Source organism: Pistacia vera, unplaced genomic scaffold (assembly GCF_008641045.1).
Source record: "Pistacia vera cultivar Batoury unplaced genomic scaffold, PisVer_v2 Contig367, whole genome shotgun sequence".
NCBI classification, from domain to species: domain Eukaryota; kingdom Viridiplantae; phylum Streptophyta; class Magnoliopsida; order Sapindales; family Anacardiaceae; genus Pistacia; species Pistacia vera.
Genome location: NW_022196187.1, coordinates 201,785 through 273,873, shown reverse-complemented (window position 1 = coordinate 273,873; position 72,089 = coordinate 201,785). Strand labels below are relative to the sequence as shown.

General features: G+C 35.5%; 4 protein-coding genes, 2 long non-coding RNA genes and 2 pseudogenes across 16 annotated transcripts in view; 5 read left to right on the top strand and 3 right to left on the bottom strand.

The window, feature by feature from the left end:
• The window catches only part of LOC116140272, a 1,299-nt gene extending 791 nt beyond the window's left edge, over positions 1-508 (top strand). Inside the window, exon 3 of the long non-coding RNA XR_004129601.1 lies at positions 1-508. This exon is cut by the window's left edge and continues 423 nt beyond it. This is a non-coding gene — a long non-coding RNA (uncharacterized LOC116140272).
• A 1,314-nt stretch (positions 509-1,822) lies between these two features.
• On the top strand, positions 1,823-16,311 carry LOC116140271 (phospholipase SGR2-like). 5 transcript variants are annotated; one of them, XR_004129600.1, is made up of 14 exons: positions 1,823-1,924; positions 2,453-2,527; positions 8,477-8,606; positions 8,787-8,936; positions 9,075-9,391; positions 9,474-9,546; positions 10,140-10,242; positions 11,289-11,383; positions 11,509-11,571; positions 12,609-12,709; positions 13,528-13,574; positions 14,218-14,400; positions 14,476-14,515; positions 15,598-16,082. XR_004129600.1 is itself a non-coding variant. In XM_031425921.1 (13 exons), exons 5-13 carry the CDS (start codon positions 9,329-9,331, stop codon positions 16,259-16,261), a joined length of 981 nt encoding a protein of 326 aa, XP_031281781.1. In that variant the 5' UTR covers positions 1,823-1,924; positions 2,453-2,527; positions 8,477-8,606; positions 8,787-8,936; positions 9,075-9,328; the 3' UTR covers positions 16,262-16,311. The 5 variants fall into 5 exon arrangements, 3 of the variants coding, with proteins under 3 accessions (XP_031281781.1, XP_031281783.1, XP_031281782.1); XR_004129599.1 differs by having other exon boundaries at positions 16,002-16,048; XM_031425921.1 differs by lacking the exon at positions 13,528-13,574 and having other exon boundaries at positions 16,002-16,311.
• A 3,538-nt stretch (positions 16,312-19,849) lies between these two features.
• Positions 19,850-23,465, bottom strand: LOC116140270. Its single transcript, XR_004129598.1, has 3 exons — positions 23,361-23,465; positions 20,489-20,604; positions 19,850-20,140 (listed from the first exon to the last, which is right to left on the bottom strand). It is a non-coding gene; the product is annotated as an uncharacterized LOC116140270 (long non-coding RNA).
• An 8,495-nt stretch (positions 23,466-31,960) lies between these two features.
• Positions 31,961-43,656, bottom strand: LOC116140257 (annotated as a pseudogene).
• LOC116140253 lies at positions 35,171-37,635 on the bottom strand (annotated as a pseudogene).
• Positions 43,657-49,014: 5,358 nt separating the features above from the next.
• On the top strand, positions 49,015-50,327 carry LOC116140256 (alpha-galactosidase-like). The gene is made up of 5 exons (XM_031425894.1): positions 49,015-49,626; positions 49,707-49,790; positions 49,884-49,974; positions 50,049-50,098; positions 50,181-50,327. Exons 1-5 carry the CDS (start codon positions 49,564-49,566, stop codon positions 50,325-50,327), a joined length of 435 nt encoding a protein of 144 aa, XP_031281754.1. The 5' UTR covers positions 49,015-49,563.
• A 221-nt stretch (positions 50,328-50,548) lies between these two features.
• LOC116140269 (glutamate decarboxylase 1-like) lies at positions 50,549-52,386 on the top strand. 6 transcript variants are annotated; one of them, XR_004129597.1, is made up of 5 exons: positions 50,549-50,652; positions 51,366-51,450; positions 51,632-51,706; positions 51,777-51,991; positions 52,073-52,386. XR_004129597.1 is itself a non-coding variant. In XM_031425920.1 (5 exons), exons 3-5 carry the CDS (start codon positions 51,679-51,681, stop codon positions 52,146-52,148), a joined length of 309 nt encoding a protein of 102 aa, XP_031281780.1. In that variant the 5' UTR covers positions 50,549-50,652; positions 51,366-51,450; positions 51,632-51,678; the 3' UTR covers positions 52,149-52,386. The 6 variants fall into 6 exon arrangements, 3 of the variants coding, with proteins under 3 accessions (XP_031281780.1, XP_031281777.1, XP_031281779.1); XM_031425920.1 differs by having other exon boundaries at positions 51,632-51,696; XM_031425917.1 differs by having other exon boundaries at positions 51,366-51,519; positions 51,632-51,696.
• Positions 52,387-66,976: 14,590 nt separating this feature from the next.
• LOC116140265 (methyltransferase-like protein 7A) lies at positions 66,977-69,737 on the top strand. Of its 2 annotated transcripts, XM_031425909.1 has the most exons (6): positions 66,977-67,214; positions 67,349-67,444; positions 67,567-67,785; positions 68,550-68,646; positions 69,242-69,304; positions 69,413-69,737. In XM_031425909.1, exons 1-6 carry the CDS (start codon positions 67,008-67,010, stop codon positions 69,604-69,606), a joined length of 876 nt encoding a protein of 291 aa, XP_031281769.1. In that variant the 5' UTR covers positions 66,977-67,007; the 3' UTR covers positions 69,607-69,737. The 2 variants fall into 2 exon arrangements, with proteins under 2 accessions (XP_031281769.1, XP_031281771.1); XM_031425911.1 differs by lacking the exon at positions 69,242-69,304.
• Positions 69,738-72,089: the final 2,352 nt, after the last annotated feature.

Genomic DNA, 72,089 nt, shown 5'->3' with positions numbered 1-72,089 from the left:
TGTTCTGCCTTATATGAGTTAGATATGGAACATTATATAGCAAACAGTGGATTATTAGAATCTTTATGTCCTTGGATGACTCAATCTTTGGGATCATCTTCTCTAAGGTGTCCTTAATTGGGAATGCAAAGATCATTACCTAAACTTAATAGCATCTGGATACACCTCTTTGAATCATTGTTTCAGAAGGGTCACTTCCTTGATGCCATAGTAAAAAGCCAAGCTGATGTTACTCCTTGTCAAAGTGAAACATGGAAAGTACTAAATGCTATACAACAGTATTCTGGAAATAGTATGGCAATCATCAAGTCATCTTGGTGGTGTTCTTTCTTATTTTTGCTTCTATTGTGCTTGTATTAGAACTTACTTGTGAGCATTGAACTATAAATAATCTGACAACACTTTAGAACTATCCTTTTTTGTAATGCTTGACTATTTGAAGAATTGACCAAACTTGAAATCTTTTTGAAAGCATTAATGACCATTTAACTAAAGGCCTTTGGTTGTGTGAGCCATGGCTGATTAACTGATTCATGAAAAATGTTGTACACTTCTTAAATGTAATATGCTAGACATGCATAGGAGAACGATGCAGAAACTTTGGTTTAGTTCTGAGTGAACAATGGATTTCCACTTAGTTCAAATTATTAGAAAAATAAGAAAAATGTCTTCTACTTTTATTTTTCTGTTTCTGCATTGCATTTTGATAGTAAATGATATTGAACACATTTAATTTTCAATGGGCCTAGAGCTGTTTCTGTTTTAAATTCCTTATCAGAAAGGTTAGGTGGAGCGAGGGTAGTTGCAACAGCTGTAGTCCCAGATGATGTAGGGCAAATCAAAGATGTTATCCAGAGATGGTCTGATATTGACGGAATGGATCTCATCCTTACCCTTGGTAACTTTCAGATTGTATTCAGCTAGTTAAATTCTGTGGGTGAATTTGTTTTTTGGGTTATCCTGACCTTTTCCTTTTCTTTTTTGAATATATTTTGAGCAAGGTGGCACTGGCTTCACCCCAAGAGACGTTACCCCTGAAGCTACAAAAGAGTTGATTCAGAGGGAAGCACCTGGTCTTTTGTGTGTAATGATCTAAGAGAGTTTAAAGGTACCCACAATATCTTTTGGAAATTTATATTAATACATCATAGCTGCTTGTGTAACTATTTGAACTTTTCTACATATGATTATGGCTTGACTGATAAGAGTGTTTTGTAAGTGACTGTGTAACTGTTGTGGAATTGTCACTTTAACATTGAAGTAATTTTGGGAAAGTTAGTAAAAGTTCAAGCAAAATTTATTTGATTCAAATTGCTGACGGTTTAGTCCTTAGCTGTATGCCAACATGCACTCCTTTAATTTACCATGTACTACTGCAAGTTTGAAGTTCAAAATGACTATTTAGATGTGTCTATGTTGTCTTCTTGAATGTCATATCTCCTGTTTGTTTATATTTCAAAGTCTTAACCATTTTTCCAGTTAAGTTTATAAGTATTAATACTTAAATCCGGTAAGAGAAAGTAAAGTTATATATTTGAATTCCAAGTATGGTGCATCTTCTGTTTGGTTCATCTTTCCAGCCCTTAATGTTTAAACTTTTCTTAAAAGTCTAATTTCAATGCCATTTTTTTCCTCATTATCTCAAATTGGGATCATTCAATCAGTTTTCCATGAAAGTTTCTTGGCTTCTATGTGTGCAAATCAGTGGTCGTTACATCCTGACAGTATGCCTATTTTATTTATGTTGATCTAACCAATTTCATGGAAGATTTTCTGCATACTAAGAAATCTTCTTCTGTTGGTGTATTTTGAGTAAGGCCTTTAGCTAAATTCCTGTTTTTTCTGTCCTTCAATGCGCGCGAGGTCAAGACAGGCTGTGAAGCTATACAAAAAGTTGTTGGCAGAGTTATTTTCCCGTAATCAGGTGGATTTATAGCTTGTGTAATGTCACCTGAACTTAGGCTTTGAAAGTATATGAGAATTGCATTGGTTTAATTGGTCTTGGTAATGTATGTATGGGTTAATTTTTAACTTGTTTTGTGTTTCCGAAATGAAGATAGAGTATTGTCCGTAAGATTGGGTTTAAGTTAAGGTTTGGTTTACTGTGATATTTTAGCCATGTTTCTAGTGGTGTTTTGAAACATGTGAAATTTGTTTTCTTATCATAGAAATGTTTCAAAAAAGTGGAAGGTTCATTTTTGCTTCGGCTGCTAGTAGTACAAATAAGGTTACTCAGTTACATCGTTAGAAATCTTGTACATTTTAGAAGAGAACTTGAATGCTGGCAATAGAGACGTCAAGAAATATTGAACTTATCACTTTTAGTATCTGCCCTGCTTTTTACAGAATTTCTTTATGCTTCTGATTCATGCCCCTCCACTCTCAACCTCCTGAAAACAGGAACAATCTTAAAAAGAAAACTGAGGCATTTCATGTGCTTCTTTGTATGCAGGATGCTAAACCAATTGATAGGAAAATTGGTAAGCTTTGTGAATATGCTTCGAAAAACCCATTACGAATTCCCAAGGTATGTTTTATCTTCTGGTTGACCCATTACTTTGCATTTTGATGCATACATAAAACTTCCAAACTGAGCAAATCAGCCATTTTATCTTTTACTTCAGACTATAATGCATTATTCTTTTAAATGTAAAATGGTTACTAAAGCTACTCTTTTCACCAATCCCTTTCCACTTCTGCCAAACTTTTAGTTACTTTTGCCTTATGCTGATTGTGGCTTTTTTTTTTTTTTTTCTTTTAGCCTTCTGTGCTATTCTATAATTGCTATACCATAAATTTATCAAGAATGCAATTTGGCAATTTTTTCTTGATTCTGCTTCTTGTTCTTATTTGTCTTGTTTTCACCATTAAAATTATGCAGGCCATTGTTAAGTTTCCCAAAAATGCAATTTGGCAATTTTGTCTTGATTATTAATTTGAATAATATCTTTACAAATTCTGGGGTTCTTATGAATAAAAAACATGAGGTTTTATTTGGGGAGGCTAAATTTGTCATATTTGTAAAAAAGTCAAGGCATTGTCTTTTTTTTTTTTTTTAGACAATGATCCTTGGGTAGGCGATGGTGATTGAGTGAGTAGGCAAATATCTGTTTAATCCTGACGGGGGACATTCTCTAGGAGATAAACTAACACGAGTGTATGATTTACCTATCTTAGTATTATAACATGCTGGTCATTGTATCTAAGTGTAGGTTATATGAACATCAAGTAAAATATAAGCGATAGACATAAATAACATTACATCAATAAAACACCCGCTAGTGTTGGAATATTTGTGGGCCTATAATGAAACCTCTTGTTCTCAGTTTTTTTATGGATTAAGTGATGCTGTCGGTGCCCTTAGATGCTAGCATCTACTGCCATGTATGTGCTATGATCATGTTTATGGAAAGAATTAGGGTACCAAGAAGCTTGGCAATTTACAGTGGTTCTTATGAATTTAAAACATATGATGAATTAGAATATATACTCAATTTCTATTTATTTTTTATTTTTTTGTGTTCAATTCAATGGTTTATTTCATGTTCTTTTAAATGTTATAAGTCTTGTTTAAATAAAAAAGTTAAACGTGTTTGTTGTCTGTCTTCATTTTGTAACTAAATCTAGGTAATGGTTTGTTGTTGTCTTTTATGTTCTCTTAGTAAAAGTAAATGTCCTTTGTATTTTAAGTGAGCTGATATCCAGTATAAGAGGGAAAGGGACTTTGTTTTCGTTGTGATGAAAAGTTCAGCCCCAATCATCGCTATAAAAGTAAATCATTACAGATTCTGTTGGCTTGGGAAGACGATGACTTTGAGAAGGATGAATCTCCATCGGAAAGTGACGAAAATTCCAACCCGGAAGGTAATGCTTTAGCTTTGTCCATGAATTCCATTGTGGGTATAACTTCGGACAAAACTTTGAAGGTTAAGGGGTAAATTGGGAACACGGATGTGGTGGTGTTGGTTGACAGTGGGGCGTCCCATAATTTTATTTCACATGAGTTGGTGTGTAGGCTTGGCATTTCGGTTGAAAAGGGGAAGTTGTTTGGGGTGATGGTGGGCAATGGGGTCACGGTGAAGGGGGAAGGGGTGTGTCGACAGGTTCCTCTGGAGGTACAAGGGATCCGAATTAGGTAGGATTTCTTTCCTTTTGAGTTAGGAGGTGCTGATGTTGTGTTGGGTGTTACATGGTTGAGTTCTTTAGGAGATGTGTGTGCTGACTGGAAGAAGTGGACCATGAAATTTGAGGTGGATGGGGTCAGAGTTAGTTTACAAGGAGACCCATCTCTAGTGAAGTCAGTGGTTTCCCTTAAATCCATGTTACAATCCATTAATAACACGGGGAGGGTTTCTGGTGGAATGCTGTTCGATTGAGGGAAGTATAATGTCTAAGGGAGAGGATGTCGATCTTAGAGTTCAAGCAATGTTGGATCAGTATATACACCTTTTTGACCAACCATCCAAGCTTCCTCCACATCGTACTCACGACCATGTCATAACCGTTAAAGAAGGTGCCCTAGCCCCTAACATTAGACCCTATAGGTACCCTTATTTAAAAAAAAAAGAAATTGAAAAGTTGGTGGAAGAGATGTTAGCGGCCCGAATTATCCAGTCTAGTACTAGCCCATACGCCAGTTCGGTGTTGTTAGTCCAAAAAAAAAAAAAAAAGACGAAAGTTGGAGGTTTTGCATTGCTACAAGGCCCTCAACGAAATAACAATTCCTGACAAGTTTCCCATTCCTACCATTGAGGAGTTGTTGGATGAGTTGGCGGGGGCGACCATATTCTCTAAGTTGGACATTAGGTCCGGGTACCACCAAATCAGGATCAAAGAAGACGATATTCCCGAAACAACTTTTCGAACACGAGGGGGCACTATGAGTTCCTTGTCATGCCGTTTGGCTTGACCAATGCTCCCTCCACGTTTCAGTCACTAATGAACACCATGGGAAGTTTGTGCTGGTTGTTTTTGACGATATTCTTATCTATAGCCTTGACTTGGAGTCCCACATAATACACCTTCGGCAAGCTCTTCGGATATTGGACGATAATGAATTGGTAGTGAATTTTAAAAAGTGCTAGTTCGGGCAGTAGAAACTTCAATATTTGGGTCACCTAATTTTGGCTAACGGGGTGGAGGCCGACCCCCAGAAAATTACAGCTAAGGTTTCATGGCCAACACCAACTAATGTGAAAAGCCTACGCGGATTTTTGGGACTAAGGGGGTACCACCACAGATTTGTTTAGGGGTATGGAAGCATAGCCCAACCACTCACGAGATTGCTGAAGAAAAACTCTTTTTGTTGGGGTTTGGAAGCCCAACAGGTCTTTGAATCATTGAAGGAGGCTATGACTTCTGTTCCAGTTTTGGCAACTCTTGATTTCAACACTCCTTTTGAGACACACATAGCTGCCTCGGGCCAAGGCATAGGGGCAGTATTAGTTCAACAAGTAAGACCCATAGCTTACTTAAGTAAGGCTTTTTTCGCTAAACAAAAATCGGTCTATGAAAGAGAGTTAATGGCCGTCGTCTTTGCCGTGCACAAATGGAGTCCTTACTTATTGGGTAGAAATGGTAGTCCAAATTAATAGGGTTTTCGTTTGACATCCATTATTGGCCGGGAACCACTAATAAGGTGGCTGACGCATTATCCAGACAAGATGAGGAACCAGAATTGACCTCTCTATCGGTGATCCAGTTTTCGGAGTATGAGGACTTGGCAAATGAAGCCCAACAGGACCCCAAGCTTAAGCACTTGATTCAGGACTTGATTTTGGATCCCAACAGCTGACCCAACTACAAACTTCGTCATGGCTGTTTATTGTACAAAGACAGGTTGGTTTTGCCTACGGGCTCACAGTTTGTTCATAAATTAATAACTGAATTTCATTCTAGTCCATCAGGGGGTCATTCTGGATTCTTTCGAACATACAAAAGGGTTGCAAATGTGGCTTATTGGGTAGGCATTAAGAAGGATGTCCAAGATTTTGTTAAAACTTGCTCCATATGTCAAGTTAACAAGCATTCAACTCTGAAACCTGCGGGGCTACTTCAGCCACTTCCTATTCCATCTTAGGCATTCGATGAATTGACAATGAACTTCATTGGTGGCCTTCCGAGGGCTAAGGGGTTTGATAGCATCCTGGTGGTAGTTGATAGATTGACTAAATATGGCCACTTCCTTCTCATATCACACCCTTATACCGTCGAAGAGGTGGCCTTAGTGTTCATGAAAGAGATTGTGAAACTTCATGGTTTTCCAAAGTCCATTTCTGACAGGGACAGACTTTTCATGAGCCAATTCTGGCGAGAAATCTTTAGAGTTTCGGGGACAACTTTGAAATTTAGCTCTGCTTACCATCCCCAAACGGATGGAGAATCCGAAGTGGTGAATAGGTGCTTAGAGGCATACCTCCATTGTTTCTGCAGTTCACAGTCCCGTCAACGGCTAAATTGGTTGTCTTGGGCTGAGTTTTGGTATAACATGACATATCATCAGTCAATCAAGATGACACCCTTCAAAGCCTTATACAGTCGTGACCCTCCGACTCTTCTTAAGTTCACCGATTATCCCTCCCAGGTGGACGATGCGAACCACCAGATTCGTGAGCGCAATGCCATCCTTCAAGAACTCAAACACAACATGGAAATGGCACAAGTTCACATGAAAGAACAGGTAGACCGCCACCGACGGGATATCCAATTTTCTCTAGGTGATCATGTTTACCTTAGGCTCCAGCCCTACAAATTTAAGTCCCTGGCCACATGGTTGAATGAAAAACTTAGCCCCAGGTTTTATGGACCTTTCCAAGTACTGGAGAAAATCGGTCAGGTTGCCTACAAGTTGGAACTTCCCACTACAGCTCGTATTCATCCAGTTTTTCATGTGTCCCAGCTGAAGCACAACCTGCATAGCTCAGTACCCTTTCAACCTCTACCCTCTTTTCTTACAGACGACTTGGAACTTCTGGTTCAACCTGCGAAAGTCCTGGATGTGCGCACCCTTATTGATGGTTGCACAGAAGTTCTCATCCGTTGGCACGATCTGCCTTCCTTTGATGCTACCTAGGAATCCTTTGATGTAATCAGCAGCCAATTTCCTCACTTCCACCTTGAGGACAAGGTGGCTCTTGGTATTGTTAGACCACCCATACGCAAGGTTTATAAATCAAAAGCCAGGGGTAGGAATAGGCATTAAGGTGCAATGAGGGTGACGTGACAGTAAATGTGGAGAGTGTGGTGAGTTTGTTAGGAGTGTGGAGAGTGGTTATAAGAAAGTACACGTGGCTGATAAGTGGTTATAGAATATAATAATTAGTATATAGAGAGTAGAGTGTGAGGCAGGTCATTTTTATCAAGGAATATCTTGTTAGGACTGATTGGGAGGCCCCCAACTCCTCGAACTGTTGGGAACTTGTTCTTGAATGAATTTGCTCTGTGATAAAGTGAGCTTAGGTAGAACTCACTCCCAAAAGCTAGCTCAAGGAAGGAGGGAGCCCGATCACTTATATACATCATAACAGCCCCCTATTGGGGTGATGTGGGACAAATTCAACTTCTAACACCCTCCCTCACGCTCGGCGTGCAAGGTCGGGGTCCAAACCCATCATCGCCCCAACCAAAGAGGAGAGAGAAACAAACGTGGCTCTGATACCATTTGATAGGAACCCACTCCAATAACTCAATAGTTTGGGTTGGGCCATGGGTCTTTCATGGGCTTGGGTAGAACTCTCCTTGGAAAACCGGCTTGCCAAGGGAGGGTGCCTAGGCCTTTATAACCCACATGCCCACCCTTTTCCTTTTCAATGTGGGATCCTAACATTCTCTCATGCTTCGAGACCCAACACCCTCGTTGCTCTTCTTTCCAAAGAGCGCCTGCCCTTATCGGCTACCCCGCACTCATCGGAGTGAGTTCTACTCAAGCCCACTTTATCATGGTATCAGAGCCACGTTTATTTCTCTCACCTTTTTGGTTGGGGTGACGATGGACACTGAACGTGAGAGAGGGTGTTAGAAGTTGAATTTGTCTCACATCGCCCCAATAGTGAGCTGTTATGGTGTATATAAGTTATTGGGCTCCCTCCTCCCTTGAGCTACCTTTTGGGAGTGAGTTCTACCCAAACCCACTTTATCACTCTGTCAAGGGATAATTCAATCCTGATTAATACTATTTTAATTCCTTTCAGATTGTGCATATTTTTGTTATTGTGTTGTGTTGCGGCTGTGGTTTGCTTTGTTTTTCAGGGGAGTTCCATCAGAAGTATATCTCTTATTTGTCTGTTTTTACAGATATACCATCATGTCGTCACTTATTCTTAATTGCTTACTTTTTGTCATGTGGAAATTTGTAATTATTTTCCATCAGGAATGATTTTTATTTTGGACAGTTATCATAAATTTTTAGTCTACTGCCATCAGTTTGGAATCATTTAAAAGAGTCATGTAATATTGAATTTGATTTCTGTTTAATCAGTATCTCAGGAAGGATTGCATTTATCTTGTCAATCTGAAATGATACGAAACAGTATTGGGTTCGGGCTCCTGAAATGATCTGGTAATCATTATAAGCCGGCTGGATATCAGTGATTTGCTACTTAATTTTGGTACTTAACTAAATCTTCTCTCTTTTGTTTTCTGATATTGTTGTCATTCTGTATGCTGAAGTGTGTATTCTCAATCACTTTATATTTGTTTCCATAGCAAAATCTTCTCTTTTTTTTCTTATATTGGTGCTATTCGGTACATTGAAGTATGTTTCTTATGCCACTGTATTTGTGTTACAGTGGAGAAAATGTTTGAAGCTCAGTTGCGAAACTGCAGTTGAAAAGATTACTTTAGATGATGTATGGGTTTTGCATATCATGCTGAGTGCAACAGTTCATGATGTGTTATACTACATGAGCCCCATCTACTGTCAGGATATTATCAACTCGGTACTGTTTATCTTGTTTCCAATTTCTCACCTTCTCTTCTTTCATTTCTATTTCCCAATGACTAAGCTGTTTCATTATTCAACTATAAAGCTTCTTTCAATCCCGGTTCCTTGTTTAAAATGACATTTTGCTGCACAGGTTCATGATAGTCTTTCTAAAGCTTTAGACCATAATTAGATGGGTTGTTTTGTAGTAGTGGATACCTGATCCACTATCTAAGTTTTGCCAAAGTAGTATACGTCTAAGTTTCCTATCAAAAAAAGTTTTAAAATTGCTTCTCATCCTATGCACACTAAACTGGAACATTGGTCTGTTGGAGATATCTTGAGCATAGACGGTCACATCTTGAACATAGACAGCCAAAGCAACCCATTTCTGAAAAGCTTGAACCTATGCTAGATGATGAACCAAAGAGTTATACCCCTTATATTAAGTATCCAAAGCTCGAATTCAAGGTCAGAAACGGAACTTCTTACGAGCTATAAATTTAAGATGGTGAATCTTGTTACTGATTTGAGATTAGTTCTTACATATCAGGTTCACACATTCTTTGCTGTTGGATCACATCTTGGTGTCTTCCTTGCCCTCCGAAATGTCCATATTGGAATAGGTAATCCTCAATACACTTGTATGATTGAAATTTTGATGAGTGAATATTCTCACTGTTGCGACATGACATTCAGAGAAGTATTTTGTATATTTGTAAATATTTATATCATTTGGCCGTGGGTGTGGATAATGAAGTAGACTTTTGTTCCTCACGGTTTTGAGAAATGCTTTCATCTTTAGAATCTCATTAGATCTTTATTGAAGTTTAAAGGTTTTCACGTTTTCGTTATTGGACTTGATTTTACATCAATTTGAGTGGGAAATTCAGGATAAATTATGATTAGTTAGAAGAATTTCTTTTCATTACTTTGCTGGTAACTTTGGCAGTTTTTGTTATTAGCAATTGTATGTTTTTTTGGAAGCTCATAGATATGTAATATGTAATAAATTCTTGTGTATTTTGATGCTAGTTCAGGCAATCATGCATTTTCAACACAAAAAATTCGTATTTTCAACCATCCTCTAAACATCTTCATCTTTTGTTGATTTTAATTTTAGTTTCTGCTTTTTTCTTCGGAACTTCTATTATACTTGGTACCACACTTGAAGCTCTAGAAATCCAGTTTTTTTGTTGTTTTTTCCTTCTCTGTGCAGGAAAAGGGCAAGATTATATGGATGAAGAAAATATAATTGAAGAGATGCTGGTTTGTCGTCAAATGTTCAACATTTTTCACCCATATGATCCTGTAGCATATAGGTTTGTCTTTGCACATCCATATCAATGCTACAGTATGCTCTATTTATTTTTTTTTGACCTTTTAAGTGGTGGGACTGTATTTCGCCATAAAATGCTGCAATAATGGCATGTCAATTATTATTTGAAACACCTCACCGACCCTGTGAATGCCTGTGAATGCAATGAGGAATCATTTTATTTAACGTTTCGAAATCACCTTTGGTTTTTGCTAAGCAAAGAGAAGTAATAATGGGAATTATATGATAGATTTTGACTATTTAACTTTTCTTTGTGAATAAAATTGTTCTTTTTTGTTTATACATCTTAACTGGGAAGAGGTTTTGGGTTAATATTTATAATTTGGTTTCATTTGGCCAGGACAAGGAAAATTATCACTACCTAGTTTTTATTTTCTTCTCTTGCATAGATTTGTTACCCCCACCCTGATTTTTTTGTTCTTTTGTTGGCAGCTTGTCCACCAGTGTAACTCATGTTGTTCCAATACATATTATCAGTTTCTTATAAGAAAAATCACCATCTGTTTATTCGGACTTTTTTTGTATATGTGAACAAAGTTTAATGAGAAACTTGATGTGAACATTTTAAATGTCTATTAGGTAATAGTAAAGGTAGAATAAACAAAAATCAAGAATATTGGAAAAAAGAGTTTAGTCTTTTGCTATTTCTCCCTGTTTCTTCTCTCTCTCTCTTTGCTCTCTTACAAGTTTATGGTTTTTTCTTCCTAATGTCCCACCTCTGCTGACATCCTCTTGTTAAATCAAATTAAAAAATATTTATTTGGTTCAAAGTTTGCACTTTCGGGTATTTTATTAAATGCCACAAAGTCTTGCACAAGGTGAAAAAAATCCAGTAACTCATGTTGCACGTGCGTTTGCACATTTCTTGACTCAGAACAAAACCAATGTGACTATGATTATTTTTGAATGCTTTATTTTCTTGTGAATGACATGTATGGTTTTATATGTTTTTTTCTTTTCTATTTTTGTCTTTAATATTTTATAAATCTGGAAAGTATTAAGGATGTTGTGTTGTGGTTTCTTACACAGAGTAGAACCACTTGTTTGTAAAGAGTTCCTCACCGTATGTCCAGTTATTATCCCTTACCATAGAGGTGGAAAGAGGCTGCATATATGGGTTCCAGGTAAGCTCCCTTTAGCACCACACAATTAAGATTTTAAAATTTTTCCTCTTTCTCTCTTTGTGGAGCATTTTATGTTTAAAAGAAATTTTCCCACTTTCTAATGCATCCTTATATATGTGAGTTAGGAATTTACTTAAGATGTAGCTACTCGTTCTCAGGCAATAGTGGACCAATTCAACTCTGTATGGGTGGGTTCTGATACTATTCATTGTTTGTTTCTCTTTTCAACTTCTTCAAAGGCATATTTCTTTTTTATTTTTCAGTTTTTGGGCTTATCTTGTTTCTTTACACTTACTATGGTGGTCAGGCTTTTTCATTTCTCAACTTTGTAATATAGACTATGCTACATGTTTATGAACTGAGCTTTATTGGATTATGCTTTCGCTCTCCTGCTCAGACTAATTAATAATGTCAATATATACATACATAGCGAATATACAATGACCAGTTTGAATTTAGAGTTAAGTATTGTATTTGCTTCAGAATCAAGACTCATTTTTGTTCTTTATATCTCCCTCAGAAGTTAAAATTCTGTTTCTGAGAATAACTTTTATGATGATTAAATTCATCAGAGGTTCAACTTTGTTTGTTGAAGCTCTTTTTTTACTTAACCCAGACTGATCATACTTGTCAGTGTCATTTTTTTCCCCTCAATTTGAACTAAATATTATGTATGTATCTAAGGGTGGTTTTTTTTTTAGCTCATTGTTGGAGAATTTAATTTTGTTGAAATTCCAACTCGGTAGCTATTCATTTATATAGTTTCTATGTATATATAACATCGATGTATCAATTTAATATTAGTTGACCTTTAGTTCTTAAGTTTACCCAGAATTATCATGTACATGTTTTGGTCTTTGGTTTCTGATCATGTGTGAGTATTGAAGCTCTGAGTTTTATGCTATTGAAATAGGCTAAAGTACTTACAGTTTGTCAATCGAGAAATGCAGATGCCCTAGAAGTTAATGTGATCTTCTACTGCCATTGTTTTAGTGCTTTTCTGTTTCTTCATGTTGTCCTCCTTTTGCACATATGAGTAACAATGGCTGAAGGGACCCACCATTCTTGTACTTAGGGTTCCCCTCCATTGTTCAGTAGTAAAAAAGATAATATTAATAGTAAACAACAAAGCCCTGATCCCATAAATGAAATTTCACTTAATCTATGTTGATTTCTTTTACATATTTTTTGAATGCACTAAACAATCTTTTTGTGCATATTGCAGTGGCAGAAAATGCCGAAGAAAGAGAAGAAAGATCATATGGTGTTATAATGATGAAGAGGCTAACTGGAAGTGCAGAAGGACGGGTAGATCACATGCTTCAGGTTTGTAGTGCAGTTCGATGCTTGCATTTACTGCTATATCATGTTATTGCTAATTTTTGAGTGTCTATACCACTGTTATTCAGGCTTTTAAGTTGATACCTACTACCCTCTATTGATGCCTATAATTAGTCATAAATTTGACCCATCATTTTCCCTCCTGAAGGTCCTAATGTTTAAAAATATTGATTAGCCCTTTTGAAGAGTTTATAATCTTAGTTTAAGGATGTCTTCCCTTCACAAAATTTAGAAGAAAAGAAACGAGTTTATAAAGGCAACTAATTGCAATACTGTTGTCCTGTGAAACTATATCTCAGGAGCTTTCTAAATTCCTATGTATTAAGGTAACTACTTGCAATACTTGCAATACTGTTGTCCTGTGAAACTATATCTCAGGAGCTTTTTAAATTCCTATGTATTGTTATCATCAGAATGTCATAGCTCCACTGTCGTAGATGAATTATGTATCTGAAGCCCCTGGGAGTTATTTTGATGGGCTATGAGGGTATTGGGATTTGGGAATGCCGGTGTCTTATTGTTTGTCAGTCCTTAGCTTCGTAGCCTCTGCTACCATCAATTTGCAAAATACCATGTGAACATAAATATTTGCCAATTGCCATGAGAAGAATGTTCAAATGGTGATGGACACAGTATAAGATGCTTGTTAAATACATCGAGGATATGGAGTTTCCACTATTGAACATTTTGCCTAAATGGTTCATTGTTTATTAATAATAGACATGATATTTTACTTTTGTTTTACATATTGTCACTGCTAGATCATTTGTGGACTTCTTCTAATGTTCATATTGATAATGTAGGATAAAACATTTGAACATCCTTATTTACAAGCCATTGGATTGCATACGTAAGTACTTTCTACGCTGAACCAAAATATTTTATCGTTATAGACTACTAGGCTGTATTCAGTCTTCTTATATAGTTCACTGAATGGGGATTTATATATTTTTTTTCCAACTCCCCAATCTCATAACATTTTATACTTGTCACTTGGTGGAAGCAAGATAAAATTTAGCTCTTAAGACAACACCTCGAGAATTAACAGCTAAGCTAATTGGCCGTGAAGCAGCTGCACTCTGTTGCATCTGGATGGCATATGAATTTGCATTGTGACCATCACATGGTCTTGAAGGCTTCTTTAAACAAGGAGCATAAAAATTGTTTTTCATTAGAAAGCAGAAAAACTACCCTTTCTACTTTATGTGCTTGCATTGTGTTAATCATACGAACTCATTAACCTTGCTTCTTATTAGCATTCATGTATAATTATTTTGTATGTTTGAAGAAGAAAGTAACCCTGGGTAGAATAATTAAACCAATTGAGCTTAAACGTTTTTAAAACAACAGCACTTAACCCTATCTGTTTATAGCTTAATACTATATGGCTGTGTAGCTTCAGTTTTCATGTGATATTGCTTAATTTTTCAGAGTACATGTGCTTTTGCATGTGTAATATATATTTTTTATATAATTTGAGTCTCTGTGTACAGAAATTATTGGAGGGATTACGACACCACCCTTTTCATATTGAAACACTTGTATCGAGATATACTCGAAGACCTGCATCTTCAAGTAAAGGCAACTCAAAGACCGGGAGTGCTTCCATCGGTTGGTCTGATCAAAGAGAAACAGTAGAAGAAGAACTTCCTCTGACATTCTCCGACAGAATGATGGTTAGAAACTTCTCATTGAATAAATTAAAAATAATTTCACAATTTTTGTTTCTAACATCTAAAGTCCCAACACAGGATAGGACGCCTTCTCTCCCTCTTATTTTTATTGCCGGAGGTACACATTTTCTTTGAAATTTAAGATTAATTTTTGTTTATTTTATTCATAGTTTTATCAATCCGTAGTTGCTTTTTTTTTTTTTCCCATCTAATCAATGCTCGCTATTCCTTGAACACCATTCAATTTTTGCCAAATATTAAACAAACTGGTTTCTGGGTTTTGTTTAAATTCTTCCATTGTGTATTTCTTATGAATTTTGTGTCTGTAAATGGGTTTTAAAATTTTTTAACATCTCGTGTTCTTTTCAAAATGTTCACCATCTGTTTGTGGAATAACTTCAATGAAACTTTGAATGTATTTATCTTTGGTAAAGGAATGAAAAAGCTCAGTTCAATCCCTGTGAATTGATTTTTTTTATTTTTAATTTTATGTATTAGCGTATCTGATTATTTATGATTTGTAATGTGACTACAACTTAATTCATTTTGTTTTAACTTGATTCTACTTGATGTTTTGATGGTTTGCAAGCTGTGAGGCTTAGGTTGGTCAGTCAAGTATGTTGTGTTTGTTTTGTTATTTTGGTGGTGTATACTTTCTTGATGTTTTCTTGGATTATAGTTTATCTATGTGCAATTGTCTTGGTTAGGATCTTGTGAGAAATGCTGTTGGTTATTGCTTTAACATAAAAGGGTAGTAGCAGGCAGTATCAATACCTGCAATCTAGACTCTTGGATCGTGGACTAAGGGTTGATTGAATGATGATCTAAAGGTCTGGGCAGGGGGCGATTTTACCTTGCAGTAGCATAAATTAATCGTGGTTTGACGAATTTTATGCATGTCTTCTTTTGTATGATCGTATGTGCATCTTGAAATATTTAATTTTCATGTTTGTTTGCGAAACTAGGATTGTGTTTGTGGTCTTAAAATATCTTCTAACTTACTGATGAATTTGTAGATATGTTGCTACTTCTGGCTATATTTTTTGTTTCATGCTATAATTTCTGTCACTACTTGTCAAATCATTCATTTTCCCAGGCTTTGCAAGACTTGTTTTGTTACTATATTTATTTTTTCAACTTTTTCTGTTTAGAAGATTTTTCGGTTTTGCTTACGAAGCTTATCATTTTTTGTTGTTCCAGAGTAGAAGGAAATAGCATAATAGCTTGCTTTTATTCTTCAAATGTACTTTTGATAAGAAAACTTTCATCACTAAACTTAACAAGAAGATGCAATGGGTGTAGAGGAAAGTACTTGTGGTCTATACAGAGGGTTTATGCTATTTCCTTCCAGAGTAGAAGGAAATAGCATAATAGCTTGCTTTTATTCTTCAAATGTACTTTTGATAAGAAAACTTTCATCACTAAACTTAACAAGAAGATGCAATGGGTGTAGAGGAAAGTACTTGTGGTCTATACAGAGGGTTTATGCTATTTCCTTCCAGAGTAGAAGGAAATAGCATAATAGCTTGCTTTTATTCTTCAAATGTACTTTTGATAAGAAAACTTTCATCACTAAACTTAACAAGAAGATGCAATGGGTGCAGAAGAAAGTACTTGTGGTCTATACAGAGGGTTTCTGCGAGCAGCTGGTTCCAAATCTCCCGAAGATCGGCACCAGATTGAATCAATAGTATCAACTAGGTTTCGCCAGAATTCCAAGCAAGTAAATCGAAAAAATTTCATTTACATTGAATACTTCACGGTGGTAAAAAACAACTTGAGCAACTCGAGCCCAGATACTGTCAGATTATCATCATTGATTTTTTTAGCTTTTTTTTTTTTTCTATATTTTATATTATTTTAGTTTTTTTGCATTGATGAGTAACATTGTATGATTAAACTATAAAGTTTTGTATGAGGATATATGATAAAAAGAGTTTGAGAATATTAAAGATTAATAAAAATATATAAAATGATGACTTGATAATTTGGTGGGTGTGGTCACACTTTGAGTACAATAATTTAATTTAATGTAGTTTATACATATATTTGAATGATGGTCCAAAAATAATATGAGTGACTTATTTTATTAATTTAATTTGTTTAAAGATACTTTTAAATGATTTGATTACTTTGATAAGTTAATTAATTAAACAAAGGCCTTGAGAATAAATTATGGGAGAGGGATTTAGTAAAATTAATTAGGAGAAAGGTTTTTACAATAAATAAAGAAAAAGATTTAAGAAATATGAGAGCGATAATATATATAAATTAATTTATATATATGTAATTTCCAATGATTCTTATTTTGACCATTAAATTTTTTTTTTTTTTCACCTGGGTGTTCAACATCTTAACTAATTTATTAAAACCTGAAATTTTTGACAGGGTAAAGTGTTCACCTCTATTAGTATTTTTTTACCATTAGACCCACTAAGTGTTGTTTTTCTTTAATCTAGAGGACATAAACTTGTGTTAAATAAGAGGGGTTGCGAAACCTTCCCATATATATATATATATATTGTTCAATAGCTTATAAATTGTGTTATATTTTGTGTAAAAAAGAAAGGGGTTGCCGAATTCTTAACTGTGGGAATTTCGTAACAAGTAAAAGATCAGTGAAACTATGTCTTCCTATTAAATTAATCTCATTACAACTACAACCATCCGTAAAACATTAAACATCAAATGTGTTCATGTGGTTAAACATCACAACTCTCCTGTAATCTCAAATGAAAAATAAAGCATAATTTATTTTTTATTTTTTATCGTCATATTATGCCTTGACCAACATCTCAACCCTTATTCCATATAACAATACAAATTAACTGCAACTTCCTTCACCATTTTCATCACCAGACTTATTCTCTCTGGCAGACGATTTTGCTCGGAATAACCTGACACTAGCCCACAGAAGACCAAGAATGATAGTATTTTTAAGGACATGTACACTCGCACCTTTGTAAAGAGACCTAACACCCTCTGTTTTCAGGATTTGAGAAAATGCATGCAATTAACTCTTGTACTTGATAGCTTCTCATCATCATTTTACAATGTAAAGTATCCAATGGGTATGTTACCAACTGAACAAAAGTTTGAATCCCATTTATGAGTACTGGAGTATGCCACGATGAATCATACTGCAAAAGAAAGATAGTCTTAATTATGTAAGACGAACAAATAGTATCAATTATATGTACCTACGTACATTTATTTTCATGTTCCTACTAACCTGCAACCCAAGTAATTCGAGCAGTCGTGGGATTCTTTGAAGATTGATTCCTAGTAAGAGTGCTTCATTCAACAAAATCTTGACATACGAAACATTATAACCACGGTAAAGTCCAACAAAGCCATCAGTTCTAATGGTTTTCTTGAAAATATCAATTAAACCATTGAATTGCTTTTGCTGACCTTGCAGACTTACTATATATCATATCAATTGCTAGACGTGTATGAGCATATCTCAGGGGATAAAGAATATAAAGAGATGCACCTACTGATAAACTGATTGTTGCGACCAATCTCTTCAGGTAGTCACTTTTGTCTGGCTTATGCTTCAAAGGTCACTCCAAATAAGATTCCGTAGCGGTGTTTTGAGCTTGTTTTTACATTTAATTTTAAAATATCAGGCCAGGATTCAGTGACATTAACCAATCAACAACGAATCTTTTTGCAAGCTCATGATTTCAAAATCGGGCAGATGCTACGTTAATGATTCAATATGAAGACAAATGAGATTAAAAGATAGGAATTCAAGGATATGTATAGTGTTGCCCCTCCAAAAAGAAATGACACCTTCATTTCTCAATGTTATAAGAAAGCAATCACCAATTCCCTTATAAGGATGGGATAATCGACTGATTTTTATAATCTCATTCTGGCACTGGATCAAGAGTTTCAATCGCTCAATTAGGGCAGTTGCCATCCTATTGAGAAGCCCCATCTTTATGATAAAATCATCGTTGCCTTTCTCTTATGGGACTTCTAAAAAACCTGTTGACATTATTGGTGTTATAGAAGAGATGAAGCACTACCTTTACATGCTTGATTTAGAATGGGTAAACTCCCCTTAACATAAGCAAATGCACCACAAATTTTTTTATCAAACTTCAAGCATTCCATAAAAACTCAAAGAAAAATGATGAGACCATGCAAAATCTGTTCCACTTTTTCAAAATATCTGAAAAAGGAACACAGAGGAGAAAAAAGTAAAAACAATGGAAAATAACATAAACATGAATCACCTTAAATCGCGTAAACAATAAAGCAATGTTATAAGTGTGAGCCATAGCCTCAAAATTTTGCAGGGTTATTTTCTGTAGATGTTGCTTGAACCCAGATTGATGAAAGCAAAAGACTCACTTGATGGCTACTCAGTCGGAAGGAAGTTATCTGCGGAAAATAATTTAGATAGGTAGATGATTAAACATAATTACTAAAACACTCTTTAAATTAAAATTATAGGATTTTGGGGTTTCATACTGTTTTTCTATTAGTCAGAGCACACATAAAGCTATATGACTGACTATGAGAGTGTTTCGCATCACATCTGGTACCCGACTTTCCTCCTATAGTCCTCAATCCATTAGTTTTTCTTTTTCTTTACCTTCATCTTGAAAGGAGAAACTTCCACTTCTTACTTTCTATGACGCAGAGACTGGCAAGATGCTAGAAACAGCTTGTAAAGTATCCTTGCCCTGATCTGACCCCAAGGGGAGACTCGAGATGGCATTAGCACAACATAAACTACACTATGCGCCCCAACTCAGGTTTCATGGTCTGGATGAGCCATTGCTAGGAGTAGACCTGGCAAACAGGCGGGTATGGTCCGGGTAGCAACGGGTCGCGGGTGGAACGGGTCACGGGTTAACGGGTGAAAAATTCTCACAGGTCGACATTTTTATGATTCGTACCTGCCCGTGCGGGTACGGGTCACCTGCGGGTCACCCGTGAAAATGGAAGCAGCCTTTTACATTTTTCATATTTTTTACTGTTTTCCATATTTTTGTTATTTTTTACTGTTTTTTTGTTATTCAAAATTTCAAATTACATACTAAATTATATTAATTTAAAAACTTGATATAAAATTCATTTATTAAACTTATTAGTTATTAACTTATTATATTAAATAAATGGATGATTAAATTAAATTTGATTAGATTTCACCAACATTATTAATTCAATATTAATATTTTTCATATTTATATCAAACTCCACCATATAGATAATAGAATTAATAAACCCTAAACATACATAGTAATTACTAATTAGTAAACACTAAACATATAAAATTGTTTAACATTCAACATACATAACATAGTAAACACTAAANTATTTCGCAGCAGATATAAGTACCAAAAACCAATTAAATTACAACAGTCTGCATAAATAGATTTTAAGCATCATAAGAAAGAAGAAATTATAAAAAGAAACTTAAAAGAACTGGCCATAAAGATTAACTTGCATTAAGTCTGATTGTATGTGTATCTAAATGTGCATTACAAAGCTAGGTAAATAAACTGTACCATGTTATAGAGAGCTTGCATTCCAGCAGGAATGTGCATTAAGTCTGTGCATTCACAAAGTAATACACTAGGTAAATAAACTGTACCACGTTTGCGAGAGTTTGCATTCCAGCTGAACGTAGGCGTAGAGCTCTTTCATCATCTCCCACTTCTTGAGCCAATTGACAAAGTTTAGGAATAAGACCTCCTAAGTTGAACATGCATGTACTATCCATCTACTCTCAATTCAATAAGTCATTATTAGTTCATAAACATAATAAATATCATGTTTATAGTTTCTACTATTTGGTAGATGTAATTTAGTGCCTTCAAATGAATTATCCTACACTGAGCACATCAAACGTATTTAACAGGTTTCAAGCCATCACATTTTTGAGCACCCCATCATTGCTCCCACTCCTTGTAAAATGTAACTAAAAAGTTTATTGATGGGATGGCAGGTTATTTTCAAATGTCTTTTATTAGTGCGCTCCCTAATCTAACATGCATTACTTGAGCAATCAAGCTGAAATATGTCAAAATTAATCTCATGGCTCTAACTTCACTTTATATCCATTGCGCACCTGACCATTTAATAAAATCAACAAGAATACTGCAAGCCAGAATCCGCATTTCGTCCTGTCGAGTTTGCTCCAAAAGAGTCCGAACAATCCCTAATAAACTACTGGCAAATAATGGCCTGCAAGAACAGTGAACTCTAGCAAATGTCCTCATAATGAAGAAAGAGTTTGCATATTCAAATAGGACAGAAAAATTGCAGAAATAAAACAATGATGCAATATAACTGTGAAATCAAGCAACAAAAGAATAAACAATGAATTTATAAGATATCATAAATATCAAAGTTCCTTCCACATATTTAAGGAAGAGAAGAACTATAAAAGACTCCCTACACTTATAATAAAATGTACATTCAATTGTTGTGACTTGTATTATAATGCTTCCTTCTGTTCTTAGATCCAGTCCATATCTAAGAAGGGAAAAAAAAAAAAAAACTAAGAAAGAGAAAACAAAGCAATAGAAATAATGATAGTGCCTAAAGAAAATAGAGAAAAAGAGCAATTCGTAAATCCCAGAACCATACTTTTTTACTTACATACCAGATACAAGCAAGAAATGTAAACATACTAGAAGTAAATCAATATATTCTTTTTTGGCTAAGGAACTATAAAATTACACTAATATGTGCACCTGGTGTCCACTAAATNACAAAGGGCCTGTTGACAAGTAGAAGAAGTGACAAACAATGTGGTCCAGAATGGTAATGCAGAGAACCAGCTTGCTACTAGAAGCAGATTTCATGTTCAATCAATGTCTCCCGCAAGCAGGAAAAAGTGATGCCACACCCACATTCTTAAACAAGGAATGCAAGTCCAAAGCCAAAAATTATTCTTATTCACAAGTAGAAGAAGTGACAGACAATGTGGGCCTGTTAGATTTTAATTAAAATTGATTAGGTCTTTATTATCTCCCATGTAAGGACTAGAAGTGTAGGACTTGGACTACTATGTACGTAACCTTACCAAATCCATACTTCAGCAATCACGTTAAGTCCTCTCATCAAATGCCTTAGAGAAGTTTAAAAGTAAGAAAAAGTAAAGGACTACAAAATAAGTGTACACAGCTAAAAAATGGTTATGGCATTTAGCAGCAGATATAAGTACCAAAAACCAATTAAATTACAACAGTCTACATAAAATTATTTTAAATTACAACAGTCTGCATAAATAGATTTTAGGCATCATAAGAAAGAAGAATTTATAAAAAGAAACTTAACAGAATTGGCCATAAAGATTAACGTGCATTAAGTCTGATTGTATGTGTATCTAAATGTGCATTTACAAAGCTAGGTAAATAAACTGTACCATGTTAGAGATAGCTTGCATTCCAGCAGGAATGTGCATTAAGTCCGTGCATTCACAAAGTAATACACTAGGTAAATAAACTGTACCATGTTTGCGAGAGCTTGCATTCCAGCTGAACGTAGGCGTAGAGCTCTTTCATCATCTCCCACTTCTTGAGCCAATTGACAAAGTTTAGGAATGAGACCTTCTAAGTTGAACATGTATGTACTATCCATCTACTTTCAATTAAATAAGTTCGTATCGTTTCATAAAGAAAATAAATATCATGTGCACAGTTTCTACTATTTGGTAGATGTAATTTAGTACCTACAAATGAATTATTCTACACTGAGCACATCAAACATATTTAACAGATTTCAAGCCGTCACATTTTTGGAGAGCCCCATCACCACTCCCACTCCTTGTAAAATGTAACTAAAAAGACTCCCTACACTTATAGTAAAAAGTACACTCAATTGTTGTAACTTGTATTATAATGCTTCCCTCTGTTCTTAGATCCAGTCCATATCTTAGAAGAAAAAAAAAAAACACTAAGAAAGAGAAAACAAAACAATAGAGAGAATGACAATGCCTAAAAGAAAATAGAGAAAAAGAGCAATTCATAAATCCAAGAAACATACTTTGATACTTACATACCAGATACAAGCAAGAAATGTAAACATACTAGAAGTAAAATCAATGTATTATTTTATGGATAAGGAACAATAAAATTACACTAATATGTGCACCAGGTGTCCGCTAAACCAGCACAAAAAACCTGATAGGGGTATCAAAAGCTAAACAAAATCTAGAATAAATTTGTGATTTTAAATCTAATTTTAGAGCTGGTACACCAAATATAGTACGTCTAGGAAATCCACTAGCCACAAATAAAAAGGGAAGATGTACTCTTAATACCATATAATAAACATTATCATAGGTGACAATAACATATCTTCAGTATATTTAGTTTCCTACATGAGCTTGCTTTCAATCTTCTTGCCCTCTTCTAACAAGGATATTAAATCTTTCATTATGCCTTCAGAGAAAGTATAATCATTGACATTAAAGAAACACAAACATAAAAGCAGCAGCCTTCAAAATGGAGTAATGTTTAAAGCAAGAAGTTCATAATAATATTTTCATGTTTCTTGACAATAAAAACATATACATTTTTTTAAGCCAGGTAAAAGTACATTCCTTGGTAACTAAACATGTAAATAATAGGCACAATTAGACACAAGTCATGTTGTATCCATTAGCGTCTACAACACCAATTTTTTAATTCAAGGAGTATTATGCAAATCATAGATAGCATTTCTTTTTTTTTTTTTTGTTCCAGGAAACAACAAATTTTGTATTATGAAAAAATAACAAACAAAATAACGAACAAGCTGACCAACAAAAGAAGGACAAGCTGTCCTAAAGTTTCAAAAACTATAGAAAAGTCAGCTCAAATCTATTGACATATGAAACCCTAACCTAGAAATCAAGAAAAACCTTTTCCAATTAGGTTTTTGAAGCTCCCAACTTTGAAGAATAAAGAACAATGAAAGATTAAGAATAGAAAAGAAAAATACATCACACTTACTTCTGCTCCTTACATGACCATAAGAATTTCTTAGAGATGCAGGCCACAACCTTTACAGATCCAAAGTTCTCTTTCCGTAAATCCTTGTAACATCTTTGCTCAAGCCAATTAGTAATATGTGCAGACAAGATACTGAAAGATTAAGAATAGAACTGGATAGTTAAATCGAAACAAAACCATATACTGTGAGATAATTTTGGATCCAGATGTTGTTTAGATCTCAAACCAGGTCAGTATTCTCAGCATAATTAACAGCACTCACTATAATTTTTTATTCATTTGGATGAAACTGGAACCAGAATCACTTGTGAGAACGAAATTTGAATTCTTGATAAATTTATGGTATAGCAGTTATAGAATAGCACAGAAGGCTAAAAAAAAAAAAAAGGCCACAAACAACACAAGGCAAAAGTAACTAAAAGTTTGGCAGAAGTGGAAAGGGATTGGTGAAAAGAGTAGCTTTAGTAACCATTTTACTTTTGAAAAAAAATTGCATTTCAGTCTCAAGTAAAAGATAAAATGGCTGATTTGCTCAGTTTGGAAGTTTTATGTATGCATCAAAATGCAAAGTAATGGGTCAACCAGAAGATAAAACATACCTTGGGAATTCGTAATGGGTTTTTCAAGCCAATTCACAAAGCTTACCATTTTTTCTATCATTTGGTTCAGCATCCTGCCCACAAATAAGCACATGAAATGCCTCAGTTTTCTTTTTAAGATTGTTCCTGTTTTCAGGAGATTGAGAGTGGAGGGGTGTGAATCAGAAGCCATAAAGAAATTCTGTAAAAAGCAGGGTAGATACTAAAAGTGATAAGCTCGATATTTCTTGACATCTCTATTGCCAGCATTCAAGTTCTCTTCTAAAATGTACAAGATTTCTAATGACGTAACTGAGTAACCTTATTTGTACTGCTAGCAGCCGAAGCAACAATAAACCTTCCACTTTTTTGAAACGTTTCTATGATACGAAAACAAATTTCACATGTTTCAAAACACTGCTAGAAACATAGCTAAAATATCTCAGCAAACCAAACCTTAACTAAAAACCCATCTTACAGACAATACTCCATCTTCATTCCGAAAACACAAAACAAGTTAAAAATTAATCCATACATACATTACCAAGACCAATTAAACCAATACAATTCTCATATACTTTCAAAGCTTAAGTTCAAGTGACATTACACAAGCTATAAATCCACCTGATTACAGGGAAATAACTCTGCCAACAACATTTTGTATCGCTTCACAGCCTGTCTTGACCTTGCACGCATTCAAGGACCGAAAAACAGAAAAAACAGGGGTTTAGCTAAAGGTCCTGCTCAAAATACACCAATAGAAGAAGATTTATTAGTATGCAGAAAATCTTCCATGAAATTGGTTAGATCAACATAAATAAAATAGGCATACTGTCAGGATGTAACGACCACTGATTTGCACACATAGAAGCCAAGAAACTTTCATCGAAAACTGATTGAATGATCCCAATTCGAGATAATGAGGAAAAAAAGGCATTGAAATTAGACTTTCAAGAAAAGTTTAAACATTAAGGGCTGGAAAGATGAACCTAACAGATGATGCACCATACTTGGAATTCAAATATATGACTTTACTTTTGTCTTACTGGATTTAAATATTAATACTTATAAACTTAACTGGAAAAATGATTAAGACTTTGAAATTTAAACAAACAGGAGATATGACATTCAAGAAGACAACATAGACACATCTAAATAGTCATTTTGAACTTCAAACATGCAGTAGTACATGGTAAATTAAAGGAGTGCATGTTGGCATACAGCTAGGGACTAAGCCTTCAGTAATTTGAATCAATAAAAATTTGCTTGAAATTCTACTAACTTCCCCAAAATTACTTCTATGTTAAAGTGACAATTCCATAACAGTTACACAGTTACTTACAAAATGAAGAGAATTATGGAATTCTTAATTCTTATTAAACATGACTAAATACAAAGAATTTATACAGTAAAAAATTGTTATTCTAGGAAGTTAATCCCCATAAATCATGAAACAATTAACTACTAATTTACACCTAATTGATTATAATTACTCCCTATGATTACTGTTATCCCTATAATTATTGCTAAATTCAAGAATCCTGGGATTTCAATTAAATCTGAAATTCCAACACTCCCCCTCAAGCGGGGGAGTACATATTTTCCATCCCTGGCTTGCTTATAATCCTTTGAAATGTGGAACTTGTCAATCCTTTAGTTAAAACGTCTACTAATTGACCCTCTGTAGAAATGTAGGGAGTGAAAATTAATCCGCTCTCAAGCTTTTCCTTTATGAAATGTCTTTCAACTTCCACATGTTTAGTTTTGTCAAGCTAAACTGGGTGAAGAGGCCAACGATTTGAAGCTGCAAGAGAAATGAATAGTCGGACAAAGGTCATTTTAGCCACTGGAGAGAATGTCTCAGAATAACCAATACCATACGTCTGGGCATAACCTTTAGCAACCAAACGAGCTTTCAATCGAGCCACAGTCCCATCGGGATTAGCCTTCACTGTGAAAACTCATTTGCACCCAATAGCCTTTTTATTTTCAGGCAACCCCATTAGAACCCATGTATCATTATGATCTAGAGCTAACATCTCTTTTTCCATAGCCCGTCGCCACCCATCATGAGCAATTGCTTCAGACATAGAGTTGGGAACAGACACAGAGTCTAAAGAGGCAATAAAAGACTTGGAAGATGAAGACAGAGAGTGATAAGTACAGGAGCGCTTACCTTTACGAAGAGCAATGGGAAGATCATGATCATGGTCAGAGGATGGCGGAACCGGATCAAAGGACGAGGCAGTCGATAGGGGCAGTGGATCAGATGTTGCTGCAGGTGTCTCATGGTGCTGGTGAACCCTGCGAGAGTATACCTGGGTGATAGGAGGACGAGATGGTAAAGGACTATGATGGGTAATGTGGTAAACAAGAAAATCATCAGGGGGTGCTTCAAGAGAAGTAGATGAGGTGGAGGACTCAACATATGGAGTGGTTTCAAAAAATGAAACATCAGCTGAGATAAGATACTTACCTAGGACAGGAGAAAAACAACGATAACCCTTCTAATATCAGGAATAACCCACGAATATGCACTTGAGGGACCTATGTTCAAATTTGGATGCATGAGATCTAACATCTTGAACAAAGCACGTGCACCCAAATACTTTAGGAGGAAGAGAGAATAAAGGTTGTGATGGAAAAAGGATGGAAAACGGGATTTGACCGCCCAAAACAGAAGAAGGCATGCAATTGATCAAGTGACATGCTATAGAGATAGCATCTGCCCAAAATTCTGTAGAGACTTTCATGTGAAAAAGGAGAGTACGAGCGACTTCTAATAAATGACGATTTTTGCGTTCAGCAACTCTATTTTGCTGAGGTGTATAAACACATGATGACTGATGAATAATACCTCTAGTAGACAAAAAGGAAGAGAAATGAGCAAAAAAGTATTCTTTGGCATTATCACTTCTGAGAATTTTAATAGATGAAGTAAATTGATTTTGTATTTCTGCATAAAAGGTAAAAAAAATGGAGAATATTTCAGAACGATTTTTCATAAAGTACAACCAAGTTACACGTGAAAAATCGTCCACAAAAATAACAAAATATCGATATCCAGACTTCAACAACACAGAGCAAGGATCCCAAACATCAGAGTGTATAACATCAAAAAGGGTTGTGGCTCTTTTGTTTATCCTAGGGCTATAGGACACTCTATGGTGTTTTCCAAACTGACACGCCTCACACTCAATGTGTGACACTGACCCTACATTAGGATATATCCTTTTCAAAATGGGAAAGGGAGGATGACCAAGGCGACCATGCAGTATGGGTAGAGATGAATCACTGGTACACGCAATAGGTTAAGAGACAGGAGTGGAGACATCATCGAGCATATACAGGCCACCTGATATACGGCCCCTACCAATAATCCGCCTCGTCCCAAGATCCAGAAATATACAATGAGTAGGAAAAAAGTAAACACCACAATTGAATGCATTAGTAATTTGACTAACTGATAAAAGATTAAAGGGAAAATGAAGAAGGCACAAGACAGAGAAAGAGACATAGATTTGTTGAGATGGGCGGTACCACATCCAATGGTAGGTGCAGTAGACCCGTTAGCTAAAGTAACCGAAGACAAATTGGGAGAAGGCGTAAATGAGGAGAGAATACCTGGCTTGCCTGTCATATGGTGGGTAGCGCTAGAATCAATGACCCAGTTACTACTAGAAGTGGACAAGCAGGCTGTAGGATTACCTAACTGGGTTAAAGTAGTGGTGGTCGATGGGATGGATGACTGGGAGCAAGCATTTTGAGTGAGACGAGCATATTCTGCTGCGGAGATAGTAATATGTGATAGGGTGGGTAAGAGACCATCTTGAGTTACAACATGAGCAAACTTCTGAGTGTCTTGAATATTCAGGGGCCTGCCATGAAGCTTCCAACAATTTTTCTTTACGTGACCCTCAGCACCACAGTGAAAGCAAGTACGAGGGCCATTACCATGATTGTTCTTAGGATCACGACTTGTCCCTTTGTTACCTTTGCTATCACCAGACTTCATGCTAGCTAGGGCCGCATGATCAACATTAGGATCCTTGAAGGTTTCCTTGTCCTTAGACACTCCTCGATCTTCCTCCTTACTAACTCTGAGAAGGCGAGCAAAGACATCCGTAAGAGAGGGAAGTGTCTCACCGGTAAGAAGTTGTGTACGAGCTATCTCATAATCCGGTCTCAACCCAGCCAAAAAACATTGCACAACCACCTGTTCTTCTTGTGCTTGCATCATTTTCACATCAGTAGGAACAGGAAACATAGCCCTTTTTTCTTCAAAGGCTTGTTTTATCTCTGTATAATATTCGAGCAATGTCTTCTCTTGCATATTTGCTCGATATATCTTTAATAACAATTCGTGAGCATGAGACAGGTCTTGTTTACCAGTATACAAGAACTCTAGATACTCCCATAACTCCTTGACTGTATCACAGTGACCAATCACATCATCCACGGACGAATCAAAAGTGTTCTGAATCTGATTGAAGAGCTTATCATCTTCCATGAGCCATCTCTTTCGAGTTTTACTATCATCCTCTGTTTCCTCAGGTGGATCCTCGATTAAATGGTCTCTCATATCAATGCTGGACACATATCGTCGGATTATTCTCTTCCATTGAATATAATTCTTTTTTCCCAATAATTTTCGATCAGTGATTTTGGTGAAGTGACAATTTCAGTCACCATCTTCTTACCGTCAGCGGCCATACTGTCCAGCAAAGAACCCGTAACTCCACAGGTTCACAACAATCCCAACACCAAACAACCCAAGCAACTAGAACAATTCCACCAATTCCCAACAATCCCAACACCAAACAACCCAAGCAAGCACAACAACTCAAACCACCAGGAGTCAGAACAACTCTGGTATCACATTTTCAACTCTAAGCCAACACAAAGCATTCCCATTTTCACACAAACACATAACCATATTTCAGACAAAAGACCTGCAAAAAAAAAAATTTTCTACACCAAACCAAAAATCAAAGAAGAGAACCAACACTTGGAATCAGCACTCTTTGGAAAAAAAAAAAGGAGAACAATGAAGAACAGAGTCAGACGTCGCCAGAAAACAGAAACACGTGGCCAGAAAACACACAAAGGTCAGACGTCACCGAAAAACAGAGGGAAGGGGTCTGACGTTGCCGGAAATCGCAAGGGAGGGGTCAGACGTCGCCGAAAAATGCAAGGAAAGGATCTGACGTCACCGAAAAACGCAAGGGAAGGGTCTGACGTCGCCGAAAAACGCAAGGGAGGGATCTGACGTCGCCGAAAAACGCATGGAAGAAGCTAGCACTCGCCGGAAAACTGAATCACGCAAATGGGTTTAGGGTTTACGCGTTTCAGGCTCCGATACCATGTTACTTTCTCTATTTCTCTTGAATTGTCAACAGTACACCCTAACTCAAATATATACACACTAAATAATTACAAGTATACCCTTTACCCTTTACACTATATATATAAACATAGTCTCCAACAGCTACTAGTCTCGCTTTATACCTCTAATGGATCCATCCGACTTATATTTCATTGTGAAGACCCATTTGCATCCTACTGGTCTCTTACTAGTTGGTAATTCCACTAGTTCCCATGTTTTGTTCTTCTCCAAGGCTTCCATTTCTACTCTCATTGCATGCTTCAATTCCTCTTTACCAAGTGCCTCAGATAAGGTTTGTGGGGTGGCTATAGTGTTTAGATGAGTAAGGAAGCTTTTATGTGGGGCTGATAATTTTTTAAAGGACACAAACTGGGATAAAGAGTGTTCTGTGCACTTTCTAATACCCTTTCTTGTGGCTATGGGCAGATCAAAATCAAGAACAATAGATGATACTCTAGTAGGACATACCTCATTCCAAGTGACGATTCGGTTTCTTGAACTTGCACAGGATTGATCACAGGCTTTATTCTTCTTGAGTAAACCTGTACTAGTTGTGTGAGTGTAGGGTTTGATGGTTCTTTAGAAGGATTAGGAGATGATTCAATAGATGACTTAATAGGCTCAACGTCAGAAATGGTTGCAGATATGTGTTCAGTTTCAGTTTTAGGATTGGGTTCAATTTGCATGGGAGATGTTTTGACTAACATGGATGGTTTTGTCAAAAACAAATCCTTATCTTCCATAGATGATGTCTCCCCCTGAAGATAAGGATTAGAAAAATAACTTTCTGGTTCAGCAAATGTGACATCAGCAGACACATAAGTTTTTCTAGTGGTAGGATTGAAACATTTTTATCCTTTCTAAGTAGGGGAATATCCTATAAAGACACACTTGACAGCTCTAGGATCAAGCTTGTTCCGACCATGAGAGTGAACATGAACAAAACAAACGCATCCGAAAACTTTAAGGGCTAACTTAGTTGACATACTAAAATCTGGAAAATACTAAGATAACACTTCCATTGGACTTCTAAAGTCAAGGACCCAAGATAGGATACGATTTATTAGATGAGTTGTAGTGAGGGCAGCTTCTCCCCATAAAGTTTTTGGAACATTCTTTTGAAACAAAAGAGCACGAACAGAGGCTAAAAGATGACCATTTTTTTCTTTCGGCAACCCCATTTTGTTGGGGTGTGTCCACACATTTAGATTCATGAATAATTCCCTCTTTTGAAGATATAGAGATAAAGTTTGATTGAAATAGTTTCTAGCATTATCTGATCTCAACCTCTTAAGTTCAACATTGAATTGAGTTTTGACCATTTTATGAAAAATAGGAAAGATGGTGCTCACATCAGATTTTTGTTTTAGCAAATAAACCCATGAAACCCGAGTGCAATCATCAATGAACGAGACAAACCAACGAACCCTGGAGATTTTGGGAACTCAAGATGGACCCCAAAGATCATTGTGGATTAAGGAAAAAGGAACTGTAGTTCTTTTATTACTCGAAGGAAAGGAGACTCGTCGATGTTTAGCAAATTCACAAATATCACAATAAAACTCGTTTACATTAACATTCTTAAACAAGGATGGAAACATAACACGAAAAATACTAAAGGAAGGGTGTCCAAGTCTAAGATGATGAAGCCAGATTTGGTCATTATTGGAACGAGGGTTGCTGGACAAGAAAGAGAAAGGTGGTCTATTCCCATCGTTCTCTTAGCTGTTGGGTAACTCAAGATAATAAAGACCTTGTCTCACCTTAGCATGTCCAATCTTCCTCTTCGTAACTTAGTCCTGAAATGTACAAGAAATAAGAGAAAACACCACACTGCAGTTTAAATCTGTTATAAGTTGATGAATAGACACAAGATTTGTAGATAACTTAGTTACATGTAGTACATTTTTAAGAGTTATGGATGGACTTAGAATAATGTCTCCCTGGCCAGCAACAGTGGCCAGAGATCCATCAGCGATAGATACTTTTCGGTTGCTAGGACAGGGATGGTATGTAAGAAATCTGTGTGAAAAATGGGTCATATGGTCGGTTGCCCCGGAGTCAATAACCTAGGAACTTGAAAAATCTGAACTAGAGGCATTTAAAGCATATAAGGAATAAAGTTTACCTGAATTTGCTAGGGAACAAGTACCTGTAGACTTTTCTAATGAATCAAGGAGTGACCTCAGCCTTCCAATGTCTGCTTTGTTAAATTCATGCTGCTCTTCACCACTGGAATCATGTGACCTGTCCTCTCTAGATTGAGTCATATTCGCTTGGCTTCGCTGTGTTCCTCCTCTATGAGCTTTATTCCACTAAGAACTTTGTGGTTTTCCATGAAGTTTCCAACATTGCTCTTTGGTATGGCGAGGCTTTTTGCAATAGTTACACCAGAGGTTATCCTTGTTTGAGGACCGAGACTCTATTCTGCCGATTTCTAAATTTGTAGTATTGTAGGCAGATGTCTTTTCAGTATTAAACTTCAGGTTCTGATCATTGGATTTTCCCAACATTGTTGATCCTTCAACTAGTTGAGAGTAAAGCATAACTCCCCTTCGACTTTCTTTAGTATTGATGATAGACATGGTCTAATTCAATGAAAGTAAATCTTCTTTTCCTAATACTTGAACTCTCACCTAATCAAACTCAACATTTAAACCAGCGAGGAAATCATAAATTCGATCCTTTTGAATGAAATTCTTTAATGTAGCTGCATCGTCACTGCACCTCATCTCAATGCACCGATAATGATCCATCTCTTGCCATAGATTCTTCAAGAGATTGGCATACTCCGTGACTAAGTGATCTCCCTGTTTGATGCCATAAATTTTAGTTTTAATCTCATAGATTTGAGCACAATCTCTCACCTTAGAATAAGTTTCTTTTGCCGTTTCCCATATTTCTTTAGATGTTGGCAGAAACATAAACGTATCACTGATGTCTGGCAACAGAGAATTCCATGGCCAAGACATGACCATGGAGTCCTCTTCATCCCAAGCATCAAATTTAGAATTTCCCTTCTTGGGTCCAGTACCAAGGAGATGGCTCAATTTTCCCTTCCCTTTCAGAAAGGTCTGCACCACTTGAGACCGTTTCCTATGATTTTTCCTATTCAATCTGTAAGCAGATTAAATAGTAGGTAGCTCCTCTGTTGGTTGATTAAGAGTCACTGCTTCAGACTGGGAGGTAGTGGTTTTCTCGGTTGTGAAAGACATATTTTAGCAATGAAGGCTAAACAGAAAAAGAATAAAAAAAATATAGGATACAAGCAGGGCACAAAGGATCTTGGCAATGAAGGCCTGTTGGATGAGATTTCTAATCCTAGAAAAGAGCCTAAAGCTCTGATACCGTGAAGAGAATTATGTAATTCTTAATTCTTATTAAACATGACTAAATACAAAGAATTTATACAGTAAAGAATTGTTATTCTAGGAAGTTAATCCCCATAAACCATGGAACAATTAACTACTAATTTACACCTAATTCATTATAATTACTCCCTATGATTACTGCTATCCCTATAATTATTGCTAAATACAAGAATCCTGCGATTTCAATTAAATCTGAATTTCCAACACAAAACACTCTTATCAATCAAGAATAATCATATGTACAAAAGTTCAAATTGTTACACAACAAGCTATGATGTATTAATTAATAACTTCCAAAAATATTGTTGGTACCTTTAAACTCTCTTGCAACATTATATACAAAAGACTAGGTGTTTCCCTTTGAATCAACTCTTTTGTAGCTTCAAGGGTAACATCTGTTGGGGTGAAGCCAGTGCCACCTTGTTCAAAATATATTCAAAAAAGAGAAGGAAAAGGTCAAGATAACCTAAAAAACAAATTCACCCACAGAATTTAACTAGCTGAATACAATCTGAAACTTACCAAGGGTAAGAATGAGATCCATTCCGTCAATATCAGACCATCTCTGGATAACATCTTTGATTTTCCCTACATCATCTAGGACTACAGCTGTTTCAACTACCTTCACTCCACCTAACCTTTCTGATGAGGAATTTACAACACTGAAAATTAAATGTGTTCAATGTCGTTTACTATCAAAATGCAATGCAGAAACAGAAACATAAAAGTAGAGACACTTTTCTTATTTTTCTAGTAATATGAACTAAATGGAAATCCATTGTTCACTCAGAAATAAACCAAAGTTTTTGCATCGTTCAACTATGCATGTCTAGCATATTAAATTTAAGAAGTGTACAACATTTTTCATGAATCAGTTAATCGGCCATGGCTCACCCAACCAAAGGCCTTTAGTAAAATGGTCATTAATGCTTTCAAAAAGATTTCAAGTTTGGTCAATTCTTCAAATAGTCAAGCATTACAAAAAAGGATAAATGTTGTCAGTTTATTTATAGTCCAGTGCTCACAAAGAAGTTGTAATACAAGCACAAGAGAAGCAAAAATAAGAAAGAACACCACCAAGATGATTTGATGATTGCCATACTATTTCCAAAGTATTGTTGCATAGCATTTAGTACTTTCCATGTTTCACTTTGACGAGTAATATCAGCTTGGCTTTTTACTATGGCATCAAGTAAGTGACCCTTCTGAAACAATGATTCAGAGAAGTGTATCCAGATACTATTAAGTTTAGTTAATGATCTTCACATTCCCAGTTAAGGACACCTTAGAGAAGATTATCCGAAAGAATGAATCATCCAAGGACATAAAGATACTAATCATCCACTGTTTGCTATATATTGTTCTATATATAACTCATATAAGGCAGAACATCAGCTCTGCTCTATCATTGTAGCATCCATAAAGATTTTTAAACCTACTGAGTCAAAAAGGTGTACCTAGATGCCTTTTCTTTGTTTTGTTTTTTAACATATCTAAACTGGATGGATGAATAAATATATATACACAGGAAGCATTAAAAAAGAATATAAAAGAAACAGAGACATAGACAAAGAGCACGCATATACGCAGATTTAGTAACTTCGATCAAGCCCAGTTGTCGATGCAACTGTATCACTTACTGTGAGAATAGCTACTTTGAAAGTGTCCTCAGAAGCATCTGTACTTGCCTCTTTGGTTGTGCTTTCTTTCATTGTAGAAGCCAAAACTGATCCTAAGCCAGTCTCAATAATACCAGTACTACTAAAATCTGAAATTGTAACGGTTGACACAGAAGTTCCAGCAGAAATTAAACTGGCACCTGTTGGCAACTCCAACAAGGCATTGGCTGATTTCATGCTTAAAAGTCAGCTGCTCATCTGATGGCCAGTGCTCTCAGCAACAAATCTGAAACACATTAAATAACATTTTATTGGGATCCCACATTGAAAGGGAAAAGGGTGGGCATGTGGGTTATAAAGGCTTGGGCACCCTCCCTTGGCAAGCCGGTTTTCCAAGGAGAGTTCTACCCAAGCTCATGAAAGACCCATGGCCTAGCCCAAATTGTTGAGTTGTTGGAGTAGGTTCTTATCAGAGTCACACACATTAAAGAACAAGAACACCCACCCTACTTTCACTTGTTATCCTCAACCAGCAGATCCTATCTCAAACAGTAAGTTATAAATACAATGCTACCTTACCCTAGTTCCCCATATAACAACTACACATACAAAAACCACAAAAACGAGACTATAGCTTCATAAAAAACAACACAAAAGTTACTCACATCATAGTTTTTACATTCTTCAAGCTCCTTCTCAAGTCCTTCCAATGATATATCATCACTGCCAAAAGCAGCAACAGCAATCAACATCTTCACAATAAAAAACCCAGTAGTCTGAACAAAAATACAAGACAGTTTACAACTCTTCTCTTACAGTTAAAAGCACCCTCCATGACCCATCCCACAAACTTTTCCTACGAATCTTCTAAGCAATAATCTGTAAAAAGGAAAGAAAAATTATTTCTTTTCCAGGTTTACAAATTAAATTCAGTCAGCATCACTACATGATTGAAACAGAGTGACACTTTATATCTGCCAAAACTTGAAAATAAAATAAAATAAATCAGACTTTCAGTAGACATTTTGGTTAATCTTCAAGTACATAAACAGTGAAGCGATTAATCTTGACAGCAAGTATGTTGAACAATAAAGATTAGTGCAGAAAAAATGTTTAAATAAAAGAAAATCAGCAAAATTAATCTTGAATCTCAATGTTTTGTCTAGCAGCCAATGAATAAGCATTAGCTCAACCTTCGTAATCCAATTAAACTTGTAATGGGTATTATAAGTTTCAGAAAAAAGAAAAGATCGTGCCAATGAATTACAAAGGTCAAGTACATTTTATGTTAGTTTGCTCAAGCCCCCAAATATAATATTTGAACTATTGAGGTTGGCCTACTTCATGAAATCTCAAATCGATCGTGATTATAATTGTAATTACAACTAAATGAGCATTTTGTATACAAAAAAAAAAAAAATTTTCAAAACATCTATATAATGCTTCTGTCTCACTCACATATCAATCACTCTATTGATGCCAGCTTTTCTTCATCAACCTCAAAAGCTTTCCTTGCTTGTTTTAGCTCCTCTTGCATTGATAGCAATTCTATACACTGGTTAAGCTTTGGCAAATCCTGAATAAAATTTCAACCAATATTTCAATAAACACCGGGAAAAAAAATAGTTTTAAAGCACCAACCTTCCTCAAATACAAAATGCAAGAAAAAAGACAATTGCATTGTACCACATCCCTATATCCAACAAACTCCAAGGAAACATGCATACTAGAATCTTTCAAGATAAATGTTTAATCATCGTGTAAGATTCTTTTATGCTATAGAATAAATGGACATTTGGTGGCATAAACAATGGAGATTTGTTTATTCAGAGAAAGACTGTTTAAGAAAGTTTATTTATGAAGGTGAATCGAAGATTATTATGCTAGATAAGTGCAAAATAATATAGATTCCCAAGTGGGAAAATCGACTTTCCGTTCATAACCAGGTGAACTAAACAAGGTCTCATGAAAAATACCTTTCTGATTAAATATAGAAAATCATCGACTGATAACTTTCGCCGCTTTGATCCAATATCCTGTGCTTTATGTGCCTGTAGAAAAAGTGGCATACATAGCTATCACACCTACCATGCCATCTTATCAGAGAACAAGATAAATACAAATCAGAAAGAATGCATACCAAATCTGTGACATATTCCACAACTATGTCCTCCACAAGTGCCACATTCTGGAAGCGGCTAAAACAAGAAATTAATACATATATCAAACTAGACAAAAAATTTAAAAGAGGAAAATGCATATCATTATACATTCCAATAGCAAATAACAAAAGTTCCATACGATAAAAGTAAAATGTGACCGCTTGGAGACTAAGGACTCTAGCAATTAATGAAGCATGGATTATTATGGCACGAAACAATCATTCAAGTGATATATACATTAATTCATTAAGAAATTGATGTCTGTTCAGAGAGAGAATATAAACCATCAGATAGAATATGTGTATGAATGCAAGTATGTATTTGCAGGACATACGCATACAGGCCCATTAAAACAGGTGATAAACGCTCCAAAACATTTATACATTATCATGATGCAAGCTTCAAAAAATATGTAAAGATTCTTGCCAACTGTTTTCAGGGTATATCTCACCAAATTCACGGAAGCGCCCAAAACTCACTGGCTAGAGTCAACTGAATGAACAAGTAACCATAGCCATCAAAGCAACTTGTAATTGTATGGAAGGAAGAAGAAAAGTTTTCTAAGAGGAAAAAAAAAAAAAGCAAAAAATTTTGTCCCTGCTTTATTAAAGCCATTCTAATGCTTTTGGAATTAACAGATTAGTGAACCTAAACATCAGAGTGATTTCAGATGAAAATTAAGGCATACAGGGCACTGAGCTAATTCAGATCTGGTAGAGGCTGCTATTACAGCTTAACTTTAAAAGTTATGGTTCGGAGATATGCACATGAATCAAAAAATTAAATTAGTAGATAACAGATTCATCAATTAGCATATACAGTTCCATGCATAAGAACAACCAAATTATTAAATTTGAGATTTCTTAAAAACAAAAGTTGAAAGATAGTTATTGTTACTTACATTAGGATCATCGCCAAAACCATACATCATGTGCTACACTGCAATACCAAACAAAGTAAATGAACAAAAATACAAAAAAAAAGCAATAGAACTCCCACAAGAGGTTTCCGCTAATATAAGAAATTTAAAAAGAACCTAAGGCATTTACTCACAATCTTTTTGAAAGACTCCTTGTTTGCGTTTAAATGACGTTGTTTCATTCGGCTGAGAAGATCCTTCTTTTGATTTTGAGGATTGTCCGGCAGAAGAGTTACTCATTTTGCATGCACAATGTCCCTCCGTTCACTACCTGTCACAAAAATCAAATGCATTGAATTGTCAAATACTACATGACTTAGAAAAATAACTAAATTATATAATTTCGACTGTAATACGAAGAATACATTCCAGTTTATTCATGCTAATTACAAGCATTCTTAACCAACAAAAACCCTAGCTTTCTCCTAAATCTTCTATCAAATTCAAAGTAAAAAAACATCTAAATTCACCTAAGTCAAGATAACAAATAACTAAATTTCTTCTTTTTCTATAAATAAATTAATTAATTTCTAGAAACGAGAAAGGAAAGTGGAAAAATAATTGACATAAAAATAAATTTACACGACTACCTTACTTCTTCTATCGAACAAAGAACACGCGAGTGAACGATAGAATTCTGTAAAGAATATTACGAAAGATTAAATATTACCATAAAATTTCATAATAAATCAAAAATAAAAAGCACCGAAAATAAGAAATATGTAAAGACTTACCAGCGTGACGACGTCCTATTGATCGGAGAAGCCTGGCGACGTGACGGCACGGTGGTAGATGACAGATTTGAGAGCTGAGTTTTGAGTGTTGAATGGAGGCGGCAAGGCTGGATCGAGAAGGAGGCAATATGATTGCTCCGTTTCGGTGAGGACTACGTTAGTAGGATGATGTATTCTAAACCAGCCAATACATTTATGCCACGTGCCTTGAGATATGCTTAGAAGTTAGAAACTTTTTTATAGAATTTAGACTAATACAGCCTTTAGATTTGGACAAATTAGTGCCCATAGAATCAAAAAAGTAACAAAACCCCGGGCCGGAGGTCAAAGGAGTTTGTTCCCTTCTATATGTTTTTTTTGTTCAAACTTTAGGATCATCTATTATAATAAAATTATGACTTATCTGATTCTTTAGATTTATAAGATATTTAATGAACTTAAGAATTAATTGAGGTACGAATAAACTGGCTCGGACACTTCAGTTACCCAAAAAAAGAGTAACAATTTTTATAATGATGTTTCCTACAAGTGATAATTTCACCCAAAAACAGGGTAAATTAGTCATTTATTTTTCTTTTTAGTTAATTAAGGTGCACACAAACTAGTCTGAACAACTTGATTATCAAATAAAAAAGTAACAATTTTTACAATGACGTTTCTTACAAGTGACAATTTCACCCAAAAGAAGGACAAATTAGTAATTTATCTTTCTTCCCAGTTCAATTTTGTGATATTCATACATATACAAGTTTTCCCTTAATAATTTAGAGTTGTAACACTTTGAAGCATAGATTATAAAAATGATACTACTCACCCAATAGTTTCGAATTGGTGAAATTTTTATAATAAAAATATTTTCATAAACAATATAAATCCTTAAATTAAAATTGATATTCCTGTATATATATATATAATATTGTTATTATTATTATTATTATTATATTAAATGAACCTTACTATAAATATTTTATAAATCTATCAAAAAATTTAACATAAGATATTATTTCACAATATTTATCTCGTAAAATAAAAATAATTGAATGATTATAATAGTTAAAAAAAAATGACAGCACTAGGGTTTTAGTTGTTTGACCAACATATTTTACTGTTAGTCTGTAAAAAAGGTACGACCCTAATAAATTACTCATAACATAGAAAAAAATTTAGTTAGTAATTCCTTTCAAGGAAGAAAGCACAAGGAACTCTAGTGTAATTGTATACTAAGAATTATCACACTTCAAAAGACATTAAATAATCAAGATCTAACCATTCTCAAGTAAAAGAACAAACGGAATTTTGTTTGCAATATAATTTCAAATCTTATGACTCGTTTCTTTGAGTTTTTTAAGTCAAGATATATTTGAAGACTTTGTTTAATTATATGAAAAAATAAAACAAAGGAAAAGTTTAACACATGATTAATTCAACCATATATATATGCATGAAGAGAGGTTATTTAGCAGGGAACATTGTTTCGTCTTTGCAGGATGTAGATATATTATATCATCAAAAGATGGTGGAGGAGACTCAAACCTAGGCCCTGATCAAGACTGAACGAGCTTCTTACCACTTTACTAATAACATTTTGTTTTTTTTCTCTAATCATATTATACTATAGGCCCATAGTACATTGAGCCAAAGAAATTATTATTTTTTTTTTTTTAAAGGAAGAAGAAGTCAGAGTTTATTTTCTTGAATCTTTTTTGTCATGCGGCCAAACAACGTTCTTTTTTCGGTTTTGATTATGACGTCGACACCACTATGCAGATCGCCTAAGGTAGAATTAGAAATTAATTCTTGGGAGGATTGACAATAATTTTTAAGTATATATATAAAATTATTGATCTTGTTATTGTGATAAAAAAGAATCATATCTAAGATAATGAGTTTTGTTATTTAAAATTAATATTTTATTTTAAAAATAAGAGAAATGAAGACAACACTCACATAATAAATTAAATTTATCCTAATTTTGTTGAAAAGAAAAAAAGGAAGTTATTTTTAATTCAAGACTCTAGAAGACAAAAGGAAATATGATCATGATTAATTGAGAAAACATGGGTGTGGAAACCGAAGAAAAAATGGCATAGAATTCTAAAAGTGTTTAAAAAAAAAAAAAGAGAAATAACATCATTTGTTAGAATTATGAGGATTCTTTTAAGAAGAAAATAACAATACATTGAATATGTAATAAATTAATAATTTTAAATATAATTATAAAATAATAATATATTTGTGTAATGCATAAGTTTCCCCAAGGGCAAAATAATAATTTTCTATTTGATATTATTTGCCAAATGCCCATCAAGTAAAATATATTAGTGATATCCTTTAATATAGTAAATATAATCATGATTAATTGAGGCATCAATGGGAGAAAGGAATGTGAGTCAAAATAGGAACTTTTTAAAATTCTTTAATACTTCACTATATAAATGAGGCTAATATGCAAAGAATCATAACCTCAATATTCAGATAGAAAAAACCTCACATTGAACATTCTGGATTGAAAGTTAACCATCGCCGTAATTAGCCTCCACCCTTTGTTCTAACCATGCAGTTCCATAGGAAGCCTTTTTTGTTTTCTTACAAGAACATATATTAACGCTATAGTTGACAAGTGTTCCAAAGTACAAAAAGAAGTCAACGAGTCGTGGACAAAATAGGAAATCACTGGGCAAGACTATAACTCCAAATCTGGTGCAAATTTTGGCATCAATAATTTGATTTCTTTTTCTTTTAGAAATTTGACATGGGCTGTAGCCAAAAGGTTAAAGGGAGCCAATTTAGGGGTGTTAGGCGAGTCGAGCCCCTCACAAGAAGCTCAGGCTCGAGCAACTCACATGCAGAATCAAGTTGAGTTTGAGCTTTCTAATACTCGGCTCGAGCTTGCGAGCTTACTCGCGCTTGATAGGGGATATATGCAAGTGTTGCAACTATTAGGGCATATCTGTAATTTACCATTTTGCCTTCTAAATTATGTCAAAGTGACATTTATATCCCATTTCAATTCGAATATCAAACCCTAAATTCTAATTATCCCCGCGACTATGACTTCACCGCTTGCTTCATCTCTTCGCTTTCGCAGCTTTGTCGCTCGTTCATCTCTCCACTTTCGCAACTTCGTCGCTCGCTTCATCTCTTCGCTATCGCAACTTCGTCACTCGCTTCATCTCTTCGCTATTGCAACTTCGTCGCTCACTTCATCTCTCCACTATCGCAACTTCGTTGCTCGCTTCATCTCTGTACTACCACAACTCCGTCGCTTGCTTCAATTCCGAACTATAATCTCTTTTTCTCTCTACCAAGTTGTCATCTATTTCAGGGATAGAGCAGGAACAAGAAGAGGTGGTTATGTGTTTGATAATGTTGTCCAAGGATTTTGTTGAGCCCTTGTGTGTTTTGATGTGCCAAAATTGTTGGAGTAGGTGCCCTAGAGCCAATCAATTATTGTGAAATTGACTCATTGTAATGATGTTTATTAATCAATAAAAGGCATTATCTACTAAATCATAGTTGTATGTATTGATATATGTCCTTAGGATGGTAGAACCATGACGAGTGTATCAAGTATTTCAAATCTTGATAGTGAGAACCTTATGAGCACATATGGTGGCCATTCTAGAAATGTCTATAGCCTCAGTATTATTCTGACCAATGACACAAATAATACGGTAAGGCTATCATAGTATTAAACGACCCTGTCAAAAAACAGTGATTGATCTCACTTGGCAAGGTTGTTTTTCGACAACCTGGTGCAACACATGGGTGCTTGCTGTAGGCAAGTTCACTAGATTAACCCATCGGAGGATTCCATATAGATGGTAACCCTAGTGTCTATGGAACAAATCCTCTAACGAATGGTGGTGCATGTGATTTTTAGACTTGAGATCACTAGAGTGCCTTGTGCATCGATTGGTGTATTTTGACACTAGCCCAACGCAGTTCTATTCAAAGCTGTCAATATAGTAATGATTGGCTGCATCGAGGAGTGTATCAAAACTATGGTGGATCAATAGAGGATTTGTCACTCTTAGGTACGAGAGTACTTATCTTACGGCGTAATTCATTTAATGACAATGACAGTAAATCTGTGATCACAGTGGGATTAAGTTGTTGCTCAATCTAATTTATTATTATGGTCATTAGTCTAGAAACTGAATATAAATATATCGAGGATAATTGAGGTTGAGACTATTTCTATGCCTCAGTTTCAATAAGATAACAGATGATGAAAGGTTTTGATTGCACGGTAACCATATTATTGACAGGTAGCTATTTCGCTGAATTCGAATCTATTGGGTGGCTATGATGTCTTGCTAGGGGCCAATCTTAGTCTATGTGTAGTGAGACGATTGATTGGTGTCAATCGCGATACTACTCACTAACAGTATGATGAGGAGCTTACGGGTCATACACTAAGGAGACAGTTTAAGGGTGGTTAACGATGAAAAGGTATTTTCGTCTTTTGGACAAAAAGGCATATTGGTAATTTTGCTGTGTAATTAAATTTACTGACGTTGTTGCCTATATCCAATTTTATTAGAATAATTTAGCAAAATTACTAGTTTAATTATTGAAATTATTATTAATATTTAATTAAATAATTAAATAGGGACCTATGTGCGATTCCACCTAAGTTTGGGTTGTTATAAAATTTGGGGGTGGAATTGATATTTGGTTTTTTCTATATAAAGAAAAGCAAAATAGGTTTTAATAGAATTCATTCATTCACTTTTGTGGCTGTCGTGGGAGAGTGAAAAATTAGAGAGAATTTTTCTCTCTTCTTCTCTTCATCTCTTTTCACTCTTTATCCTTTCCAAACCTTGGTCTCTTTTCACTCTTTATCTTTGGTCTCTGTTATACTGTCTTCGTGTGGACGACGTGAGTTCGGTCCTACACTTTGATCGGTAGCGAGATCACATTCAAAGATATTGACGGAGCCTCCAAACGCTGGTATGATCTGATCCTTGTTTGGTTTTATGTTATTTCAATTTAAGCATGTAGAATATATACATATCAGACCCTGATCTTGGGTTCTTCAGAGTAATCGATCGGAACAATTTTGTTTTCTGCTGCGTTTAACCCGTCGATTTACTTACAAAAACTAACCAAAGAGTTGATTGATTCTTTAACAAACATGCTAAGGTATGATAAGAAGTCATAACAAAAAACAAAATGCAGTTTTCTCAGTTGGTATGATCGTGCAGGATGAAGGAACGACCGTTTCTTGTTTCACAAAGTTGCCCAAATGCACATTCCTCTCAGCACGACAACATTCCATATGGTCATGCATGATTCTACCCAAAATGGAGTCAAGTCGCTCACAACAGCATGACAAAGCAGCATGCCTGTTCCATTTAAGTAAAAAGTCAAAGTACTCAGAATTCAAACGTTTTGCCTTTGACAAATCTTGGAAGCCAAGCCTTGAAGATCAAGTTGAATTTCATGTATCTAAAGTGGAGCGACCGTTCCACATAGTGGAATGACCGTTCACACTTGAAGATCGTTCTTGGCAGAACGTCATCGTTCTAGGAAGTCGTGTATGCTTCTAATTTTTTTATGGATTTTTAAGAAGCCAATGTACCAACCGTTCCCCGCGGTGGAATGACCATTAGCAATGGTGGAATGACTATTCACGATGGTAGAACGATCATTCAAGAAGTTGAACGAAGTGATCGTTTGTGTCAAAAATGACCGTTCGCGATGGTGGGACACCTGTTCACGATGGTGAAATGTCCATTCCTCTGGGTTTTATAGCTTTTAAGAATTGCATTAAATGCAGCAATGCCTTTTTACTTCAAAGGGAGACAAGCAATAAATAGAGTGTTTTATTGAAAGGAAGGACAAAAGAATATCAGAGAGACAAAGCCTTATAAAAAAATATATATATTCTCACATAATCTCTTGATCTAAAAATCAAAATCAAAACATCACTTTCTTGCACCCATTTGTAAACCTTTGAGAGTATTGTTTTTATTGTGTGTTAAAACTTAGTTTAAGAGGCAATCATTTACATTCTTTTTCAAACATCTTGTGGGCAAAATCTTGTAAATCTAGAGGTGAAATCCTGTCAAACTATTGTAAGAGGCGAAATTCTGTCAAATTAGTTTAAAGGGCAGAATTTGATTCTAATAGAACTTGAAAGAGGTTGTCTTGAAGAAGTGGATGTAAGAGACTTGTGGATATATCTTTGAACCACTATAAATCTATGAACATTTCTTCTCTCTCAACTCATTTATTATTCCTTGTATATTTACTTGAACCATCGTTATCATTTGCACTCATTCATTGCTCATATTTATATTTCTCTTTCATTTATTGCTCAACATTGTTTATCCTTATTGTTCAACATCATTCTTATTTATTGCTTATCTTTGTTGTTGTTTTAAGTTCATAACTTGTTTGAGTTGGTGAAAGTTTTTATCCCGCAAACATTTTTATAGATTTCTATTCAACCCCCCTCTAGGAATATTTGCCACATAGGGTTTTACAAATTCTAGTTATAAAAAGGGCTTGAGTTTTTTTTTCTTTTTCTTTTTCTTCTAGCAACAATTAAGTGGTTTTGGAAGCCAAGTCATTGTCTATTGATATGAAAATTTATGGGAAGAATGGTTTGAATTGTTTCTCAAATTGTGATGAGCTTGTGGAAATGAAGAAAGCAAGAGACTAAATCTGTTGAAATTGATTTTTCTCATAATTCTGATTCTAGGTATTTTAGAAATGGACCCAAGAAGGTTGAATAGATGCTTCTATTGATGGGTTTATCAAGAATGATGAATTCAAGAAGTCTAAAGAGGAATACGAATCCCAATTTGAGGACTGTGGAGTAAAATTTGGGAAAAGTTCTAACAAGAGAATTGAGTTTGGGAACGATTTGACGGGAACGATTTGACCAAAGAGGAAGCTTTCAATCTCAAGTTCGAACTCGAGCTCTAGCTCATGCTCAAGCTCGAGTAGGCTGTAATTGAGCCAAGCTTGAACCCCATATCTCTGTCGAGCTCGGGCTCAATATTTGAAGCTCAGTCAAGCTCGAGCTACGACTATACTAGTTGAGCTGAGCTCAAGCTTCCAATACTCAACTCGGCTTAGCTCAATTACACCCTTAGGAGCCATCCTCTGGTTCGGCCCCTGAGATCACCTTATGACAATCCCAAGGTGTCGATGAACACGCCGTCGATTGGCCACAATAGTTAGTTGTTGGCAGTAATTTCACCAACCATATTTTTATTATTTTTTAAATTTTAAATTAAAAAAAAAAACCCCATTTTAGTCAATTTACACCAACCAAATTTATTTTTGTAAAAGCAAAAGTAATTTTAACATTAATCAAAACAAATACCTTACAGATTCTATTTAAAATTTGATCATTTCTAGATTTAACTGATAAGTGATTATAGAAAAAAAAAACTTATTAACAATCCTAAACTAAATCTAAATGTATACTTAATACTTGAATATTTCTCAATACACCCGACGCCCAGTAGAGACATTCAGATTGAGCTTGGTCCAAATGCGGCCGACCACTGACCACTATTCATTTTTTTTTTGGTCCCAATGCGACGACAGAATCATTCTACCAAGAAAAAAAATTAACAATTAATATAAATTAAAAATAGAACATTTGATTAAGATTAAAGAATCTTATCATAATAAACCTCTCATGAGGTTCATGAAATATCTTAACCCCAAAGATTTGAGAAATTAAACAATCCCCCTTTTGTTTTTGGAAAAACCATCCCTAATAAAATTTTTCCTTAATAACAACAACAACAGCACCAATGATAATAATCATATAACTGTATGACATACAAACCGATTGATGACAAGTGTAAAGATATCAACGATACATTTTCGCTCTCACTTTTTTACATTAAAGTTTAAGATCTTTCAATTTTGTAGTCAGTATACTATTTTTCATTATATGTTTTTGTTGATTCATTTAAATAAAATGATGCATATGTGATGTTGTCTACAATTAAAATGATATTCAATGGTAATGTTGTGACGATGACATGTGAATAGTGATGAGTATTTGATATTATAATTAGGATGCATTTGGTTCAGGAAATTTTGTATTATTAAGAATATTATATTAATGAGAAGATAGATTATCTTGAAGATTACTAGAAATGATACAGTAAATGTGTTTGGTTAGATTAGAATAAATTGGTAAATATGTTATATATATTACTAAATTGTCATTTTTTCTTTTAATATTATTATATAGATTATTTTTAACCCCCTACATTTGAGATTTTGCTAAAACACCCCAACCATAAAAAAATTTAAAAGTTAACAAAATACCCCCAACCACCCAAGACCACCTTTGGCCGCCGGCGTCAGTCACCGTAATGGCTTACGAATGGCGGGATCTGACTAGTAAGGCCTTTTCCAAATCCATGGCTGGAAATGACCATATTTGGTCGTGAAATGGTCGTCGTTTCACGACCATGGATTTGTGATCCATGGCCAGAAATGGCTTTTTTGGCACACGACCGACTATATACTGCCAGTCGTGCACCATTCCGTTAACTGTTGGTGGCAGCCGATGGTGATGGATGGCTGGTTGTCGATAGTAGCTTAGGGTGGGTGGGGGTGATTTTGCTATAAATTAAAGTTTTATATGGCTGGAGTGTTTTAGCAAAATTTCAAATGTAGGGGGTTAAAAAATAATTCAAAAAAACAATAATAAAAATAATAATATATTAATATTCAACAAGGAGGGCAATTTAATAATCTATATAACATACCCACTAATTTATTCTCTCAACCGTATATATTACTTACCAATTTATTCGCACCAACCAAACATATTTCCTATATATTCATAATGATCTTTAAAGTAATATATCTTTCTATTAATATAACATCTCCTATAATAAAGTATTATATGATCCAAACACACTCTTAGAGGCAAAATTATAACAAAATTAAGATTACCAAGTAATCTTATAATACATAAGAAAATTGTGATATTCAGATTATCGCCTATATAATCAACAATAATTACTGTTGATTTTGGAAGATTACCGAAATCTTTTATTACTTGACAACCAAACATGGTAATGTGAGTAATATAAGATGATATTACCAGAGTAATCCCAAGTAACCCCTAACCAAACACACCCTTATAGTTTCTTTTAAAAATGGGAGAATGACAATTACAGCCCCTAAAACTCAAAAAACTCCTTTGTATCCCATAACTCCTGAAACTACCAAGAACAACCTCTATTGTTAGTTTTTTCCCGTTAAAATGGATGGGACAAAGGGCAGGATTGATTTTTTAAGTTAAACATGCCTTTTGAATAAATTAATACATAAAAGGTTCGAACCTAGACCTCTAAGTGCAAAATTAAACTAATACACCAGTTTATTAAATATTTAACAACATAATATTATAAGATTTAAGCCATAATAAAATAGGAATAAGGGTATCAAATTTAATATATTTTCAACTTCTTTGAAATTATATAATATTTAATGTCAATTTTAATATATTTAAACTAATATAAGATATACTAAATTTTATATTTAATAATATTGAATTTTATATTTAATAATATTGAAAAATATTAAATTTAATATATGTAAAGTTCCTATAAAATTTAATATATTTAAAATTCCAATAAAAATATTTTATAAAAAAAATATTATATACTTAATTTTGAAAGTTATCAAATACAAAATAACAAAACTTAAAAATAAAAAAATCTGGCTACGTGAGATCTCGGTTTATGATCACTTTCTTTTTCTAATTTTACATTTTCTTTTTCTGTTTTTATCTTATGTTAAAATTTTCTCCCAGCTCTTCTAAAAAAAACAAGAAAAACAAAAATTCATTGGAGGTTGAACCATATCATTTTTTTTTAATTTGTTTTTTAATGTAAAGTATAACAAAGGACGAAGTAAGAAAAAGGCAAAAAAAAAAAAAAACCAGCATTTTTTTATTTTTTATTTTTTATGCTCAAGACTCTTGGAATATTGTGTCAGACCCTTATGGACTAATGTATTATGCTTGAATCGAACTTGGGTTTGGGTGGTGGAGGAACTTGCATGATATAATGACTGCGTGTATTATTATGCACAATATGATAATCGAGGATGATCGTAATATTGATGCATCGATTGAGAATCAAATGGAAGCGCTAACTCCCGAAGTTGAAATTGTCGTAAATGAAAATGTCCGATTTCAAAATTTTTTTGCTCGACATAAACAAATCAATGATACAGAGGTTCACCGTGCTCTTCGAAATGCATGAATTGATCATTTGTGGGAAGAATATACTAATTCGGAAAATTAAATTACTATAACTATGGAATTTTACTTTTGTGTTGTTGTTGTCTTTTTTTATTTTTGTAATATTTGTCTATATTAAGTATAATGTTTATTTGATTAAATAAATGCTTAATTTTATTAAATTAGTATAATTTCCAAAGTAATTATTATTTAACAAAAATATCATTCCTAATATTTAATTAATATATACAAAAATAATAAGTGAAATAGATTAATTGTTGATTATTATAATAAAAGAAAAAGAAAGAGAATATTCTATTCCTTGGTGTAATATTTGGTGCAATGAGTTGAAGATGCAATAGTGTTTCACACAGAAAAATCACATCAATTTGGTGTAATGGGTTGGAGATGGTCTTAGTCAATATTATGTAAATAGAAACTTTTTCATACATCGACGCACATATAAATTATAATCAATAGCCTATCTTAAATTATTCCTCAAACATGTGTGGGTTTACAAAGTTTCCCTTGAATAATGCACTGTATGAAACTTGTTGGCTGCGAATATTTTTCTTGGAACCTCAGGTGGTGAACTGTATTGACATGCATCATATATATTTAACCACCTGTTGGGGTTGATTTTTATTTTATTTTATTTTTTTAATCTCTTGACGGTTATTTAGGGAATTGATTATTTGAAATACAATAACTATCATAACAATAGAGTGAGCCTACAAGAAAGGTATACCTAAAGAAACTCTGACATATGCATGATACATTAAACTGCTTCCCTGGTCTGGTCAAGTTTTATTTACATATACAATTACTATTGGGGTGTTAGTGACAAATATTCCAAAATGGGCAAAGCTCTCCTAAACACTGGAAGACCCATATTTTACTCTCTTTGTGAATGGTATTCTTTTTTCTATTTTCATTCTTGAATATTAGTCATATTTTTTAAACCAAGTAAGAATGTGTTTTACTATAGGCCAAGCATATACATAACATAGAAGGAATAAAATTGGTGCATATGCCAGGGCCAGGAAGACTCTGCAACATGGGCACCTAACATTGGAAACAGTTGGAGAACAACTGGAGATATCAAAGATACTTGAGATATGTAGTTTTCTTTTATTCTTCCAAAATCAAAGAGCGTAGTTAAAACATGAAAATTGATGATTCTGCTTCTGCAGTATGACATTGCATGCTGATCAGAATGACCAATGGGCATCTTATGCTGGACCGGGTGGATGGAATGCTTAGAGCCAACTATATATGCATGTCAATCTACTATATATTACCAACTCATGATTTTTTACTTTGTTGTTGAATCTTTAGACCCTGACATGCTTGAGGTGGGCAACAGAGGACTGTCAACAGAAGAATACCACTCCCACTTCAGCATTTGGGCTTTAGCAAAGGTGCTTGATTGATCATATTTAAGGACAATTCACATACACTTGGTGTTGACCCTGCTCTAAATGGCTATATACTTTTTGTCAATGATTCCGTAGGCTCCCTTTATCCTTGGGTGCGATATTTGTTCCATGGACGAGGACACATTGGAGGTGATTACCAACAAGGAGGTCATTTCTGTTAACCAAGGTTAGTCTTTTGATCACCATATATCATATGTTTAAATTTATTCTATTTATTCTGATCACGTAACATTGTAACAGATAAACTTGGAGTTCAAGGAGAGAAGGTGAAGAAGACTGGAGATTTGGAGGTAATTAAGCATGATTATCTTATAACAATGTTTGCAACTGATTTATAGTTCGTTATATTAATAAATGCTCCTAAGTTTCCAGGTCTGGGCTGTTCCTCTACGTGGCAATAAGATAGCAGTAATATTGTGGAACAGAGGATCTTCCAAAGCCACCATAAGAGCTGACTGGAGTGACATTGACCTCAAATCATCAGCAGTGGTTGATGCTCAAGATTTATGGGCGGCCTGACTCAATAAACTTCATTATTTTTTTTTTTTTATCAATTTTGTCACCAACACATCCATGCATTAGACCCTAATTAATTGCGTGTGTTTTGATTTGATTTTGCAGCATTCAACTACTCACTCTATTAAGAATAAATTTGAGGCAAGCCAAAAAAATAACAACCTGCATATTTTCGCTAGAAGCTAATAAGTGTGACTCTGTTTTGTTTGTGCACTGTGATTTGTTTTTGTTTATACGGATATTGTTATTGATTCAAGTTGTGTTATGTGGTTAATGATGGTGCAGGTGCAGCACAGCTTTGTGGGTTTCTTGATGCAAAGAAAATAAGGTCAAGTTTGATTTTTAATATTTAGTTTATTTTGTGTATTCAATAACTTCATGGTGTATCTACTCGAATTTATGGGACTCTTTGAAATGATATCATTATTGTTGGTTTTTAATATATTTGAGTTCACTTCTCTTTCAAAAGTTCTATATACTATTTATACTTATTTCTCTTTAAAATGGTTTGACTCCAAGTTATATATGGTGCTAATGTTTAACTAGGGAAGAGTTTAATAGATTGACTGTTAAGACTCCCTGCAACAATAACCAGCAAACAACACAAACAACCCAGAAAAACAGATAAATGGGTTCACTCAATCAAGATTCAACCAGAGTATATTTCTAGAGAATGGAAATAGAAACAACTACACAATTGGGAACCAACACAGATAGATCCCAACAATTCGAGGAGTGTTAGAGTAGATGCCCTAGAGTCAATCAATTATTATGGAATTGACTCTTTGTAATAATGTTCATTAATCAATAATAAAAGGCATTTCATTCTATATCGCGTAAATCATTATTATTGCAATATGTATTGATNTAGATTGACACATATTATTAAGTCAAGAGTTGTAGATAGCACCATCTTTGGAGATGCAGAGGATGCAAGATTAAGTGATCTGTTCAATAGAACAGCTGTCAATGGTATTGCTTTCTTACAAACACAAGAAAATATTAAAAATTGAATTGATTGCTGCTATAATTATATTGCAGATGTCGACATGCCAGATCTTTGGAGTGCAGCTGTTTCAGAGGCAAAAAAGTGGTTAGAGGAGAAGAAATTGGGTTCAAATTCAAAGTGTGTTTGTGGGAATCTGAAAAAAATTTCTTCAATGCATAATGACATTTGCTACCATGAACTCAAATTGTATGATCTGATTACTGTAGATGTTCTTAATGACACCTATATATCTATCATCTCTGGATAATTCATTGAACTTCATTCTGATGCTTTATTTGATATTTTACATTGTCCATAGGCAATAGTTAGAATTGCAGATGAAGATGGAAATTATTTACAGGAAGCATGGGAGCATATTTTGACGTGTGTCCAGGTTTGAGCACAATGTTCAGGTAATTACTCATCATCATTAATTAATTATAACATAAAATATCTTTCGTTAGGTGTGCTGGGAGAAATTTGCAAGTTACTTTGAGGTGGAGCTGAAGGAGGTGAAGCTAAGAGATGGATACTATGTAATGGACCCTCAAAAAGAATTTGAAATGGTAGATGAGAACACTATTTGTGTTGCTGCTATTCTTGGTTCCACTCTCAATGGAGAATTTGAATATGTTAAGTTTTTGAATGATCTCTTGACTGAGAAGAACAAACAAACTGGGTAATTATTTATTATTAATATGCCAATTTACAATTATTCATTACCTAATTTTACAAACTAATTTGTATATTGTTTTTGTAGATGGGACACTGCAATCCATGTTGATGCTGCAAGCGGTGGGTTTATTGCTCCATTCCTTTACCCGGAGCTTGAGTAGGATTTCCCGTTGCCTTTGGTGAATAGTATACCATTGCTTTTCCAAGTTAACTTTTATGTTTGGTGGATTCTCATTGTTTGCTATCATCTGATGCTTTATATAACATTATTTAAGTTACTTTTCATGTTTGCTGTCTTAGACTACGATTTCTCATTTTAACATTACTGTAATTTGATTCCCATAGTGCTATGTAATTATGGACTCTGATTTGGATAATCTTTTTTTTTTTTCCTGGAATATAAGTGTTTGTTACTTACAAATTAAAACATAACGATATTTGTGATGATGGAACTGTTTGTCTAGATTTTTGAACTTGGAGCCTTCAAATGGACCAAAAATGGTTACATGAAAATTAGTTACTGAACTTGGAAATTGTTGTAACATTAAGGGGATGTTTGGATCATATAATGTTTTATTATAAGGAAATGTCATATTAATGAAAAGATAGATTACTTTGAGGGGGCGTTTAGTTCAGGAATGTTAGATTACTGGAAATATTGGATTACTGGAAAGATAGATTACTTTGGAAGATTACTGGGAATCTGTAGAAAAATATGTTTGGTTAGTTGGTGGGTATGTTATATTAATGTTTTTGGTTATGGGGAATAAATTGGTGAGTATGTTATTTAAATTACTAAATTGTCCCTTTTTTAAATACTAATATAATATTATTTTTATTATTAATTTTTGAATAATTTCTTTTAACCCCTAATATTTCAGATTTAGCTAAAACATCTCCGCTTATATAAAATTTTAATTTATGACGAAATCACCCCCACCTCCTGCTGCTGCCTGTTGCCACCGCAAACCATTGTCGAAAGTCTCCGCAAACCATATTGATGGCCGAAAACGACCATATCAGGCCAGATCTGGACGAGATCTAGCTGTTAACGGCCATGGACCTGGCCATTAGCGGCCAGATCTATTCCAGCCAGAATAGATCTGGCCGCTAACGGCTAAATCTCGTCTAAATCTGACCGATAATGGCTAGGAATATGGCCGTTAACGGCCATGGACCTAGCCGTTAGCGGCCATATCAAAGCCTCCCGGAACCTCCTATGGAATATCGTTCTTTTTTAGGGACTCCGATGATTTTTCGACAACGGTCTGTGGTGGTTGACCCGCTATCAGCGGTGGTGGCTGGGTGGCAGTGGTGGTGTTTGTTGGGTGGCAGTGGTGGTCTGTAAATTATTTTAAATATAAGGGCATTATTGTCTAAAATTTTAATTAAACAAGGGTAAATTTGAAATAGGATATTAATGTAAATTTGTTTTAAAGTAGGGGTATTATTGTCCAAAATTTTTATTAATAAAGGACAAAACTGTAACAAAAAAAAAAGATAATCTTAGTAATCTCAGAATACCTAAGAAAATGGAGGTAATCAGATTACCTCCGATATTACCAATAGTAACCACTATTGGTATTTGAAGATTACCGGTATCTTATATTATTTGACAATCAAACATGGTAATCAGGTAATATAAGATGACATAACTCTAGTAATCCCACATAACCCCCAACCAAACGCCCCCTGAAGATTATTGAAAATGTTTAGGAAATGTGTTTAGTAAATTGGTGAGTATATTATATTGATATGTTTGGTTAGGAAGATAAATTGGTTGGTATGTTATATAAATTATTAAATTGTCCTTCATTTTAAATATTAATATAATATTATTTTTATTATTATTTTTTGAATCATTTGTTTAACCTCCTACATTTGAAATTTTACTAAAACACCCCAGCCATATAAAACTTTATTTTGTAACAAAATCACTCTTACCCACCCTAAGCCACCGCCAGCCATCTCGAGAAGTGACCATAATGGCTCACGACAGCCCAGATCTGGCCAGCTGTGCGTCGATGAGGCCGTTTTCAGCCATGGATCACTAAAAATGGCCAGATCTGGTCGTGAAGCCAGATCTGGCCGTTTGACGGCCACAGATTTGGCCATTTGACGGCCACAGATTTGGCTTTTTGACGAGTCCACAACCACGTTTTTGGCTGTGAAACAGCTGAAAGATAGATGCATGGAGAATCAAGCATATCATACTATAACAAGTATAGTCATAGTTTCAAAAATAAATTTCAATCAAATTGAAATAAGTAAGGTAGAACATATTACCTTAAGCCCTTAGCAACCTTGGAGACTCTTAATTTCAAGAGAAATTAAGCAAAAAAGTATCCACACCAAGGGAAGAAGAAATTTGACCAAGAGAAAGATTTAGGGTTCCTAGAGATTTTGATCTCTTCCCAAAAATTGATATATCATTTTCTTTATATAGGAATCCTTGTAAACAATTTAATAATTATTTTGGACTTCCTTAAACAATTCCATAATTGTTATGAAGTTGTTAAACTTCTTTAAATGATAACATTGGATTAACATTTAATCACAATTAGCAATTTAACTCTTAAATTGTTTACATAACAATTTCACCTTTAATTGTTTATAATTACAACCCCTTATAAAATCCAATTTAATATAAAGAAAATGATTAATATAAATAACTTTATTATCTTTGGTAGGTGCTAGCCAACCTTGAATAATCAACTCTCTTTGGCTATTTCTTCATTCTCCTTAGTTTTTATGTGTGACCTCTTAAGTTCACTATGGCCTAGCCGTGGACCTAATATCACAGTTTATTTCGATATGTTTTGTCATAACTCTTTATGAATAAAACTCCTACTGATTATGATAGACATCTAGCAATGCTTCATAACCCCTAAGTCACAATGAAGATATATCCAACAAACCTTTTACAATCATATACGTTGTATAATCAAATCCTTCCGTTGTCTAATCCCAATTAAGAATGGATTCATGGTATGTCAAAATCCTTATCTTAATTTTAATTCAATAAATATGGAACGTGTCACCATGAAACAACTTTTCATGTAACATTTTATATACCCCGGCCAGAGATTTCCCTTTTCCAATGTATCTTGACATTTGTCTAAGAACTTGATATCAATCTATACCAAGTCAACGGATCTCATCTTGACTATCACTTGTCCTCACACATAAACAAAACATGACCAAATCGGCTTATTAACACATGGCATGATTAGCATCATGTTTATCCACCATATGAACCATATGCGTTTATGCAGAATCCAACCGTGATTTCTCAGGTTTAAGGATTAATAATACACTAGTACGATCTTATGATAAATTATTGACTACATTTTAAATGTCCATATGATTCATCATAAATGGTCATATTCGATAAACAGTTCACTAACCGCGTATCCATGCTAATGCCCTAGTGATATAACTTTTATAATCACTCACACCAATACCATCACATGATATTCTACGGAGGCATTCAGCATGCCTACTATATAATATTATTGCCCAACTAATATTACCTATGTAAGGAATACTTTGATGATTTTGATCTTCTAAAGATTTGTATCATCCGGACATTTCACATGTAATACATATATATAAATGAAGCAATAAACCACATGTGAAATAAGAACACTTTCTTCTATTGATAAGATAAAATGTATATACAAACTATATACATTCACATATATATACAAAACATAATGCCTCAGAACCGATGACACGATTGGTTCCTAGGGCATACACTAACCACAGTTACATCTGGCTTAGATCCTGGCCGAAAACAGCCACACTGGCACCAGCCGCTTCTAAGTGTATGGCTACTACACGACAGTGGACAGGCAGCCGCCGACTACAGTGGCCAGATCCGGCCACCACCCTTGGGTATTATATTAAAATCCAAGGGTGTTTTGTAATTATTAAAACAAAGGATAATTTCTTCCATATGTTAAACTGTTTAGGGTATAATTGAACAAAAGGTTTTAATGGGGGAAAGTTTTAAGAACACCCTCCCCTTAGGTATTCTAATACCCCCCCCCAAACATATAGTTTGTATAACATTTTATCTTATCATAGAAATGGTTCTTATTTCACATGTGGTTTATTGCTTCATTTTATATACAAAACATAATGCCTTGGAACCGACAGCACGATTGGTTCCTAGGGCATACACTAACAACAGTTACATCTGGCTTAGATCCTGGCCGAAAACAGCCTCACTGGCACCAGCCGCTTCTAATGTTGTATGGCTACTACCGACAGTGGAGACAGCAGCCGCCGACTGCAGTGGTGGCCAGACCGGCCACCACCCTGGTAATTATATTAAATCCAAGGGTGTTTTGTAATTATTAATAAAACAAAGGATAATTTTTTACATATGTTACTGTTTAGGGGTTAATTGGAAACAAAAGTTTTAATGGGGAAAGTTTTAAAACACCCTCCCCTTAGGTATTCTAATACAACCCCAACCTGCCGCACACAAACCCCCCCCCCCCCCCCCCCCCCCCCCCCCCCAACAACACACACACACACACACACACACACACACACACACACACACACACAACAATTTACCCTCCAAAAGTATTATGGGTCATTTGGATCAAGGGTGTATAAGATAACGGGGATAATCTTCGTTTATTTGGCAAGATTTCGGTATTTGGTTTGCAAGTAATAAAATATTATGGTAATCTTTTATTGCAAATAGTGTTTAATGTTGGTAATGTGGGGGGAGGGGGGTAATCTTATTACCTTGTTATGGGGTGTTATTAAAACATTATCGGAGTAATATGTTTTTCTACCAATTTTGCCCTTAATTAAAAACCATTTCGGATACAATTGCCCTTAAATGTCTACCAACTAACAGTTACCCAACCCCCCAGTAGTTGAGAAATTAGCTAAAACACCCTAGCCACAAAAAGTTTAAAAGTTAACAAAATACCCCCAACCACCCAAGACCACCGTCAGCCGTGACTCACCACCGTCAGTGTCAATCGCCATAATGGTGCATGACCAGCAGGATCTGGCCAGTCGTGTGTCGATAAGGATTTTTCCAGCCATGGATCACATCTTTGGCCGTGAAATGGCCATAGATCTGACCATTTTTCGACCATGTATTTGTGATCCATGGCCATTTCCAGCTTTGTCGGCGCACGACTGGCCATATACGGCCAGGCGTGTGCCATTCCGTCAACCGTCGACGACTGCCAGCGGTGGTGGCTGGTTGCCAGCAGTGGCTTGGAATGGGTGTGGATGATTTTGCTACAAATTAAAGTTTTATATGGTTGTAGTGTTTTAGCAAAATTTCAAATGTAGGGGGTTAAAATTATTCAAAAATAATAATAAAAAATACTATTATATTAATATTTAAAAATGAGGGCAATTTAATAATCTATATAACATATCCACCAATTTATCCTCCCAACCAAACATATTATTTACCAATTTATTCGAACCAATCAAACACGTTTTCTAAACATTCATAGTAATCTTCAATGTGATATTTCTTTCCATTAATATAATATACCCCTATAATAAAATATTATATGATTCAAACACCCCCTATTTGTAAAATTTGCTTACGGTAATCTTATTTTACTTAACAACTAAACATCGTCATTTGCTCAATTTAAAAAATATTACCTCAATTATCTAATATTATCCCATCCAAATGGGCCCTAAGTACAATTTTAGGATGGGAACAAATTAGGGTCTGATCATATCCATCCTTAAAATTCATTATGTTCCTGCCTATTCTAAGAATGTACATATCACCACTGCAAAAGAATGTTTCAGATAGTTACACCTTGGCTAATCCATTCTAATATGAGCCCAAATCCTATTTATGGAACATAATATATTATCATAATATTATGTTTCATAAATAGGATTTGATAATAGTTGAGACGTTTTGGATGGTATTATTAGCTTCTGATATATATTCTTTTGCATTCGAAAGAGAAAAATTAGGTAACTAAAATATTATCAATGACAAAATATGCTTAACAATTGTTATGCCTGAATATAGTTGATTTTTGTGATTACAATAAAGTTATTTATAAACTGTTTCAAAAACAACCACTAAATATACCCGCGTAACGCATGGGCCTTCCATCTATTTTTATATAAACTCAAAAAGAGTTTACAGGCATAACTCAAATTTTGAGCTTATCAAGTAGAAGCAAAATAATTTCTTTTAAATCCTATTAAATATTTTTGAGGTACAAGCCATAAATACTTTTGAAATTCTTTTAGGTTGTTTGGTTGTATTTTAAAAGTGTTTGTACGATTTTACTAAATAATTTATTTTACAGTTTATTGAGCTTTTTTCATAAGCTCTTTTTTGGTTTAATTAAAGTACTAAAATTTCAAAAATATCTCTTTCTATTTCATAATTTTGACTTGATTTATCCTTATATATTAAAGCCTTTTTAAAAAAATAATAATAATACTAGGAAGCTTTTCTACATTTTCCAAACTAAACAATCAATTTTTTTTTTTTTTTTTCTTCATAAAAGCAGTATCCTCGTATGTTTTACTATAATAAGCTCTTCTTCAAGTTCTGTTTAAGACCCTAAAATTTTTTATATAATACTTATAGCTATAAATAAACTCGTTTGACCAATATAAAACCTAAACTAACATTCTCTAAAATAAACTCACACCTCAAAATTTAAAAAATGTGGTGCGTTTGTTTCCCTATTTTTGCTATATCCTATTCATATCATTTCCAAAATACACATTTGTTTCCCTATTCTAAAAATACTATTATATTTTATTCAATTTTTTTAACCCTCTAAGTTTGTTGATTTAATAAACACCCCCCCAAAAAAAGTTTAGAAATTAACAAAAACACCCCCACCCACCCACCCACATTTGCTAGATTCCGGCCACCATCGCTGGAAGGTGGCTGGAATCTGGTATAATGACAAACTACCGATTGGATCTAGCAGGTAGTGCGCTGATCTAGCCTTTTCTGACCAGATCCACGATGGATCTAATCGAAAAAGGTCATATCAGTGCACGATCGATCAAATCCAGCCAACCTTGCGCTGATATGGCAACTCCGGCCACCCTCCGATAGTGGTGGCTGGCTGCCGGTATTTAATGGGTGGGTGGGGGTGTTTTTGTTAATTTTTAATGTTTTATTACAGGGGTGTTTAGTAAATTAACAAACCTAGGGGGTGTTTTGTTAATTTTTAAATCCTACCTCGTAATAACTACCCAACTCTTATTTTTTCAAAAATACTATCCAAAATACTAAAACAAGTATTCTTTAAATTTATTTACTCATAAAATGTAAAAAATTACCCTTTTATTAATATATATATATTTCCCCATTGAATTATCTAATAAAATAACGGGATTTCATAACATCTCCTTAAGAGCTTTTAAGTTACATCACAAACACAATCAAAGCACAACAAAAAATTGAGAGAACGACATTTTCCCACCCAAGGTTTGGCGAAATGACACTTTCTCATCTTTCGTCAAGTTCTATTAGTGTTTTTAGTTAATATTTGACTAAAAAAATGAAAATACCCTTAAATGGTTTATTTTCTAATTAGTTTATTATAAATTAAAATTTAGTTAAATCAAAGTCTTATAAAGATATCTTTTTTCCTTTGTTTATTTAATTAATTAGGAATATTGACATATCTTTTTTCCTTTGTTTATTTAATTAATTAGGAATATTGATTTTCTATGTTAATTAGTACAAATGAAAAACATTATAAATTTAGTAAATTATTGAATAATAGTGATGAGATATTGATGACATTATAAATAAATAAATATTAAGGTCATTTAACTTTAAATAATTCCATAACATTACTCCTAACTTTTTAGTAAAGGCTAATTATTTTTTCTTTTTTGTCTTTTTAATATTTGACTTTTTGACTACTGAAAAAATAATAAAAATTTTATAAAGTCAAATATTTAAGGGTATTTTCGTCTTTTTAGTCAAGTATTAATAGAAAACATAACAGAACCTAACGAAGGGTGGGAAAGTGTCATTTTGCCAAACCTTGGGTGGGAAAATGTCGTTCTCCTTAAAAAAATTTCATCAAACAATGAAAATACACACCGCATCATCAAACTCATTGCATTATATCTTTCACACATTCTTCCACATCACATAATTTTAACACAAACACCACTTGAATTATCATACAATTGAGTCATTGTTTGGGCTAAAAATCGTCTTGAGCCTGACGAGGCCCAACAACGAAATAAACATGTCACGGCCCAAGGTCTCAGCCCAATCCCGATTAGGCCTATACTTAAAATCACCTTGTGAACTATCCACTTTATGAGTTAGGCTATCTTATAAGTTAAGCTAAACTGGGTTTCAACCCATTAGCCTGTAACAATCCATAAATAGGAAATCATAATCATATTCTATTTCCTCTTTTGCTGAGATTCCTAATTTTACTCAAACTATTAAACTTAATCTGATAAAGTCAAGAAATCATATTTCTTTCTTGATAGGGATTATCTCTCAAAAGAGGACTCAGTGTCCTACTAGATTCCAACCCCTTGGGTTCACTATAAAAACAGAGGCTTGCCCTCTCATTGAGGGGGAGGCTCCCATAGTCAATCTACACTACTCAAAACCATCTATTTGCTCCTAAAGTTCTTGCTCCCAAGAACCCGACGCCTCCGCCGTAGTTTTAGCTTCCGACAATACTCGTGGTAATTCTTCATCTCCTTAATTCTTATCAAATAATCTCTTTCAACCTTGCTGACTTCAGCGTCGAAGTGCCTACGACAAACACCACCCCGGTGTTTTCCGGAAGCTTCACGCTTGTTCTTTCATGTGTGTAGGTCTAGCGGATTGTCAGTGGCCTCAACCTCACAGGATCAGACCCTATTTTCATGACGATAGATTTTTTGCATCTATAGTTTGGCGCTGACAATCATCCATCCACAAACGACTTACAACATGAGAAGAGGCACAAAACTCCCTCTGACTGACATCAAAGTTCCATCACAATAAGAATTTTTTTTTTTCTTTACTTTTCTTCATTTGTTTTATTCATTCACATATCATATTATATTTGTTCAACATGAAACAGAATATTTTGAAGCATTAAGAATTGTCTCCCTTGTTTATTATTTGTTCATGCACTACTTTAAACCTTTGAGCACCTGATACACATCCCTCTTCCCTCGTTAAATTTATTAGGCTGTGCTTGACATTAGAGAAGCTATTGGAAGCTGAGATCAAACTAGTGATGCCCGCTCGGCAGAGTCTCCGCCAGTAGACATCCTGTCATTAAAGTAGAATTTTTATTGCTTTCCTCTATGTGTGTGAGGAAGGCCTTGATGTTTGTTTTAGAAGCTAAAATTTTAAAAGGGCCCGGTGCTTCAACAAATAAAAGCTTGGCAGCCAGCACGACTTTCATGCCATCTCTTGTATCATATCAGCCTAACTGTTTTCCTCCAAAACCCTACTCTGTCACGCTAATCACACTGTACGTAGTGACTTATTTCTCTCCTCCAACAACACAACCCAACCTAACTGCCCTTCTCACCAGTAAGCCTCTCTTAAGAAACCATTTCCACATCTCAATGCTTCTCATTACTCATCCAACGTTTCTAGAGTTAAATCACATTTGCAGTCTTCTCAATATCTGGTACGCAATCATTTATTATGCTGCCTCCCTAGACCCAATCACAAGGAAAGGAAAAACTGATCTTTTTTATAAAATTACGCAATCAGAATCGTTTTTGTTAACTCAGGCATCCACTGACAAAAAGGCTTTTCCACCGATTGACACGAGTCTTTCCCAGGATTCGTAACGGGCATTTTTAAACTCTTTTTTCATATCTCCTTCACTCTCAACTCTCCACTCTCTTTTGCTCAACATGAATGCACTTTCCCTTTTCCCTTTTCCCTTTTCTACTTCTTCAGATTAACAATGCTTTTGCCAGAGCCGATCGTGGCACTTCATACGCCATGCCACAAACCAATTTCTTCCACCCCCTCCTTATCAACATATAACGCTGACCACTTCTTCTCGCCGTCTCCTTCACCATCAACGTTGATTTCTGCTCCAATTTACTAAGGATTCCAGTCCATATATGTTCACCATCACTTCTTCTCGTTGTCCCCTTGGCCATCGACAGCAGCTTCTGCTCCAGTTTGTAGAACATTCCAGTCAAAACCCGTTCACAACTACTGGCCATTTTCTCACGACACTCTACTAGTCACCGACCCAAATCTCCCATGACTCCGCTCGGCAAACATGAAGCTAACCGACTTAGCCACAAACAAGCTGCCTCAAGCTCGCTTGGCTACTCTCGAGTCAGTCAATAGTATGCTAAGACCTCTTATTAAAGCCTCACGATATGACTCTTCACTCGGCTCGACAAAAGTGCACTCCTGTGTTTGGAAGACCACCAACTTTCATAGCTAAATAAAAGACTCCTACCTGTTTCCAACCAGCTTCACTCGGCTAAATGAGATGTCAAACTCATCAGTCAGTAAGCATCCTCCATTCGACATCTCGAGAAGAGTCAAGCAAAAGGTATGTCTCATTACAACTCAGCATATGTCAAGCACCACAACATGACAATTACCGTAGACACTCCCATTCGACCAATATCTCTCACTCGGTAATGTGAGCCGAGCCAACTTGTATGGAGCATTCAACATGCGATGCAATTGCTTGCCTGAGTTTCTTACATTTCTCGGCATGGGGGACATTACTCGCTCCAATATGATGGATGAATGGTTTTCATTCGGCCGGAATTCCCCATTCGATTCAATCATCTCCATTTGGCTCATCCACTCCATTGGTATTTTTCTCTCTCTTTAACCTATTATTCATTTGCTTTATTATATACGCACACCATGCTGCCATGCATATTATTTCTCCCTATGACTTATTCGGTTGACTCGGTTTACTATTGATAAATGCGCTCTACACGTGTCATTCTTCCATTTAAGTTTTATTTTTCATTTGGTTTTGCACATGCACGCCATGAATTACTTCTCCATTCAGCCATGAGTTTGTTTGACTTATTACTTCTCCATATTAGCATATTCTTAATTTGGTCTACTATTACACATGCACGCCACTACTTCTCTTATTCAATTTATTGTGGATAGTTGTACACCATGCGGGATACCATATGAAGTTGTTTTAAATCGTCTACTGTGATCACCTTCAATCGGCCCAGACTGATTTATTGATTTACACCTTCGATCGGCCCAGACCGAGTCATAAGTTTACGCCTTTGATCGGCCCAGACCGATTCATAAGTTTACTCCTTCGATCCACCTGGACGATTGATAAGTTTACGCCTTCGATTGGCCCAAACTGATTCATAAGTTTACACCTTCGATCGGCCCAAACCGATCCATAAGTTTACACCTTCAATCGGCCTAGACCGATGCATAAGTTTACACCTTTGATCGGCCCAGACCGATCCATAAGTTTACACCTTCGATCGGCCCAGACCGATCCATAAGTTTATACCTTCTATTGGTCCAGACCGATTCATAAATTTACGCCTTCGATCGGCCCAGACTGAGTCATAAGTTTATGCCTTCGATCGGCCTAGACCGATTCATAAGTTTACTCCTTCGATCGGCCCATATCGATCCATAAGTTTACACCTTCGATTGGCCCAGACTGATGCATAAGTCTATGCCTTCGATCGGCCTAGACCGATTCATAAGTTTACGCCTTCGATCAGACCAAACCGATTCATAAGTTTACACCTTCAATCGGCCTAGACCGATTTATTGATTTACACCTTCGATCGGCCCGGACCGATTTATAAGTTTACGCCTTCGATCGGCCAGACCGATTTATAAGTTTACATCTTCGATCGGCCCAGAGCGACCCAGACCGATGCATAAGTTTACGCCTTCGATTAGCCTAGACCGATTCATAAGTTTACGCCTTCGATCGACCCAGGCCGATTCATAAGTTTACGCCTTCGATCGGCCCAAGCCGATCCATAAGTTTACGCCTTCGATCGGCCCAAGCCGATCCATAAGTTTACGCCTTCGATTGACCTAGACCGATCCATAAGTTTACACCTTCGATCGGCCTAGACCGATGCATAAGTCTACGGCTTCGATCCACCTAGACCGATTCATAAGTTTACGCCTTCGATTAGACGAAACCGATTCATAAGTTTACACCTTCAATCGGCCCAGACTGATTTATTGATTTGCACCTTCAATCAGCCCAAACCGATTTATAAATTCACACTTTCAATCGACCCAAACCGATTTATATATTTACACCTTCAATCGGTCCAGACCGATTTATATATTTACACCTTCAATCGGTCTGGACCAATTTATATATTTACACCTTCAATTGGGCCATACTGATTTATAGATTTACACATTCAATTGACCCAGACCGATTGAAGGACTTGCACCTCAAATCGACAAGTCATCGACCCAATCCACATAACAGTCCATCAGACCTAACGAGCTGCTGTCACTAATCCGCTCAGTCTGCACTCATTCAATTAAATCTACTCTCTAAGCTAAATATTCTTTAACTTAGAGTGGGGGGCTAACTGTTAGGGCCAAAAATCGTCTTAAGCCTGACGAGGCCCAATAACGAAATAAACATGTCACGGCCCAAGGCCCAACCCAATCTCGATTGGGCCTACGCTTAAATCACATTGTGAACTACCCACTATATGAGTTGGGCTATCTTATAAGTTAAGCTAAACTAGATTTCAGCTCATTAGCCTGCAACAGTCCATAAATAGGAAATCATAATCATATTCTATTTCCTCTTCTGCTGAGATTCCTAATTTTACTCAAACTATTAAACTTAATCTGATAAAGTCAATAAATCATATTTCTTTCTTGATAAGGATTATCTCCCAAAAGAGGACTCAGTGTCCTACTAGGATTCCAACCCCTTGGGTTCACTATAAAAACAGAGGCTTGCCCTCTCATTGAAGGGGAGGCTTCTATAGTCAATCTACACTACTCAAAACCATCTATTTGCTCCTAAAGTTCTTGCTCCCAAGAACCCGATGTCTCCGTCGTAGTCCTAGCTTCCGACAATACTCATGGTAATTCTTCATTTCCTTAATTCTTATCAAATAATCTCTTTCAGCCTTATTGACTTGAGCGTCGAAATGCCTACGGCAAACACCACTGCGATGTTTTCCGGAAGTTTCACGCTTATCCTTTCATGTGTGCAGGTCTAGCGGATTGTCAATGGCCTTAACCTCACGAGATCATACCCTATTTTCATGACGGTAGATTTTTTGCATTTACAATTACCATACTCAATAACATTATAACAAGCTTATAGTCCAACAATTCAAGGCACACAATGGAATGGCTTCATCAAGTACAAAATTATATCAATTGGGGCATGGTGAAATTCAAGAACAAAAATTTTGTAAATGTGGGTGGAAGACCAATGTGAAATTATCGTAATCAATAAAGAATCTCGGTGACTCTACTTAAAATGCGTCAATATGAATACCCTTACGGATTTTATAGGCTTTGATATTCATGATATGCAAAGATTACAAGTTACAACATGACAACATCATCTTTCAATTCATGATATGCAAGAAGTAAATGAAATCCTAGTTAAGCTAAAGAGAAGCTTGAAGTAATTGACAAAAACAAAAGATGACAAAGCTAAAGAGACGCCTGAAGTAATTATTTTGTGGTAGTTTATGATGGATTTTAGGGAGGCTCTGTGGTGGTTTATGATGAGTGATTTTGGTTGAATTTAAACCTTTTGATTTGATTGTTAAATTATTGGGTAAAGAGAAAAATTGACGAAGTTTGATGGGTAGAAAAGAAAATTTGATAAGTTTTGTGATGAGTGAGATATTAAATTGTTTTGGAAAATATTTTAACAAACTTTAATGAACGAACGTTAACCAAACTGGGTCGCATTTTCGAAATCAATTAAGTAATTATTTCTTGTGTTAATGGTGTCACGCCATAGGTGAAACGGAGGGGTAAGAATAATTCTATACTGATAAATTTCACTCATAAATTTTTTCTTACAATCCTGGTTTGATACTGATGTGATAATTCATAGTTGATCAGTTTACAACGAATTTACATTTGTCTCGTATGAATTTTACTAATTAATTGTAAACTATTATGTCAGATTGTGAGAAAAAGTGAATGAGAAAGAATTGTGGTGTAATATTCTAAAGGGGTGCGTTTGGCTTATTGTTTTTATCCATATTCCCAATCCTATTTTTCAAATGTTGTTTGGCACATTATTCCCAAAATATTAGTCTATTTTTTTAATTACTTGAGACCCTATAAGTTTATTAATTTCATTAAATACCCCCCAGAAAAAAGTTTGAAAACTAACAAAAACACCCCCACCCACCAATACCTGCCAGATTCTGGCAACCACCGCCGGTGGTAGCCGGAATCTATCACAATAGTCACACAGCCACCGAAAATAGCCGGTAATGGCCAGATCTGGCCTTTTTCGGCCAGATTCACAATGGATCTGGTCGGAAAAGGCTAGATCTACCATCAACGACGGCCATATCGTTAGCCGTTGACGGCCAAAGATGGTCGTTGTTTCAGCCTTTTCCAGCCGTCGCAGCCACAAAAGTTCGTAGATCTGGCCTTTTCCGGCCAGATCCGTGGTGGATCTGGCCGGAAAAGGCCATAACGACGCGTTACGGCACAGATCCGACCAATCTATGTCGTGACGAAATTTTTTGGCCAGATTCTGGCGGTGGTGGCCGGAATCTGACATTGTAGGTAGTGGGGGTGTTTTTGTCATTTTATGTATTAGGGTCTTTAATTAAATTAGTAAACCTAAGGGCTTTTTCATAAATTTTTGAAGTTTACCTCGTAATACTCCTCTATCCAACAACCTAATATTATCCCTAAAATCCTATCTAAAATAATAAACCAAACGCACCCTAAAGATTAAATAACCAGTATTAACTATTAAGAATAAGATAATAGAAAATGATAGCGTGGCCACCAGTTCTGGAGGCCAACGTAGTCTGAAAGTAACAGAATGATCCTCCATTCATCTCCTCTGTCTTCGTCTATCCCCATCAAAATTATGTGCTCTTCTCATAAAAATGAACTCAAAATTGCAAGAGAGAGACCAACATTATGTTCCTGTGGTTGTGGAAGAAGGCATTTCATCGAAGCAGCAACGGCTTCAGCTTTACTCCCACTAAAACCTTCCACCTCTTCTGAATTACCTTCTGATTACATGGTACGTCCATGTCTATTAGTTGTAGTATTTTACTCGAAATTTTATTTTTATAAGAAAAGAAATATAATCTGTGAAGTTAATGGATCCTGAAAACTATATTTTTTAATAGTGAAGTTACAATTTGATGTATTTAGTATATGTTGAAGAGGGTTCATCCTCCAAGACCGGATTGGTATGAGGAGTTCTATGCGTCGGTTATGAATTCAAGCATGGACTCATATGAGGCAGAGGTTAGTGTCCATTTCAAGTGAATAATGAATTAGTTTAAAGTTTATTGACTTTCTCCTTAAATTACTTCCCTTTTAATGTCCATGGCGCACTCGAACAGATGAAATTTCTGTTCTTTGGTTAGATTGCAGGTTACAAATCACAGATATTTGGTAATTTGAGGGGAAATGCAGAGAAAGTGTTGGAGATTGGGATTGGCACTGGCCCTAATCTCAAATACTATGCTAGTGATCCTAATATCCAGGTTTTCGGTGTTGATCCAAACAAAAAGATGGAAAAGTATGCTCAGGCAGCGGCAGTGGCTGCTGGTTTGCCTCTCACAAACTTCAAATTTCTCCAAGCAGTATGCGTACTAGTTAGTAATGTGGAATGAATACATTATTGATTTTTTCTTTATGATGTTAATTTCTGCCCGGATGTTATAGAGTGGAGGAAGAAGTATCTCCACATTTAGGAATGAACCAGATCCAGCATAGAACACTTGAATTTCTTTATATTCCTTTATGCAACCAAACCAACATAAATTAACATGTGGTATATTTTAACCGGCAAGCTGATTTATTCAAGGAAGAAAAGCATAACTGGCCATGTTCTTTGCCTTACTAGGGCATTTAAGTCTTAACTTCTTCAGTTCACAGTTCCTCCTACCATAACCCATAGGAGAAACTCATACGCGAGTGATTAGAACATTTGGTCTTCCATTGAGCTTTAAGGAGTTGGATAGCAAGAGAAGATGCAATTTTATCACTGCATTGTTTTTCAACATTGAGTTCGATAGCATAAGATTTTTATGTTGAAACATCTTTAGGAATGTTTACTTAATTAATTTTTCTCTTTTTGTATTAGAGCCTGAATATGAAGGGGTTTAAATACTATTGTTTGGGCCTGCCCTTGATAACTTAAGTGTTGAGGTTAAACAATTTTTTCAAATGGTATGGAGCAAATGTCTGTGCCGGTATCTGTATATGCATTTGTGTTTGGTATTGGTTAAGTTTATTACTTTTACTTCTAGTAGTTGAAAACTTGATTGATATTTCTTTCTTAGTCTTATGTACACTCATTTAGTTCTTTACATAATTAGGGTGTTAATGACATCCACCCTTCCAGGTTGGGGAGGCAATTCCAATGAGTGACGAGTCTGTAGATGCTGTTGTTGGAACACTTGTATTGTGTTCAGTTAAAGATGTTGCCATGACACTGCAAGGTAACTGAGTTTTGAGGTTCTTTGCTTCTTCTGAGATTATCCAGTATAAAGAGTTAATTTCTTTGAGTGAATTATTGATTCAGTGATTCTGACTTTTTGTTAATTAAATGAGAAACACTCTGTGTTTTCCATGAATGGTATCTTTTTTTATTTGAGTTGATTACTTGAACTCTTGAAGAACGGAATATAATCAGACAAAGTTATTGCACATTGCATTTGAAATCTTCCACTTTTGTTTGCTGTACCATTTTTTCTTTAAATTAGAACTAAAACAAAAAATCAAGTCATTAATACAATTGACATAGACAAATTGAATGAAAGGTCTTCATCTAAAATCTAAAATGAAGCTTTTAAATGACAAAAAGTAGGCCGATATTACTTGCAGTTATATGATTTCAAGAATTTTCTTTCAGGGCATTTTAAAATTTGTCAAAGTTTTACCAACTACATCATAAAATCCATACGCAACCTGATCTTTTGTTGATATCAACTAATTTATAACTGATGGAAGGTAATCAAAATTATTTTGGTTGCATGATTTCTTTTTATTTAGATAGCTGGAGTGATAAAGTTCAATTTTTACAATTTTATTTAGAGGTAAAGAGGGTGCTGAAACCCGGAGGGAATTACATATTTGTCGAACATGTGGCTGCAAAAGGTATTAAAAGCTGAAATTTGTAGCGTTGGTACAAGAGAAAAAAGGTTTGTGATTTAGTGAATGTGGTTTGTCATTGTTAACACTGTTGCTGTTGTTTTGATGGTGGAGACGGAACACTTGTTAAATTCTGGCAAAGTGTTCTAGATCCTATACAGCAGACAGTTGCCGATGGTTGTCACCTTACCAGAGAAACAGGAAAGGACATATCCGAAGCTGGATTCTCAGGACTGGAACTTGGGAATGTATTTTTGTCTAATGCCTCACTCATAAATCCTCATGTGTATGGTATAGCTTGTAAATAGCAACAATAAACCTCAGGTCTCAGTCCATCAGATTTTGATTTGAAGGCCAAGTTAAATATGTCTTCCCATTATTTACAATCAGTGCAAAGCTTTGACTAGCACATGTAGCTTGATAAGAATTTTTGGAGTTTATTCCTTTCAAAAGGGATGAATAATGAATATTTGTGCAGTGGGCTTGTTAATTTGCATCATTCAAGTTTCATTATTTGGTCTCTTGTATGTTTTCAGTAACATTATTTATCGTGATGTCTAGTTCTTAATTTAAGATAGCCAATTAAGTTTTGGACATTTTGGTGTGGAACGGAAGATCGAGATAAAAACCAGTTCACATCACACAACCTGTCATGTAGCCATTTGACCATTTCATTTTCATCACGACAGATCACTTTATAGACAACTAACTCCATCTAATGTTACATCAAGATAAAAGTAACGGCCCTTGATTGCCTGCCATCTTAGTTGCTCCATAACGCGTCCACCTGAACGGTGTGATATGACGTGCATTTTCCATAAGTTTCTTTGGCTGCTTATGATTTTTTTTTTTTTTTTATAACTTTAGTTTCACACTTTCACTTAGGACTTAAATATGTCTAAATGTCTTAAAAAACGAGATTAATTTGTTTTTTAAATTTGTTATGCTTGGAAAAGTAGGGCTGACGTAGAGCCCAATCAGCGCAATTGGTCAAGGTCTGGGTAGATCCTGTAACCATCAGGCGCAGCCACGTTGCATGCTGGCGTGAGCAGTATGCTCCTGTCAGTACAGTGGGTACGCGCCAAACTGACGAAAGGCTGGAGGTCATCCACGTGTCCAATCCCTGCATAAAGCGAGGAGATCACGCGAGTAGGTGAATAACGGGACATAAAGGAAGATTTACACGGAACCTGACCCTTTTTTACGGATTCAGTAATGATTACCTCAATGTATCTCACTATAAATAGAGAGCCTCTCTCCCGTTTGTGGGATTCACTCATTTTACTCTTGATTAGCTATCTTTCCTCTGTAATCTCTCTCTCTCTCTCTCTCTCTCTCTCTCTCTCTCTCTCTCTCTCTCTCTCTCTCTCTCTCTCATTTGTATTCTCATCAGTTCGCTAAGTCGCAACCTGATCCTTTAACTATCAATACAATATCAGTGGACGTATGATTCGTTTGGTCAAGCATCTGAACCACTTTAAACATTGTCTTGCCATTATTTTCATCCTCAATCTCCCATTCACGTGTGTCTTCTAGGCCAGCTTAGCATTTCACATGTGCGATTAGTTGATGTCAAAATCACGCATCAACAGTTTGACGCTAGAAGGAGGGCCTGATTTAGTATTCGTCCTTCATCAAGAGAATCTCTGACTAACTGGTCCTACAGCAGCAAATGGCCCGTCGATTTGAACCTGAGCGAACCAGTCATGGTGCTAAGGAGATCCCCCAAGTACAGGAGGACACTTCTCCCGAGGTGCCCTCAGTTCCACAAAATGTTGCAAAGGATATCCCTTCAAGTTCACAACTTGACCCTGCCATCAGAAGCTACCTGGAGAGGTTCGACAATACTTTCCAAACGGTCAACCGAAGGTTGGACCGTTTGGACCGGGGCGTGCCACCCGAATCCGCTGGGGCGGTGCAACCACCAAAAACGCCTACAGGTTGCGCGAAAGCACGGAGAAGGGCAATAGCCCAAGCCGCGTGCACTACAGCACGTCAAAGGAAGGGTAAGCAAGTGGCGAACAGCGGGCCTAAGGGCCCCAAAGGGCTGGCGAACACCGGCCACGTCCCGAGTAGAATATCCGTGGCGTTAAGACTCGATGAAAAGTCGCAGTCCGAGCCATCCCATGCCACGTCTCATGAACACCCCCATAAAAGTGCTGGGCGGGACGATTCTCATCACCTCCAGAGAAACGATCCTGGTCATCATCGTGCGGGAGGTTCCCACACTTCACGGGGGCGGTTCGTACCACCACGGAGTTTGTGAAAATTCCCTGCACCATTCATCGCCATCACACGACTCTACCCAACGTGTGTTAAGGGTGACTGGAACTGCCGGCCGAGGTGAAGAGGAATCTGACCTCCAGACTTTCCTCAACTACAATCGCGAAGGGTGAACTCGCATGGGTGAAAGCAATCCCTAAATAGCTCCGTTGCCTCAGATTGAGGAGCTACAGCGAGCTCTAGATCAGCTAAAAACTCAGCAAAATGAGCAAGGATAGGTCACAGCAGTGTCTCCCTTTTCTCCAGCAGTATTAGCCGCCTCTCTCTCATCAAGATTTAGAATGCCCGATATGCGGGCGTTCGATAGAAATTCTAATCCGCAGGATCACTTGTATGAATTTAACGACTAATGGAGCTTCACCAGATTTCAGATTTGGAAAAGTGTCGTTGTTTGGTAGTAACTCTAACCTCTCATGCCAAACAATGGTTCAGGTTGCTCCCAGCGGGATCGATTAGCTCGTGGCATCAGATGAGCGCGACGTTCCTAAGGTATTTCCAAGCAAACCGA

Coding starts and splice junctions, on each gene's coding strand:
- LOC116140271 (XM_031425921.1), top strand. CDS start 9,329: ATGCTAGATGATGAACCAAAGAGTTATACCCCTTATATTAAGTATCCA. Junction 14,401..14,475: donor CATTCTCCGACAGAATGATG/GTTAGAAACTTC, acceptor GTCCCAACACAG/GATAGGACGCCTTCTCTCCC. Junction 14,516..16,001: donor TCTTATTTTTATTGCCGGAG/GTACACATTTTC, acceptor CAATGGGTGCAG/AAGAAAGTACTTGTGGTCTA.
- LOC116140256 (XM_031425894.1), top strand. CDS start 49,564: ATGACATTGCATGCTGATCAGAATGACCAATGGGCATCTTATGCTGGA. Junction 49,975..50,048: donor GGTCATTTCTGTTAACCAAG/GTTAGTCTTTTG, acceptor ACATTGTAACAG/ATAAACTTGGAGTTCAAGGA. Junction 50,099..50,180: donor AGAAGACTGGAGATTTGGAG/GTAATTAAGCAT, acceptor CTAAGTTTCCAG/GTCTGGGCTGTTCCTCTACG.
- LOC116140269 (XM_031425920.1), top strand. Junction 51,992..52,072: donor GAGAAGAACAAACAAACTGG/GTAATTATTTAT, acceptor TTGTTTTTGTAG/ATGGGACACTGCAATCCATG.
- LOC116140265 (XM_031425909.1), top strand. CDS start 67,008: ATGATCCTCCATTCATCTCCTCTGTCTTCGTCTATCCCCATCAAAATT. Junction 67,215..67,348: donor AATTACCTTCTGATTACATG/GTACGTCCATGT, acceptor TGATGTATTTAG/TATATGTTGAAGAGGGTTCA. Junction 67,786..68,549: donor ACTTCAAATTTCTCCAAGCA/GTATGCGTACTA, acceptor CCACCCTTCCAG/GTTGGGGAGGCAATTCCAAT.